The sequence below is a fragment of the Chiloscyllium punctatum genome, chromosome 31 (genome assembly GCF_047496795.1).
Source record: "Chiloscyllium punctatum isolate Juve2018m chromosome 31, sChiPun1.3, whole genome shotgun sequence".
Taxonomy (NCBI): domain Eukaryota; kingdom Metazoa; phylum Chordata; class Chondrichthyes; order Orectolobiformes; family Hemiscylliidae; genus Chiloscyllium; species Chiloscyllium punctatum.
Window position 1 is genome coordinate 16,876,158 of NC_092769.1, and position 72,089 is coordinate 16,948,246.

Sequence of the window (72,089 nt, forward strand, 5' to 3'; positions counted from 1 at the left end):
AGTGTGCAATCTCTCAATCATTGTTAATATTAATTCTTATTTTACCTGCGGAAACATAGTTGAATTCATTTAAATATATTTCACTTTGATGCGAACATTTACTGTATTTCTAATCATAAAAAGGTTTAAGTATTTTTCATGACACAAAATCATGTAAAATTCCTGCGTTTTGTTAAGTCAAATGAAAAAGAATTAACAGCTCTGGATTGTTTCATTAAACAATGACAATACATTTTGAATTTTTTGAAGTTGAGCATTTTTGCAAAGAAGGGATGTTGTCTTCAGTTGAATTATCACATTGAATGACTAATCCACAGAATCTGCAGTTTATTCTCTTCGAGTTCCCAAGCAACCAAATTAATTAATTCTGCTGATTCTAAATTCCTGGAAAGTATTTGATATTGTTGCAGTCTTAAAGATGAAGACGTCAATGTGATTTTACTGATTTTTTTTATTGGAAAGAGCTTAATTCAAACATTTCAGGCACATAAATTGCTATTCTGCAGTGTTACAAAGATGAAAAGCAAATCAATTTCTTCATCAGTAAAATAAACAAATGTCACTTCTCGTTATTCATTTGTTAGCTCATTACCAAATTTGTAATTAAACAATGCAATTCACCTGAATATTGTTGTGCCCTTTGATCATATTAATTTTCTAATTATTGTTCATTCATGATTAGCCAAATGTTAGCATTCTCTGTCCTCTGCACTCTTCCCCCGCCTGTTCCCCTCTCTGTCCCCCTCTCTGTCCCGACTCTCTCTATCCCTCTCTCTCTCCCCCCGTTCCCCCCTTTCTGTCCGCCTCTCTCTGTCTCCCTCTCTGTCCCAGTCTCTCTTCCCCCCTCCCTGTACCCCCTCTCTCTGTTCCCCTCGTCCCCTTCTCTCTCTGTAACCCTCTCTCTGTTCACTCTCTCTCTGTCCCCTCTCTCCGTCCCCCCTCTTTCTGTACACCCCTTTGTCCACCCCTTTCTCTGTCCCCCCCCTCTGTCCCCTGTCTCTCTCTGTTGCTCCTCTTTCTCTGTCCCCGCCCCCATCGCCCCCTCTATCTCCCCTCTCTGTCCGCATCTCTCTGTTCCCCTCTCTCTCTGTTACCCTATCAGTCGCCCGTCTCTATGTCGCCCGTCTCTCTACCCCCTCTCTCTGATTCCCCACTTCCTGACCTCTTCTGTCTCCCCCTCTTTCTGTTCCCCTCTCTCTGTCTCCCGTTCTCTTGCCCCACCTCTGTTCCCCTCTCTCTATCCCCCCTCTCTCTGTGCACCCCTCTCTGTCCACACTTCTCTGTCCGCCTCACTGTCCCACCTCTCTCTCCCACGCTGTCTGTCCCCAATCTCTGTCCCCATCTCTGTCCCCCCTCTCCCTCTCCCCCTCTCTGTTCCCATCCCCATCTCAATGTCCCCCTATCTCTCTCACCCTTTCTCTGTCACCCCTCTCTGTCCCCTGTCTGTCTGTTCTCCCCATCCCCCCTCTCTGTACCGCTCTCTCTGTTCACTCTCTCCTTACCCCTCTCTCTGTCCCCCATCTCTCTGTTCCCCCTCTCTCTGTCCATCCCTTTCTCTGCCCCCGTCTCTGTCCCCCGTCTCTCTGTCCCCGTCTCTCTGTCGTCCCTCTCTCTGCACCCCCGCCCCCCTCTCTATCACCCCTCTGTTCCCCCCTCTCTGTCCCCATCTCTCTGACCCCTCCGTCTCCCCTTTCTCTGTTCCCCTCTCCCTCTGTTCCCCTCTCTCTGTCGCCCTTCTCGCTGTGTCCCCCTCTCTCTGTCGCCCGTCTCTATGTCACCCCTCTCTCTGACCCCCCTCGCTGTCCTCCCACTCCCGGACCTCTTCTATCTCTCTGTCGCCCTTCTCTCTCTGCCCCCTGCCCTCGTCTGTCGCCCCTGCTGACCCCCCTTTCTGCCCCCATCTCTCTGTTCCCCCTCTCTCTGTTCTCCTCTGTCTCTGTTCCCCTGTCTCTGTCGCCCTTCTCACTGTGTCCCCCTCTCTCTGTCGCCCGTCTCTACGTCGCCCCCTCTCTGTGACCCCCCTCTCTCTGTCCCCCCACTCCCTGACCTCTTCTATATCCCCCCTCTCTGTTCCACTCTCTCTTTCCCCGACTCTCCCCTCCCTCTGTTCCTCTCTCTGTGTCCCCCTCACTGTGCCGCCCTCTCTGTCCACACCTCACTGTCCCCCCTCTGTCCCGCCTCTCTCTCTCTCCCCCTCTCACTGTCCTCAATCTTTGTCCCCGCTCTCTGTCCCCCTCTCTCTCTCCCCGTCTCTCTGTTCCCTTCTCCCTGTCCCCCCACTCTGCCTCCTCTCTCTGTCCTCCTCTCTCTGTCCCCCGCTCTCTGTCCCCAATCTCTGTCCTCCACTATCTGTCCTCCTCTGTCTCTGTCACCACCCTCTCTGTCCCTTCCTTCTCTGTCCCCCCGTCCCCCTCTCTCTGCCCCCCTCTCTGTCCTGTCTCTCTCTGACCACTCGCTTTCTGACCCCCTCTCTGTCACCCCCCTCTGTCGCCCTTTCTCTATCCCGCCCCTCTGTCCCCCTCTCTGCCCCCTCTCTGTCTGCCCCCTCTCTGTGTCCTCCCTCTCTCTCTGTGCCCCCTCTCTCTGTCCACACGCTCTATCTGTTCCCCCCCTCTCTGTATCTCCTCTGTCTCTCTGCCCTCTCTCTCTCGCCAATCCCCACCTCTGTCAGCCTTTGCCTCCTTCGCCCCACTATCTATCCTCCCACTGTCTGTCCCCCCCACTCTCTGTCCCCCCCTCTCTGACCCCCTCTGCCCCGCTCTCTCTGACCACCTCTCTCTGATTCCCTCTATCGCCACCACTCTCTGTCCCCTCTCTCTGTCCCTCTCTCTCTGTCCCCCCTCTCTGTCCCCTTCTCTCTCTCTGTCCCCTTTCTCTGTACCCCTCTCTCTTACCCCCTTTCTCTGTCCCCCTCTATCTGTCCCCCGCTTATTTTACCCCCTCTCTGACCCCTCTCTCTGTTCCCCCTCTTTCTTACCCCTTTCTCTGTTCCCATCTCTCTGTCCCCCGCTCACTGTTGCCTCGATCTGTGCCACCTCTTTGTTGCCCTTTCTCTGTCCCCCCCCTCACTGTCCCCCTTTATCTGTCCCCCACTCTCTGTCCAACCTCTCTCTGTCCTACTCTCTCTGCCCCCCCTGTCCTCCTCTCTCTGTCCCCCGCTCTCTGTTCCTCTCTCTGTCCCCACTCTGTCCCCGTTCTCTTACCCCTCTCTCATTATGTCCTCCCCTATTTCCCTCTCTCTCCCTCCCTCACCTTATCTCTGGCTTACCTCTCTCTTTCTCTCTCTCTCTCTCTCTCTCTCTCTCCCCGTCTCTCTCTGTCTCTCTCTGTCTCTCTCTCTCTCTCTCTCTGTCTCTCTCTCACTCTCGCCCTGCTCCTTCACTCTCTCTCCACCTTCTCTCACTCTCGATCCCCCTACCTCGGTCTGTCTTTCTCCCCACCTCGCTCTGTTTCTCTCTGACCAAATATCTCTCCCTCCTGCCCCTTCCTCTCTCTCTGACACACTCTGGCTCTCTGACGTGTCCCTCTTCCTCTAATCCAGACGGGGTTTGGGGAAGGTTGGTGCTTTGGCTGCATGTGGTTGGAGGGGTGGTTGTGAGATGATGGAGAGATATGGGAGGTGGGAGGAGGGGGAAAATGGAGTAGAGACGGAATTGCGGGAGGGAGGCAGATGGCAGGAGAGAGTGAGTGCAGGGGAGGGGAGAGGAAAGAGTGGAGGCAGGTGGAGAAATCAGGGTTAGGGGTGTGTGAGAGAGAGAGGGTGGACGAGGGAGAGTTAAAGGGAGAGGCGGTGAGAAAGACAGAGTGTGCAGTGAGAGAGAGGGAGAGAAATGAGGAGAAAGAGTAGGGGAGAGGAAATGGGGAGGTCAGGTTGAAGTGGGTGGTACAGAGGAAGTTAAACCCAGCTCCTGAGCTCAGGACACTGTGCCCTCCCCTTCCCTGAGGCCCAGGACTTGGGGCTGAGTCTGTCTCTCTCCAGCTCAGCTTCTCCAACACAAAGACACACAACAACATTGGTCACTCTGCTGCTCGGCATGCGTGAATCAACATTTTTATTGGTTACAAATGGAAGTGATGGATACAGTCAGTGGGATGGTGCCTTTTCTCACTGGCCCCTGAGTTGTGAGAAACATTGAAATGTTTCCCTGTAACCCCACTGTGGGATAAGGATGGATAAACCAGCGCTACCCTCAGTCTGTTACCATAGCGACAGGCTACTCCATCGCTGAAACACTGAACTGAAATGGGAAAATCCCGGATGGATTGATTAATAAGGGAATTTGATGGATGGATGGATTTGGGTGAAGGGATATTTCAGCACATTCTTCAGCTGCTGCCTGAACTTAGTCTGGGTCACGGCATAAATCGCGGTGTTTGTGCAGCAACTGAGGAGCTGCAGCATGAAGCCCAATTCCCCCACAAAGGGATCGAGATACATAGAATTATACCCAACATCATCCATCCGGTACCATATAGAATACAGCATTAACGTTGACCATAACAGGATGAAATTGGCCGAGATCACAAACAGTAAAATGATGGATTTTTTTCGGTTTCTCATTTCAGTGTCAGACTGAGCGTCCCCATTGGTGTGAGCGCGGAGTCTCCTGCGGGCTCTGCTGGTCACTAAAATGTGTCTGACGGTGAGAACATTGAGCAGCAGAATCAGGAGAAATGGGACACACGGGGTTAGAATGTGGTGGAGGAACTCGATTGTGACCCAGACAATGGAGACTCGAACAGCGTCTGTTACATCACAAAACCAGGGACGGTTCACCAGCCAATACCGAGCCGTGAGAATAAAATACCAGGAAATGTTCTTTAAACAGCTCAGCACAGTCACTGCTCCCAGAACCACAGCCGCCGTTTTCTCACTGCAATATTTACTTTTCAGCTTCTGGCAACAAATGGCTACAAACCGATCAAAGGTGAAAGTGACGGTGAACCAGACAGAGCAGTCAGTGGCTGCATAAAGCAGGACGGCGTGGATATTACACACGGGGACGGAGTACAGGAAATAAAACTGTTCCCGATAAACAATGGGAATGTGTCTCAGGATCAGGTCGAGGATAATGACCAGGAGATCCGCCGCTGACATGGCCCCCAGGTAACATCTGACACATGGAGACAATCCACAATCTTTATAAAGCAGGACGTAGATGGTCACAACGTCAACTGTGAGGAAGGAAAACAAACCCATTATCCATCAGCCTGGAGGGAAAGGGACCCGTTTGATCGGGGACCCAGTGAGATTTTCAAATGTGTCCCTGTATTCAGGGATTTACTAAAATAATTGGAGCTGGAATAACAAATGGGAAGGTCGGAATTACTGACAAAAATGTGACATAAACCACAAGAAACCCTCCCTCCCCAAACACACAGAGACACATCCATAAGGACAGATGGTTTCTAGAACATTCCCACACACTCGATCACTCGAGAGCAGACACAGGTCACTCCTTCCCAGTTCCTAATACGGAGGGTGGGAACGTTGCTGTCCTGAAGGATTCTCTCCTAGTTTCCTGAAGACAAACGGAGTTTGGGAATTCCTGTATTTTGGTCTAAATTGTGGTCGATCCTGTGTCGTGGAGAAATGTAAACGCAGGGAAAACGTATTCACCCCTTTAACTGCCTGAGGGTCCTTCGGAACAGTGTCTCCTTCTCCCTGGAACGGGATCTCTTCCCTCGGGAACTTATCGTTTGTTCAATTCACTGACGTCCGGCCGTTCACAAACAATGTCAGGGACAGAACGTTCCGGGGAATGTCAGTTATAGAATGTTGGGGACAGAACGTTCCGGGGAATGTCAGTTATAGAATGTTGGGGACAGAACGTCCCGGGGAATGTCAGTTATAGAATGTTGGGGACAGAACGTTCCAGAGAATGTCAGTTATAGAATGTTGGGGACAGAACGTTCCGGGGAATGTCAGTTATAGAATGTTGGGGACAGAACGTTCCGGGGAATGGCAGTTATAGAATGTCAGGGACAGAACGTTCCGGGGAATGGCAGTTATAGAATGTCAGGGACAGAACGTTCCGGGGAATGTCAGTTATAGAATGTCAGGGACAGAACGTTCTGGGGAATGGCTGTTATAGAATGTCAGGGACAGAACGTTCCAGGGAATGTCAGTTATAGAATGTCAGGGACAGAACGTTCCGGGGAATGTCAGTTATAGAATGTCAGGGACAGAACGTTCTGGGGAATGGCTGTTATAGAATGTTGGGGACAGAACGTTCCGGGGAATGTCAGTTATAGAATGTCAGGGACAGAACGTTCCGGAGAATGACAGTTATAGAATGTTGAGGACAGGACGTTCCGGGGAACCCCTTGACCTGTCCATGACCTTTCCCCCCTCCCCACCCCACCAACACGATGTACTGTGCCTGGACACACTGTAACATTAATGGGGTGTGAGACGGAGCGTCCAATCACAGGAATGGGAACTAAAGGCATTGCCAGATCAGCTGAAATGGTTAGATATACCACATTCTCAATCCACCTCCCAGAACCAGCCCAGACACCATATACCTAGAGGAGATATCTGTTCACTGTGGAACACTGTACAGAACAAGCCAGTGTCCTGCTCAGTACAACCCAGCAATCTGGACAGATTCATCCATTACACTGGTCAATACAATCCAGCAATCTGTCCAGAGTGGAACACTGCGCAGACCACAGCAGTGCATTGATCTATAAACCCGGACTAGATATCTGTCCAGCACAGGGAGCTGTGTAGACCATAGCAGTGCATTGATCTATAAACCCGGACTAGATATCTGTCCAGGACGGGGAGCTGTGTAGACCATAGCAGTGCATTGATATATAAACCCGGACTAGATATCTGTCCAGCACAGGGAGCTGTGTAGACCACAGCAGGGCACTAATGTGTGAACCTGAAACAAATATCCATCCAGCATAAGGAGCTGCACAAAACCAGGAGCAGTTACCATCCCAGTATGTAGGACTGTGTACACCACCCCAGTACATTGATCTGTATCCCAGGAGCAGTTACCCTCCCAGCATGTAGGACTGTGTACATCACCCCAGTGCATTGATCTGTAACCCAGGAGCAGTTACCCTCCCAGCATGTAGGACTGTGTACACCACCCCAGTACATTGATCTGTAACCCAGGAGCAGTTACCCTCCCAGCATGTAGGACTGTGTACATCACCCCAGTGCATTGATCTGTAACCCAGGAGCAGTTACCCTCCCAGCATGTAGGACTGTGTATCCCACCCCAGTGCATTGATCTCTAACCCAGGAGCAGTTACCCTCCAGCATGTAGGACTGTGTACACCACCCAGTGCATTGATCTGTAACCCAGGAGCAGTTACCCTCGCAGCATGTAGGACTGTGTACACCACCCCAGTACATTGATCTGTAACCCAGGAGCAGTTACCCTCCCAGTATGTAGGATTGTGTACCCCACCCCAGTGCATTGATCTGTAATCCAGGAGCAGTTACCCTCGCAGCATGTAGGACTGTGTACACCACCCCAGTACATTGATCTGTAACCCAGGAGCAGTTACCCTCCCAGTATGTAGGATTGTGTACCCCACCCCAGTGCATTGATCTGTAATCCAGGAGCAGTTACCCTCCCAGTATGTAGGACTGTGTACACCACCCCAGTACATTGATCTGTAACCCAGGAACAGTTACCCTCCCAGCATGTAGGACTGTGTACACCACCCCAGTACATTGATCTGTAACCCAGGAACAGTTACCCTCCCAGCATGTAGGACTGTGTATCCCACCCCAGTACATTGATCTGTACCCCAGGAATAGTTACCCTCCCAGCATATAGGACTGTGTACCCCACCCCAGTGCATTCCTCAGTAATACTGTATTCGATCCCTGCCCAGTGTGGGGAAAGTTGCAGCCCATGCTGGAACTGACAGGATGTGCAGCTCCCACCCATTTACAGCTCCATGTCTCCATTGTGCCCTGACAAGGGGGTGCTGTGTGTGTGAACATCACTGCCAGAGAGACCAAGCGGGGGAATCAGTTTAAATATCATCACATGGGAGGGGTTTGGGGTATAGACAGTGAGAGGGAGATTGAGAGACAGTGTCATGGAAGGATGTGTTCCCAGGTTGCAGAATACTGAAAGCTGGACACTTCGATAACATCCTGAAACATGAGCCAGTCTTCCCAGGAAAAATGGGAAAATGGGATATTGGTGTGAGGTCAGATGATGGAGAGTTTTGGATGAGCATTTGTTCTCCAGCTTTGTAAATGGAGTCCTTCATGGCTGGAGGTACTCACCATCACCCAGATGCCCCTGGATATTCCGTGATCCCTGACACTGGGGCCATCTTTAAAAGGCCAATGGGCACATGGTTGAGCTTTCTCAGTTTGGACCTGCCCTGGACAGTTTACCCCGAGCCTGGCAAATAAGGGGCAATTACACCATGGTTTGTCAACAGGGGTACGGAGGTCCTGGTGGCTGGGCTAGTACAGAGGGGGACCATTCTCTTCCCAGAGGGGGACACACCACCAGACCCACCGAGCATGGTCTGAGCTCCCCACCCAGCTCAGTGCAGTATCTGGGGTCTGAAGAAATGTCCAGCAATACAGGACAAGCATCAATTACCTCCCCCACTCTGTCAGGATAAGGGTCACTGTATTCTCTCTGCTCCCTCACACTCACGGTATATCTGTTATAGCACCAACCACCGAACAAGGCTCATGGTCCACCACTCTCACTGCCTCATGCTGCACCTTCTCTCTCTGTCTCTGTCTCTGTCTCTGTCTCTCTCTCTCCCCCCCTCCCTCCACTTCACCCCCACACTAATAACACTGCATGGAATCAACACTGTGGACTGACTCCCTCCAGACACCTCACTATGACCCCCTCCACACCGATACTCACACTAACAGTAGGACCACACCCACTCCCTCCCTCCCTCCCTCCCTCTCTTCCTCCCATTCCAGGAGAAACTGCCTGGAAAAGGACAGAAAGGGCCAAGCCGGGTGGTGGAGTGCCCGATGTCCGTTCCCTCACCCCCCCCCCCCCCCCCCCGCCATGTGGGGAGGATCCTGGTACAAGCCGGAGAGGACCGGGACGTCTCGTGTGGAGATTCTGAAACATCCACGTCCCACCGACCGAGTAAGGAGCAATGTTCAGTGAAGGGCAATTCTCACTTTAAACCCACTGGCAGTTCTGTTTCCTCCCGGCACAACTTAGAAGCTGTGGCCCTGATGCCATCTCCCTTTTGTGTCGAGCTGGTACAAATGGTGGGCTCACATCACATCGTCACCACCACTTCCCAGGAAAGGAACACCGAGACTGCCTCCTCCACCTCCCCCAATAAACATCTCAGATACTGAAACTATTCTTCAGTGAAAAAAGTCCCAGCCGATCCAGCCTCTCCTTATAGCTCACTCCCTCCTTTCCCAGCAACATCCAGGTTAATCTCTTCTCAATCCTCTCCAACTTAATAATATCAACGTCAGTAATATCAAAGAGAATAGTCAAGGTATTTTCTAAGGGTATGGGGAGTCCAAAACTAGAGGACATAGGCTTAAGGTGAGAGGGGAAATATTTAAAAGTGACCTAAGGGGCAGCTGTTTCACCCAGAGGGTGGTGTGCCTATGGAATGAGCGGGCAGGATGACCAGACTGGACACAGTATTCCAGAAGAGGTCTCACCAATGTCCTGTACAACCACAACATGACATCCCCACTCTGATACTCAAAGGTCTGACCAATGAAGACAAGTGTGTTAAACACTTTCTTAACCACACTATCTATATGAGATGCAAATTTTAAAGAATTAAACCTGACGGCCTAGGTTTCTGTACTACAGCACTGCCAAAGGCTCTACTTTTAATTGTACAGGTCCTGCTGTTGTTTGATTTACCAAATCCAGTACCTCGCATTAATCCAAATTAAACTCCATCAGCCACCCCTCAGCCCAGTGAGTGATATTAATGTCACCGCCCCCTCCCCCTTCAATTTTAAAGTGCCCATCCCTCTCCAGGAGGCCTGCACACTCCGGCCTTGATTATCACAAAGACCCTGAGCTTGGTTTGCCTTGTGTGGTTTGGGGGAGGAGGGACAGATTGCAGACACATTCAGTGGGGAGGAGAGGCTGGACAGTAATCAGCGGCCAGGAAGAGGGGAGTCGCACATTAGAGTTGGGTAAGAGTGATCGATGTTTTGTGACCAGAAATTAAGCTCTTCCTTCGTCTCTGGTGTTCAGTAATAAATATCTAATTGAGACCCTTCATTGGGCATTACCTTCATTACCATTCTTATTTTTATTGAATCCCTGCAGTGTTGACACAGGCCCTTCGGCCCAACAAGTCCATACCAACCTTCCCAAACCATTTCCCTATATTTACCCCTGACTAATTCACCTAACCTAGAAATCCCTGAACACTACAGACAATTTAGCATGACCAATCCACCGAACCTACACAGTTTGTGGTAGGAAACTGGATCACCCATTATAAGTTCACGCAGACAAGGGGAGAATGTGTAAACTCCACACAGACAGTCACCCAAGGCTGGAATCAACCGCAAGTCCCTGGTGCTGTGAGGCAGTAGTGCTAACCACCGTAGTACCCTTTGGATGATCCCTAACCAGCATTCACTGGAATCTACTCACTGCCTAAAGCAAAGGGAATTCAGTCAAATCCAAACTCTCCCAGGATGAAATCCCATTGCTAGTAGCTTGTGTGAGTACAATATCTTCAGAAGCAGAATAACGTTTTGGACAATCTCACAATTTTTCCTTTGTAACACGTTCCAATAATATTTGGACAAAGTTCTTTCAAGTTAAAATTGCAGAGATTGTGTGTGTGTGTGTGTGTGTGTGTGTGTGTGTGTGTGTGTGTGTTTGTGTGTGTGTGTGTGTGTGTGTGTGTGTGTGTGTGTGTGTGTGTGTGTGTGTGTGTGTGTGTGTGTGTGTGTGTGTGTGTGTGTGTGTGTGTGTGTGTCAGCATTTTTAGAAAGGGAAATATTGATTATATAATTGCAATACCCAAACAGTTTGCCATTCATCTTTCCACCATAGTTTGAGTAACATTGCTTTGGATCATGAACATGTTGTTTTAGCAGATTAAAGAAACTAGTCTGACTTGTTCCTAAAACTGACACTGACCCAGTCTGAGACCGATATCATCGGCCATATCACCAACCTGGTCACATTTAACATTTGTTTTGAGCAGTGGAGGAGTGGGACTAGAAAAGGAAACAGTGAGCTGGGGAACTATAGACCGGTGAGCCTGATGTCAGTGGTGGGTAAGTTGTTGGAGGGGATTCTGAGGGACACGACTTACATACATTTGGGAAGGCAAGGGCTGATCGGAGTAGACAACATAGCTTTCTGCATGGGAAAGCATTGATTTGGTTGAGATTTTGAAGAGGTGACAAAGAAGATTGATGAAGGCAGTTTGGTCGGCATTGTCTATATGGACTTCAGCAATGTGTTCATTTAAAGAACAAAGACCAAAGAAAATTTACAGCCCAGGAACAGGCCCTTCGCCCTCCAAACCTGAACCAATCCAAATGTACTGTCTAAATCTGTCGGTCAATTCCTAATCATCTGTCTCCCTCTGCTCCCCACCTCCTCATGCATCTGTCCAGACGAATCTTAAATGAATCTACCGTGCCTGCTTCCACCACATCTGCTGGAAACGCATTCCAAACGCCTACCAGCCTCGACGTGAAGTACTGACCAGGTGTATTCCCCTTAAACATTCCACCTCTCACTTTGAAAGTATGACATCTCGTTATTGAATCCTTCAACCTGGGAAAAAGCTTGTCTCTATCCATACTGTCTGTACACATTGTGATTTTGCAAACCTCAACCAGGACCCCCTCAACCTCCTTTTTTGTAGTGAAAATAAACCGAACCGACTCAGCCTCTCTTCATAGCTAGTATTTCATTCCGATTGGTAGACAGATTAGTAAGTTTCAGTCACATGGGATACAGAGGAAGCTCGTCACAATTGGCTTGAAGGAAGACGGATATTTTTCAGACTGGAGGCTTGTGAGCAGCAGTGTGCTGTAAGAATCAGTACTGAGTTCACTGTATTTCATCAATTATGTAAAGGATTTGGATGTGAATATTTGGGCCATTGTTAGTAAGTTTACAGATGACATCAGAAAGGTGGTGTAGTAGATTATCTCAGAGTACAACAAGACCGCAATTAGATGGGACAAAAGGGGCAAGGAGTGACAGATGAAGTTTAATTTAGAGAAATACGAGGTTTTTGTATTGTGTGAAAGCAAATCAAGGCAGAAATTATACACTTAATGATAAGGTCCTGGGGCGTGTTGTGAAACAAAGAGACCGAGCGATGCAGGTATTTTGTTCCTTGAAAGTGGAGTCGCAGGTAGACAGAGTGGTGCAGAACACATTTGGCACATTTGCCTTAATCAGTCAGAGCATTGAGTACAGGAGTTGTGGTGGTATGTTACATCTGTACAGGACGTTGGTGAGGCCACTTTCAGAATACTGCGTACAACTCGGTTTTCTGCAGAAATGATTTACACAAATGTCCCAGGAGTGGAGGTTTGAGCTTTAGGGAGAGGTTGATTAGGTTGAGGTGTTTCCCCCTGGAGTGTCAGAGGCTGAGGGGTGACATTATAGAGGTTTATAAAACCATCAGGGGCATGGATATTCTGAACAGCCACGTTCTGCACCCCAGGATAGGGGGTGTCCAGAACAAGAGGGCAGAGGTTGAAGGGGAGAGGGCGAATGATTTACAAGGGACCTGAAGGTAAATATTTCACACAGAGAGTGGTGCGTACATATAAAGTGCTGTCAGAGGAAGTGCTGAAGGCGGTTACAGTCGCACATTTAAAAGTATCTGAGAGGAGGAATATTGGCCAAATGCTGGCAAATGGGACTGGATCAGATTTGATATCTGATTGGAGGGAACGGATTGGACTAATGGATGACTCTCTGATTCTACAAGAGAGATGACAAAAAATTCTGAAAGGACTTGTCAAGTCAGAATTCTCTTCACTGGAAGTTTATTTTGTCTCTATGCTCATATTGATTGAATGCTGCGTTGGGTAAATATTTGACAGAGAAGTGAATCATGCATAATGGGACACAGACAGGAAAGTGGGGCTGAGACCCCAACCTGATCAGCCACAATCTTAGTCCCTGGTAGAGAACGCTCAAAGTATCTAATGACCCACTCCTGCTCCTCAGTGTCATGTTCCTGTGTTCCATTCAGCCCCTCATACCTGCTAGACAGGAGCAGTTGGAGGCTACCTACGCCTATAACCTGGTGCACAGAAACACAGGAGACTATTCGGCCCTTCAAGACTGTCCCACATTGTTTGAGGTGATTTGGGAAATGTAATTGGGAAGCCCAGGCTGGGTATGAAAGAGGCCCCTCATCTCTCTTTGCAGAGGTCCTCCTCTCTGCAACTTGTGATTCATTTGTTGGTCATGTTGTAGACCCAGATTCACTGTGATTACAGCCCACATACCTCACCAAGCAATGGCTCACAAAATCCTCTGGTCTCCCTGACTGCAACATTCAATAACAGAACTTTCATGAAAATAACACCCACTAACTTTCAAATAATAGAATGGGAGAACATCAGAAACAGGGGCAGGTCGTTCACTCCCCAAGGCTGCCTTACCCTTCACTAAGATCATGGCTGATCTGTTCTTGGTCTCAAATCCTTTTTCATACCCAATTATTCATAGCACTCACTTCCTTGACAGGTCAATATCTATCTACCTCCTCTTCAAATACTTTCAGTCATCTTGCTCCCCAACACTCTTGAGAAGAGAAATCCACTCATTCAATCCTACCTGTTTGAAGAAAACAGTTGCTGCTCCTATATCATGGCTTATTGATGTGAACAAAAGAGGTTGACTCAAGGGTTCAGGTAAAAATGACTGGCCCCGATATCAAGGCAGTGATTAACTTCTGTTGATACCAAGGAGCTGGACTTAATGGGAATCAGAGTAAACTCTCCAGTGTTTGGTGTCAAACATGGCACAAAGTAAGATGTTCATCATCTCAGTTCTGGGTCACCTCTGTCGGAGATCGTTAGGTCAGCTTCCTTTTCTCAAAGATATTCAGCTGCTTCATCAATGTCTCCCCGACCCACCCTCCCCACCATAAGATCAGAAGTGGGGATGGTCGATGAAGATTCCACAATGTTTGGAACATTTTTTCCCCCCTCAGCTCCTGAACTGGTCTGTGTCCATTGCAGCAAGACCCTGACTCCATTGAGACTTGTGCTGTTAAAGTGTCAGTAACATTCATGTAACAGAACATTGCCACAGTAAAACAAGAGTTCATTCACCATCTAACTCTGGTTTCACAGGAATATGAGGAAGCCATTCAGCCCATTTACACTATTGGAGAAGAACAGTGACAGCCCATTCAGCGCCTTCAGCCTATTACTCAGGAAGAGAAGGAGTCTAGTGTGATGGACCACACCAGAGCCCCCCGAAAATATTTGAAGGCAGTAGCCGCGATTCTAATGTTTTCTTATTTTAAAGGAATTGTAAAGTTTCTGTTCCAGATGCAATGTGATTGGTCAAACTACTCGGTGGTAAGCAAAACACCATTTACTTAAACACAAAAGATGACACAAAACCAAAGAAAGAGGAATTTAGAATAATGTAATTACATTGGACAGCTTAACAGAATAATAGATCTAGGAGCTATTACTAATGAACTATTCTAACATAGGAAACTCCCATAAACACAGCCCTTGGCAAAAAGAAATATTCAGATACAGAATGCCACAAACATTTCTCCAATCCAAGAATTAAAAACAGCAGCAAGAGAAAATTCAGAGAGTATCAGCTAGGAGACATTCCTTAAAGCTTCCAACTTTGTGGAGACCCCAATAGTTTCTGATGTTACTGAGAAACCAAAACCCAGTGATCCTAATCTGTGAGAGCTGGCCACACCCATTCAGACTTGATGGCCTCCCTCACTGTTACTCAAGTGGTCTTAACTAGCCAGCTTGGTAACAATCGTTCAATCTCTCTCTTAAAAAAAAACAGGACAAAATGACCCCTTAAAGCTGCAGCATTGTCACACTTGTCAGCACATCGAGCTGTCAAACAGGAACCCAGTCAGGCCCTTGGCCCTGTCCAATTGGACGAGGAAGTAGCCAGTCAGTCCCTTGAGCCACTTACACAGGAACAGAAGGATGCCATTTCCACCTCAATGCGCTTACACGGGGGCAGAATTAGGTAATTTATGCTGATTCCTGATGAATGTCTTATGCCCGAAACGTCGATTCTCCTGGTTCTCGGACGCTGCCTGTCCTGCTGTGCTTTTCCAGCAATCCACTATCTACTCTGATCTCCAGCATCGGCAGTCCTCACTGTCTCCTAATTGATGCTCTAACATGATGAACAATTGGAGCAGAGGCTGCACAGAGAGATTGCTCCACGGTGTTCCTCTTGGCTCCGTGGCTTATGATACACACGTGGGACTTTAACGTGGTTTTCTCGAGGTGAGCAGGGAAGCCATATGTCTTGTGTAAAGTCTCAAGAAGGCACCTTCCATCTCCAAGAAGACAGCCTGGTGTTCTCTATGTAGGGCAGAAGTGGGTGGGAATGGCTACCTGTTTCAAATAGAAGATATTGTGGCTGCTGTTGGGGATTGTGAGCAACCTGACGTTCAGTACAGGGTTCACACGCCGACTGCACAATAACATGGGGAGAGTTAATTTAGGCATATAAACTGTTAGGAAAGTCACGTTAGACTGATGAATGGATGCTCTAAGTTCAAATAATGGTGATCTTGTTCATGTTGATCTTGTCTAGTGCACGTCCTGTTCAGTGTAACCTGTATGCCTTACCCTGTCCAAGTCTATTTCCACCCTATGATCTGTCTGGCCATGCTTCCTATGATCTTCCTCCACTGCTCATAAATAAAGTTTTTCCCTGTATTGAGATACACGTGACAATAAATCAAACCATCAATCCTGGGTAAAGTATAGAATTTCTCTCCCTGTCAATGTCTTTTTTGGAAATAAGTGATCGCTACCACTCCTCGTGTTTCAGCATCACCATTTCCTCGTCTCTCACAGTACTACAGATTAAACACTCAGCTCCTTCACTTTATTCACATGATACCATCACTGGTTTATGTGGTAAGGAGATCATTCCTTACAAAAGTGATCAAATCTGTACAGAGTGCCCCGAGTTCTCTCTCAGCAAAGCTCTACAACAGCAGGAAGATGGCTTTACTTATGTATTCGAATCATCTTACAATGAAGGACAGCATACCATTGACTGCACCCATTACTTTCACAGGGTTTGATTCGGAGCAGTCAGCATGAACTTGTGAGTGGGAGATCATGCTTCCCAAATTTCTGAGAGTCCTTTGGTGAAGTGACCAAGAAGGTTGACGAGGGAAGAGCGGTAAACGTAGTCTGTAATGATTTCAGTAAGTCCTTTGATAAGGTTTCACATGGCAGGCTACTCTGGAAGGTTCCATCACGTGGAATGTTGGGGGATTTGGCCAATTAGATACACATTTGGCTTGATGGTAGGATGCAGCGGGTTTAGTGGAAGGATGCTTGTCAGACTGGAGGCTGGGCCCATAGCTGTTTGTTATCTATGATTGGGTTGAGAATGTACAAGGTATGATTAGTAAGTTCGCAGATGACACTAAAATAAGTGGGATTGTGATTCGTGAGTAAGATTATCACAAATTGCAGCAGACCCTTAATCAAGTGGGCAAGTGGGCCGAGAAATGGCAAATGGAATTTAAAATAGAAGTGTGAGGTCTTGCATTTTGGAATCTCAAATCAAGGTAGGAGTTCCATGGTGCATGGGAGAGCCTTATGGGGTGTAGTAGGCAGAGAGACCTTGGCGTTCAGGTGCACGGTTCTCTGAGAGTGGAGTCACAGGTCGACAGGGCAGTAAAAAGGGCATTTGCGACACTGGCCTTCATCAGGCAGGACATTGAGTATAGAAGTTGGGAATTTATGTTTCAGTTACACAGGACTTTGGTAAGGCTGCACTTGGAGTATTCAGTTTTGTCACCTTTGTTATGGGGAGGATGTTATGAAATTAGAAAGCGTGCAGAAGAAATTTACAAGGACATTGCCAGGACCCATTGGTCTGAGTTAGAGGGCGAGGTTGGGCAAGTAGGTCCTTTTCTTTAGAGTGGAAGAGACTGAGGAGGGTCCTTATAGAGCTGTATAAGATCATGAGGGATATGGATAGGGTGAATACTCTCAGTCTTTTCCAAGGTTTAGAAAATCGAGGACGAGAGGGGATCAGTTTAAGGTTAAAGGGGAAGGAATAAAAGGGAACCTGAGGGGCCACTTCTTTACACAGAGGGCTAGTACGTGGATGAGCTGCCAGCAGATGTGGTTGAGGGGGGTACATTAACAACATTTCAATAGCATTTGGATAAATATGTGGATCGGAAAGGACTGGAAGGATATGGGCCAACTGCAGGGAATTGGGGTTAGCGTGGATGGACATTTACAAAGTGGTGTCAAACCCCTCTGTTAATTAAAACCAAACATCCAGAAAAGCTCGCCTCACCTTGTTAAACTGTTAAGATATGAGTGACACAGATCTCCTACATTCCACTATTTAAACAAAAATTAACAAGTTAATTTCTTAACTTTAAAAGTGAACACTAAACAACAACTATTCACAAATACAAGCCCCTCTTGTCTGAGCTAATTACTATCTGACTCAGACTCTGTAAAAATATGCTGTTCCAACAACCCAATCACAACCCAAACCCATGCAACATCACAATCTCAAGACCACACATTCTCTATCTTCCCCGCTGTGTTCACTCTTTCAGCTGCTGATCTCCTGGGTCATTTTTTTACGCAAGTAGGTTTGACATGAACATGTATCTTTGCTAGAGAGTGTTAGAAATGGCCAGTTAGCACTCCTGCTCTACAGCAGTTACTCTGCTGTAGGATGGCAGTGGCTCTCCCTCTAGTGTTCAAAATGCTGGGTTTATATACTCCCCACGATACAATAATTCTCATAATTCGATTGCTTTCCAGGTGTCCAAACAATAATATTCACATTCTGTTGGCTTCTGGTATCCTGAGCGTTATTTAAACTCTTTGGTTGTCTTTGAATTGTTGTCAAAACAGCAACCAAAACTCAGGTTTCCATTTCCCAGCTCAGTGTTACATGTGGAACATTTTGAACTTTAGCTTGCATCTCTGGCTGTACTTCCTATTCAGCAAAACCCGTTCTGTCTTAAAATGACCGGACATGCTTTCGGCTTCATAACATCTCCCCACTTCAAAAACAAAACATGAAATGGCAGAATGAAAAGATGGCTTCATTTCTTTTCCTCTAATTCTTAATACCATTATTATGAATTACAAAAGTATTGATCTCAGCGATACCATATATATTAATTCTGCACACATATATATAACACTGCAATAAGTCAAATTTTATCTAAACGTATTCCATAAAATCGGGGTTAACGCATCTGCTATCACATTTTAGGACCCACAACATGTACATTTTGTAAGGTTAAAGTCGGTAAGATTAGACTCAAATGAAATAGTCTCATATTCTGGTCTTTAAATATTCCAAAAAATGCGAGAGGTATGTCGTTCTCCACAACCATCTCTGACAATTCCTTTGTCATACAAACATAAAAATATTGTCAGTCCAGTGCTAAACTTAATCATTCTTTTTCAATAATGGAGATGTTGCATTTTTTTTCTGGTGGATATTGAATTTTTTCGACAAGTAGCCAATTGGTCATTCAATTCCATCATCCTCTTTCTGTATCAATACATCTCCGACCACGATACCCCGAGCATCAAACTCAATTTTCAAAGGGTTTCAGAATATTTGGTGCAGCTAAAACTGGTGCGGTGATTAATCCTGCTTTAAAATCCTCAAATGCCTCCTGGCATTGTTCTGTCCACCACAATTCTGTGTTCATCTTTAGTAAATCCATCAGTGGTGCCAATACGCTGCTGAAGTTTGGAACAAACTTCCGATAGAATCCACGCAGTTCGAAAAATCGAAGCACCTCTTTCTTCGAGGATGGTCGTGGAAATTTCTCCAAGCCCTTCGTCTTTGTGTTCCATGGGGTCAAGCTTCCATGTCCAATGTAATGTCCCAAGAACTTCCCCTCTGCCTTCGCGAATTCTGTTTTCTTTAAGTTTATTACCAAGTTTGCTTCTTGTAATCGTTCAACATGCTTTGCCAACTGTAACATGTGAGCTTTCAAACACTTGCTAAAGGTCACTACATCATACAGATAAGCTGCATAATTTGTTCATCTGGCCACAACTCTGTTCCTGAGTCTTAAATGTATCTGGAGCATTATTCATTATTCACGTGACGAACTCTAACTTTTTTTGTCATCTCTGCTATCTTTACCAGATAGTTGAACTGACTCAACACTTTTTTCATTTGAAAGGGGGCACTAAACCTGGCTTTGAAGGGATTTCCTACCACTGGTGGCAATACTAATACCTCATCCCCACGGGAAATCGTCAAAGTTTCAGAGTTTCTATCTGCCACCTGCTTCATTCCATGCTGTGTCCTCTTCAGGTGCTGTTTAGCTAACTCACCTACTCCATCTAATTTCTCCCTCACGTGTGACACATAATCCAAGTGTGGATCTCCGACTTCGGTCCTGTAAATTTATATTTAATTAATTTCAAAGGACCTCTCACTTCATGTACGAATATTAACTCAAAGGAAGTAAACTGAGTAGATTTATTTGGGGCATCTCTCATGGCAAACAATATAATGAGACGCCTTTATTTCAATCATTCGGTTAATTCTGACAGTACGCTGTTAATATTGCCTTTAGCATCTGATGCCAACTTTCCAAGACTCCCTGGGATTCGGGATGGGATGCACTTGATTTAAACTGCTGTATGCCGAAGTTATCCAAGATGTACTTAAATAGCTGATTGGTAAAATGAGACCCTTGGTCTGACTGAATCACACTGCATAGCCCACAGCGAGTAAAGAAAGCTACCAACTCCTCCACCTCCCCTTTTGCCTTAACACCCCATAATGGAATTCTCCCTGGAAATCTGGTGGACACATCCATTATGATCAGCAGATATCGGTTTCCTCTTTAATTTGAAAAGGGGAGCTCCACCACTAATCATAACTTACGTGAAAAGCTCTTCGAATACAGGAATTGGCAACAAAGGTGCTGGTTTTAATATGGCCTGTGACTTTCCTACCATTTGGTATGTATGACATGTACAACAAAAAGTAACCATGTCCTTGTTCATTCCAGCCACTAGAAATGCTTTAGCCTGAATATTCCGTGCATCAACTCCTTTGGCGTTTTCTTTCGGTTTTCCTTTCTGTTGTAACTTACGACAGTAGGATCTTGTTACTACACAGTCTGGAAAAACCCCTGGGGTATTTTCCTTTTAATTCCCCTGTTCCCTGGTCTTACTTTGGCTTCTCCACCACAAGGGGCGCCTTTCCCACCTTTGACCCTGCTAACTCATTCCCAAGAACAAACTGCATTCCTGGAACTGACACCCTGCCACTCAATCTCACTGTTACTTCCCCAACCTTAATGTGGCACTGCAACCTGATTTTACACAAGGGAATGCTTAATTTCTGTCCCCATTCCACAAATTATCATGCTGTTGAGTAATATGTCAGAAAGAGTGAAAATACTTCCAGCTCTTACGATTAGAGGCTGAGGGAAAGTGAGGACGACAGGTGCTCGAGATCAAAGTTGAAAAGTGAGGGGCTGGAAAAGCACCGCAAATCGGCAGCATCCGAGGGGCAGGCAAGTTGACGTTATAGACAATAGACAATAGGTGCAGGAGTAGACCATTCTGCCCTTCGAGCCTGCACCACCATTCAATATGATCATGGCTGATCATCCTTAATCAGTATCCTGTTCCTGCCTTATCTCCATAACCCTTGATTCCACTATCTTTGAGAGCTCTATCCAAGTCTTCCTTAAATGAATCCAGAGACTGGGCCTCCACTGCCCTCTGGGGCAGAGCATTCCACACAGCCACCACTCTCTGGGTGAAGAAGTTTCTCTTCATCTCTGTCCTAAATAGTCTACCCTGTATTTTTAAGCTGTGTCCTCTGGTACGGCACTCACCCATCAGCGGAAACATGTTTCCTGCCTCCAGAGTGTCCAATCCTTTCATAAACTTATATTTCTCAATCAGATCCCCTCTCAGTCTTCTAAACTCAAGGATATACAAGCCCAATTGCTCCAGTCTTTCAGCGGAAGATAGTCCCGCCATTCCAGGAATTAACCTCGAGAACTTACGCTGCACTCCCTCAATAGCAGAATGCCTTTCCTCAAATTTGGAGACCAGAACTGCACACAGTACTCCAGGTGTGGTCTCACCAGGCCCCTGTACAGCTGCAGAAAAACCTCTTTGCTTCTATACTCAATCCCTCTTGTTATGAAGGCCAGCATGCTATTAGCCTTCTTTACTACCTGCTGTACCTGCATGCTTACCTTCATTGACTGGTGTACAAGAACACCCAGATCTCTCTGAACTGCCCCTTTACCTAAATTCCATTTAGGTAGCAATCTGCCTTCCTGTTCTTGCCACCGAAGTGGAAAACCATACATTTATCCACATTAAACTGCATTTGCCATGCATCTGACCACTCAACTAACCTGTCCAGGTCACCCTGCAATCTCCTAACATCCTCCTCACGTTTCATCCTGCCACCCAGCTTAGCATCATCAGCAAATTTGCTAATGTTATTACTAATACCATCTTCGATATCATTAACATATATTGTAAAAAGCTGCAGTCCCATCACTGATCCCTGAGGTACCCCACTGGTCACTGCCTGACATTCCGAAATGGAGCAGTTTATCACTACTCTTTGTGTCCTATCAGCCAACCAATTTTCATTCCCAGTCAGTACTTTGCCCCCAGTACCATACTCCCTAATTTTGCTCACTAACCTCCTAAGTGGGACTTTATCAAAAGTTTTCTGACAGTCCAGGTACACTACATCTACTGGATCTCCCTCGTCCATCTTCAGAGTTACATCTTCAACAAATACTGGAAGATTAGTCAAGCATGATTTCCCCTTCATAAATCCATGCTGACTCTGACCTATCCTGTTACTACGATTCCAGATGTGTCGTAATTTCATCCTTTATAATAGACTCCAGCATCTTTCCCACCACTGAGGTTAGACTACCTGGTCTGTGATTTCCTGTTTTCTCTCTCCCACCTTTCTTAAAAAGTGGTAACATTAGCCACCCACCAATCCGCAGGAACTGATCCCGAATCTATCGAACTCTGGTAAATAATCAACAGCGCATCCACGATTTTTTGAGCCACCTCCTTCAGTACCCTGGGATGCAGACCACCAGGCCCCGGGGACTTATCAAACTTCAGACGTAACAGTCTCTCCAACACCAATTTCTGGCAAATATTAATTCGCTTAAGTTCAGATCCTTCAGCCACTGTTACCTCAGGGAGATTGCTTGTGTCCTCCCCAGTGAACACAAATCTGAAGTACCAATTTAATTCTTCTGCCATTTCTTTGTTTCCTGTAATATATCCCCCTGTTTCTCTCTTCAAGGGCCCAACTTTAGTCTGAACCATTTTTTTGCCTTTCACATTCCTGAAAAAGCTTTTACTATCCTCCTTTATATTTTTGGCCAGTTTTCCTTCGACCTCATTTTTTCTCTGCGTATTTCCTTCTTAGTAATCCTCTGTTCTTCTTGAAAAGCTTTCCAGTCCTCTGTTTTCCCACTTATCTTTGCTATGTCATACTTTTTCTCTTTTAACTTTATATCTTTCTTAACTTCCCTCGTCAGCCACGGCCGCCCATGCCTCCTCCTAGGATCTTTCTTCCTTTATGGAATGAACTGATCCTGCATCTTCTGCATTATACACAGAAATATCTGCCATTGTTCCTCCACTTTCATCCCTGCTAAGGAATTAAACCATTGAACTTTGGTCAGCTCCTCCCTCATAGCTCCATATTTCCCTTTATTCAACAGAAATATTGTCACTTCCGATTGTACCCTCTCCCTCTCAAATTGCAGATTGAAGCTTATTGTATTATGGTCACTACTTCCCAACGGCTCCTTCACTTCGGGGTCACTGATTTATTCTGATTCGTTGCACAATACCAGATCCTGAATTGCCTTCTCCCTGTTAGACTCCAGCACCAGATGTTCTAAGAATCCATATCGGAGGCACAAAGTCTCTTTCTTGAGGTCCAATACCATCCTGATTCTCCCAATCTACTTGCATGTTGAAATCCCCCATAACAACTGTAGTAACATCTTTGCGACAGGCCAATTTCGCCTCCTGATTCAACTTACATCTGACATCCAGACTACTGTTTGGGGGCCTGTAGGTAACTCCCAAGAGGGTCTTTTTATCCTTAGAATTTCTCAGCTCTATCCACACTGACTCTACATCCCCTGATTCTAGGTCCCCCTACGCAAGGGACTGAATGTCATCCCTTACCAACATGGCCACCCGACTCCCTCTGCCGATCAGTTTGTCCTTATGATAGCACGTGTAGCCTTGTATATTCATTTCCCAGGCCCTGTCCACTTGAAGCCACGTCTCAGTTATCCCCACAATATCGTATTTGCCAATTTCCCAAAGAGCCTCAAGCTCATCCATCTTATTTCTAATGCTTCGTGCATTCATGTATAGTATTTTTAATTTGTTACTGCCCTCACCCTTCCCATCAACTCCTATTTCACTCAACCTTACAACATGATCCCTTTTTGAGTTTTCTGCCTCATTGATACTATTGTCTTTCTTGATTTCCCTTGTTCTAATTTTCCCTTCAATTTCCTTCTAAAACATCCAGTTTGTCCTCTCCCTCCCGCTACTTAGTTTTAACGTAGCTGTGTTGCAGTAACAAACCTGCCTGCCAGAATGCTGGTCCATAATCTATTAAGGTGCAAACCGTCTCTCTTGTACAATATATGCTTACAACAAAATATACCCCAGTTATCCAAGAATTTAAATCCTTGCTTCCTGCACCAGTTTCCCAGCCACGTGTTCAAATCCATTATCTCCCTGTTTCTGGCCTCACCACCCTGAGGAACTGGAAGCAAACCCGAGATAACCACCTTGGATGTTCTGCTTTTCAGTCTTCTTCCTAGTTCTCCGAAGTCCCGCTGTAGTATGTTCTTCCTCTTCTTTCCGACATCATTTGTGCCGACATGTACGACCGCCTCTTGCTCTTCACCTTCGTCCTTGAGAATTTCCTGCACTCTGTCTGTGATGTCTTTAACCCTGGCACCAGGAAGGCAACAAACCATCCTTAAGTCCCGTCTGCTGCCACAAAAACCCCGGTCAGTTCCTCTCACGATGGAGTCCCCTATTACCACAGCTCTGTGTGATGTCCGACTCTTCCGCTGTGCCTCCACGCCAACTTTTGATTGACGGACCTGGCCGCCTCGTGGACTGGCAGTGTCATCTGTCTCTACTGTTTCCAAAAGATTCAACTTGTTCCCGACAGGTACTTCCCCCGGAGTCTCTTACACTCCGGGGTCTCCTCTCAGCCTTCCTCATCGTCTGCTCTCTTCTGCTCTTTTCTGGTATGGTCGGTGTAATAATCTCGCTGAAGGTCTTGTCCAGAAAGATCTCGTTCTCTCGGATGAGCCAATAGTCCTCGAGTTATTTCATCAGTGCTGCAATATGCTCGGTCAGTAGCTGAACGTGAACACACTTTCCACACTTATATGAGCCAGACACACCAGAGTCGTTGACCTCCGACATCAAGCACGTAGCACACTGAACTTGGCAGTCATGTCTTCACCGTCTTCAACTGTGGCGTAATCACTTCACTCAATCTCCTTGTCAAAGACTCGTTTCAGGCGTAAGTTCTTCATCAGGAAAGTAAGGGAGGGGGAAGGGGCTGAGAATTAAATAGGATGGTGGGGGTGGAACTGGGTGGAAGGTCGCTTGGAAGGCTATAGGTAGATTTAGGCGGGGTCTGATGGTTATAGTTCGGAGGGGAGGGTAAAGTGGCTAGGTGGTAGGACAGCTGAAAACGTCAAACTATTCAGCATCAACGTTGACTTCACCAATTTCCAAAGTGCCCCTCCCCCAACCATTTAAATTAGCACTGCCCTCTTGAACTGCCCTAACTGTCCATCTTCCTTCCCACCTATCCACTCCACCCTCCCCTCTGACATATCAGTTATACTCCAACCTACATTTTCCTATCACCCTCCCAGTGACCCTCCTGCCAGCCCAGCTCCTACCCTCGTATTTACCTTTCAGCCCCCTTGTTCCCCGCCACATTCCTGATGATGGGTTTATGACTGATACATTGATTGTCCTGCTCTTTGGATGCTGCCTGATCTGTTTTGCCTTTCCGGCTCCTCACTTCTCAACTATTAGAAACTGAACAGATCCTGCATCTTGCAAAATTATTACTTTTGTCCTCTCCCCACACCCCTTTTTTGCTTAGTAAGTTTTATCTACAGAGGTGTATTCTTTGTAGGGATCAGGCACTGACTCCATACCCAGCCCCTGTCTAGGCTGTGCACTCTCCTGCAGCTCCTCGGCTCTACTTGGGGTCTCCTTTACCAGGTTCACTAATACCACTGGCTTAATCACATCTTTTCCCAAAGTGCCTTGCTTCAATGCCCAGCACGGTGTGTCCCAGTTTACTGCAGTGAAAACACCTTTTCCCAGTGTCCTTCTTAAACCATCAGCACTGTAATTTTATGTGTTCCGCTCCGTTATAATGAGAACACCTGAGGCCTTTCACCACCTTTCAACCCCCTTGGGCTTCTTTTTCACCGGTGGTAAACTATTGCCAGTGTGCTTTACTCTATGTTTTGTTGTTTAGGATCTCCCCTTCTCCCAATTTCTATCCCTCACAGGATGAAAATCCTCCCAGAAGCTAAATATAATCTCATGCACCAGTGCATATTTACCTGCCATTTCTGCTGCGCTTCTCACTTCTTGAACTTCCTATTCATTCACTTGAATTCTTACCATCTCTGGAAGTGAGTCTTTAAACTCCTCCGGCAGAATAATCTCCCTTCGAGCCTCACAGGTCTTATCCATTTTTAAGGCCTGCACCCATCTCTCAAAATGACTGTGTTTAATTCTTTCAAACTCAATATAAGTCTGACCTGGTTCCATCTCTATATTTCTGAACCGCTGTCTATATTCTTCTAGTACCAATTCATAAGCACTCAACGTAGCCTGCTTGACATCTGCATAATCTCTTGCTCCCTCACGTGACAGCACTGCATATACCTCTCAAGCTGTACCCACCATCTTAGTCTGAACTAGCATTACCCACAGGTTCACTGGATATGCCATCTGCTGAGCCAATTTCACAAATGAAATAAAAACGGTTTTGGCATTTTTCGCACTGAAATATGGCAATGTATTAACACAGTTGCATACATCCCTACATTCTCCCTTCATCTTCATCCTGCTAATTTAACTTTCTTAACTAATTCCAAACTTTTGAATTTCAAATTCTCCCTCTCTTCCTTTTTCCTCTCTTTCTCTTTCTCTATCTTCTCTCTCTTTCAGTCTCTCTCTTTATCTTCTAACTGCAGTTGTCCTATTTGCAATTTAAGTTTTTTCTAACTCGACTGCAGTTGCCAGCTTCTCTGATAGACCAAAGTGCTTGAGCAACTCCATTATGATGACAGCTTTCCTCTTGTCTCTGGTGAAACACAATTCTACTCTACATGTTAATTCTAAAAGTATGCCCTTCCTTTATCTTTCTACACGTTCTTGGCAAATTTGGGTACCATCTTCAAACCTCAGAACCTTTTTAGTAATATTAAAAGCCATTTCTTTTAAATTAACCGACCACAAGGAAACAAAATTAAATGAATTTTCTCACCTGTATTACTTGAAGATCTAGGTCACTAACTGCCAAGTGATGGAATCTGCTGGGACCTTTTGTACCCCAAATCTGTTCAAATCTGTCTAAATTCCATACGACAAGCCCTCAAACTGTTATGATGTCGATGTTGAACCCCTCTGTTAATTAAAACCACACACCCAGAAAAGCTCACCTCACCTCGTTATCTGTTAAAACATGAGTGACAAAGTAGTCGCAAATTCCACGATTAAGAGAAAAATAACAATTTATAATTATGTATGTTAACTCGCTGAACTTGAAGGTTTGTTTTCAGATGTTTCGTCACCAAGACTGGGTAACATCATCAGTGAGAGTCTCTGGTGACGCACTGGTGGGATGTCGTGTCTTTCTATTTCTAGGTCTTGGTTTCTTAAGTGTCGTGATGTCATTTCCATTTTTTTGTTCAAGGGAAGGTAGATAGGATCGAAATTAATATGTTTATTGATGTACTTCTGGCTAAAATGTCATGCTTCTAAGAACTTTCGTGTGTGGCTTTGTCCTAGGAAGTGTGTGTTGTCACAGTCAACGTGGTGTCCTTTTCCTGTATGTATGGGAACTAGTGAGAGTGGGTCATGTCTTTTGGTAGCCAGTTGGTGTTCATGTATCCTGCGAGCACGACAACAGGACAGTGTGAAATGGAGGAAAAATGATTTTTTATACACTGTTTAATCAGTGTGTGTTCAGATAAGGAAGATTGTTCATATGTGTACAACACATTCTGAATGACAACGGAGACATAGTTAACGAAAAATGATGCACACGATGTATAAAATTTATAAATCATTAAAACAATATTTGATCCTCATCTGAAGTGATATCTTCCCTTTCTCTCAACGTTCCCCCTTTTCTGGGATTCCCAACTCTAGTCTCTCATTCTTCTTAGGATGTGTGTTATAAATTCTTGTTTCTGGTTTCCCAACTTATTTCAGTTAATCCACTTTCTACCAGGAATTAAATATGTTGGCCTGTTGGGTTCTTTCCAAAGCTAGTGTCTGTCATATTGTTGGAGAGAAAAGTTATGGCATCAGACCCAGCATTTAAACATATTGCTCTGTTGTACGTGCACTGTACAAAGGACCACCGCCCACAGGAATTGCCAAAACATTGAGGGAAGTATATCTATTTCGATCATATAGTTTCTCATTTTCCACATCTCCATATCTATATCCTCTCTCTCTCTCTCGTTCACCCTTTGTGTCTATTTAAGAAATCCACCAGTCATTCTTCGTGGCCCATCTCTCAAAACTCCTTCTTTCAGTTATACGCAATGCTTTCTTCAAGATGTAATGTGGTTATAATTAAGCAATGTAACTACCAAGACATGCGGGAGGAGCTGGCCAGAGTTAATTGGAAGGGGAGCTGAGCAGGAAAGACCATGGAGCAGCAATGGGAGAAGGTTCTGGGGATAATTCGGAAGATAATACCAGAAATGCAACCCCAAGAAGATGAAACATGCTCATGGGAGAACAAGGCAGCCATGTGTTACAAGGCATCAAACCAAAAGAGAAAACATGCAATGTGGTGAAGATGATTGGGAATCCAGAGAATTCATTGGCTCTGCAACTACATAAGGCTGGTATCACTGACACTACAGAGCTCTTAATCATGGTCAGGGAGAGAAACAGAGGAAACACATTCACTTTAAACACAGAAGATGGTATTTCTCAAGGAAAAGGATTCAGGTGAATTAAACATTTGAATTAAGATCAGTTAAATGCTTTTGCGGAATGTGTCAGATTGGAAGCAAGACCCGGGGAGACAGACCCTCAGCAGAATGAGAGTTTGAAAATGGAAGTATTTCCACATCAGAAACCAGGTTAGGTCACTGAGTGCAGGGCTCATGGGTGAATGGGTCTCAGTGAGATTTGGGGAACAGACAGCAGAATTGCATTGCAGATATTGCAGCTCGAAACTGAGTATTCACGTAATGCTGTAGACCACAGCAGCAGGAGAAGTAGACCAGCATTCAACCACAACCTGTAACTTCTTGCCAGGGTAACACCTCAGTCTGTCATTACCATCAACACCATCTATGACTCAGTGACGAGTGTGGGTGAAGATGTCAGTCAGAATCACATGAACTTTAACCTGATGCTAACTCATTAAAGCTACCGTGCTTGACAAAAAGATCTGATGGAAGCACAGCAGTCCTGTCACATTCAGTCCTAAATGGTGATGGACGATTAAACAAATGACTGGAGGAGAATGCTCCACAATCTTTCCCATCCTAAATAATGGAACATACCTGCACATCAGTGTAAAAGAGAAGGATGTTTTATCTGCACCATCCTGTGCAAGAAGTGCCAGCCCGATCCCACCCATCATGGCTGGAGTTACTCACGATCGCCAGGATGCCCCGATAGTCCGTGATCCCTTGCACTGGTGCCATCTTTAAAACATAATGGACACACGATTGAGCTCTCTCAGTTTGCAGCTGCCCTGCACAGTTTATCCTGAGCATGGCAGGTAAGGATAAATTGCACCACGGTTTGTTGACAGGGGCATGGAGGTCCTGGTGGAAGGGCTAGTACAGAGGGGGACCATTTTCTTCACAGAGGGAGCCACACCACAAGACCCACCAAGCATGGCCTGAGCTCACCAACCAGCTCAGTGCAGTATCTGCGGTCTGAAGAAATATTCAGCAATACAGGACAAGCTTCAATAACCTTTTCCCACTCTGTCAGGATAAGGGTCACCATTCTCCCTGCTCCCTCACACTCACTATATAGCACTGTATATCTGTTATAGCACCGACATCCGAACACGATTCATGGTCCATGACTCTCACTATTGCATGCAAAGCCTACACACACACACACAGACACACACACACACACACACTCTCTCTCTCTCTCGCATTTGCAATATTCCCACATGTTGATAGAATATTCTGAAGAACGCTGATTGTGGAATGTTCAAGTTAGTGTTCCAAATAATTCCCATTTTCAGGAAAATGTCAATGACCCCGCATGTAACACAGAAGGGGAAGGAACAAAGTTGTACAATTTTCAAATCACATGCAATTCAAATCCACCATGAGGCCATTCAGCCCTTCAAACGCATTCTAGCATTTAAGACGATTGTGGCTGATCTGATGCATTTCTCAGTTCCATGTTACATGAATTTTCAGTCATTAAACCCCTGGGCTCCTGTCACTGAGCAGACAACACTCAGGCACTTTTACTCCGGTTTTCTTCAAGCGCCTGCTCGAGGGCTTTTCCCATGGGGGCGCACTCTCCCAACAATATATTCCACCAGCTTTCTTTGTCTATGTAATGGTAAGAACATTTTACACAGAGCAATCAAAAATCTACACGTTATCGATATCCAGTCACACTTAGTAATTCTGGTTATTTCATATGTCTTACCCTATCGTATTCAGCCAAAGACGGATTTGAAATACTTGTCTCATTATAAAATACAATTTCTAGCAGAGAACGTTTTTACCCTCAGTCGTTATTTTGACCGTTACCTGAATTGTAACTTTTTCATTGTTATGACTGTTTCTCTTGCCCTTTGCCTGTGCCTGTTTCTGTCTGTAACAGTTACACTGTCTCCCACTCAGTTGGCTGGACGGCTGGTTTGCGATGCAGATGGAGGCCAGCAGCGCTGGTTCACTTCACCACAGTCACAGAGGTTACCATGATGGGGACGCTGTCTCATCCTCAAGCCATCACTCGAGGCGTGGTGACCCTCAGCTTAAACGACCACAAGTGGTCTCTCTCTAATGACAGAGCAGCTCTCTGATCCTTGGAACACTGTTCTATCACTGTTAGCATTTTAAAATGTTTTCTAGATTACCATTTCATTTTGCCGGATGTTCTGAAGCAGTGTCATTTTTTACCACAGTCAACATTTCCCCATGGTGCACATCGCTGCCCATTCCTTGATAATCCTTGACTCTGTTGCTACTTAGGAACATTCTGTCTGTGCCTCAAAAATATTCAATAACTCTGCCTCCAATGGTCTGCGGGGAAGAGAGTTCCAAAAACTCATAGCACTGAGAAAGCAAAAAAAAACCTCACCTGGGGTGTGAGGTGAGTTTTTGTCTACTTCCCTGAGATTGGATACAATTACATTGGAAGCAGTTCAGCGATGTTACACTTCATGTATTCCAGGGATGAAGGTCTTATGTTATGGTTACTCATCGAAAGAGAGGTGATCTTACTGAAACATACAAAGCCTTCAGCAGAGTGTATCAGGTAGATATCCGTTGGGTATTTGTATAGTCCAAACTTTTTGATATTGTTCTAGAACCTCAACCGTGGGCATTCTACCCATCAAATCCACACTGACCCAGCGAACAGCATCCCAGCCAGACCTGCCCCCATCCTATCCATGTAACCATGCATTTCGCATGACTGACACATCTAACATACACATCCCTGGTCACTATGGGCAAATTAGCATGGCCAATCCACTCTAGGCTGCACATTCTTTGACTGTGGAAGGAAACTGGAACACTGGGATGAAACCCACACAGACACGGGGAGAATGTTCAAACTCCACATACAGGACCCCTGAGGTTGGAATTGAGTCCAGCTCCTTGGTGATGTGAGGCAGCAGTGTGAAACACAGATCAACCATGCTCCTCCATTAGTTAGAATAGTTACTTGTGTCTGACTAAAGAAATCTGCTTGACTTGTTCTTATCATTGAACCTGACCCAGTCTAAGACTTTTATCATCGGCCATTTCACCAATCTGGTCACATTTAAAAAGTGATGTGAGTAGTGAAGGAGTGGGACTAGAAAAGGAAACAGTGACACCCTCCAACCTCAGTCAGAACCAGAGTGAGGAGAAATTCACAAAGTGGGGATTTATTCACGTAGGAATTCTCCTTCCCAGAAGTATGGGATGAATGAAGCTTTTTATTATGTCGAGGCTGGCTTCATCTGATTTTCCATAGAAAGTGGATAATGCTGCTTGGAGTGAAAAGTGCAGCTGGGACCACAATGCGATAAGCCACGACCTTATCAACTGGTGGAGTAGTGTCAAAGGGCCGAATGTCCCACTCGTGTCCCTCAGCCCTATGTTCTGATGTTCCATTCAGCCCTTCGAGCCTGCTACACAGGGGCAGATCGAGGTCACCCCGATGGTTAGATATAGTTTGGGAAATTTAATTGGAAAATCCAGGCTGAGTCAGGAATTGACCCTCACCTCAATCCCTCTTTTCAGGTTTCCTGTCTCTGTAACTTCTGCTCCAGGTGTGGGTCTTGTTACAGACCCACATTCGCTGTGAATACAGCCTTCTCCCCGCAACCAGCGTGAGCTCAAACAAATCCTCTGCTCTCCCTGAATGCACCATTGTACAACACCATTTTCAGGGAAAAAACCAGTTACTTTCCAGAAGAATAACATAAGAACGTAAGAAATAGAAACAGAAGCAGGCTATTCGGCCCCTCAAGCCTGCACTGTCATTTAATAAGAACATGGCTGAACTACTTCAGGGCTCAACTCCACTTTCCCGCTAACCCCTTGTATCCCTCAACTCGCTGATATGTCAAAACCCAATCCAGCCAGTCTGTAAATACATTCAGTGACCCAGTCTCCACAACCTCTGGGTTAGAGAATTCCAGGCATTCACTCTCTTCTGAAAGAAGACGTTTCTTTGTATCGATTTCCCTTATTTTGTATCTCCAACCCTAAGTTCGGCTCTCTGCCCTGGAATTGATCCACATTCTCGAAAGCTACCTTGTCAAGCCCCCTCTTTCTCTTGTCCATTTCAGTAATATCATCCACATTCATTTCAACCACAATGAATAAACGCCTCACCATTTTAGATGTACTCAATAATTAATCCCTTTCATTCCAGGAACCCGCCTAATGAACCAACCTAGTTATTTGCTGCATCAGCATGCTGACGTTATGCTTCAGACACAAAAACAATCCCATCCCTTCGCACTGATCATTTTGCGGGTGTCTTCTCCATTAAGTAACAGTCTGCCTTTTGGTTCTCAGTGTCATCCTCAAACTCGGATATATATTGCACTCAGCTCCGGCTTTCAGTATAGATTGTAACTAAATCTTGCATTGGACTGATATTTGTGATACTCCAGCAGATAGATTCATCAGGAAGATCCATTAACCCTGACAGTCTGATTTCTATGTGTTAACCAACCGTCATCCCATGCTAATATATTAGCTGTCAAATTATGAGCTTCTGTCTTGTGTAACAAGTTTTTTTTCGTGAAACCTTATGAAAAATCTTGAGAAAGCCTCGTATCTACCAGATCCCCTTTATCATGTCCTTTTTTTACATTCTCAGGGATCTCCAGAAAAAAAACTTTGCATGATTTTACAGGCAAAATGTATTTCGCCTTTCACAAAACCATGTTGACTTTGCATGAAGCTTTTTCTAATTGTCCTGCAATTCCTTCCTTAATAATAGACTCTAGCAGATTCCCAACAATAATATTGAGGCTAAATGGTTACTGCTTTCAGTCTCGCTGTTTTCTTGAAAACAGGCGCCCCATTGAAGGGTCTCCAGTTTCACTGGAAAATTCCTGCAATCCAAAGAGTTATGAAATATTTCTCACAGGAACACCAGTCACTCTGTAACCGCCGCTTTTAAAACCAACTGTGGATTACTGCTGACCTGCGTACCCTTACTCTTATCTGTTTATTAAAAAGCCTTTTTCCTTTTGTTAGAGGCAGTTCACTAACTTCCCTCTTATTGCTATTTTGATTATATCATTGAAATACTTACAGTGCCTTCTAATGTGAGGAATGATATAAAATTCTGGTGTAAATTATCTGTCTGTTCCCTCTAGGCATACCCTCCAAACATCCTCAATATATTTTCCTGACTTCATTTCTACCAAAGGGCACACATTCATCTTGAACTTTCTTTATATACATATTAAAGCTTGCACTGCTTGCTTTTATATTTCTTGCCAGTTTTCTTACATCATATCTTTCTTCCCTTTTTCCTTGCTTCCTTTGATTCATACAGTCATATCGTGCACAAACAAACCCTTTGGTCCAACTTGTCCATGCTGACGAGGTTTTCCAAACGAAACTAGTCTCATCTGCTTGCATTTGGCCCATATGCTTCTGAACGTTTCCCATTTATATATTTGTCCAAATGTCTTTGAACTGTTGTAGCTGCACTTGCATCTTCCTCTGGCAGCTCATTCCATAAGCAAATTACCCTCTGTGCGAAAATGTTGTCCATTTGTCCCTTTTAAATTTCCTCCTTTTAACCTTAAGCTACGTCATCTATGTTTGGACTCTCCTGTCCTCTCAAAAAGACCTTGGCTATTCTCCCTATCCATGCCTCCCATGATATTAAAACTTCTAGAATGTCACCCCTCAACACTCCATCTGATTCTAGCTTCAAGAGCAAACATTTAAAGATAACCACTGCAAATTTGTAACAGTATTAAAAGTGACAGGTAAACAACACACTGCCCAAACTTCATAATGTAATTTGTTTTTCTCCATGTTACAATACTAAGGCAGCTTGCAATTCTTACTCGTGCTCATGAGACGTCAAGCAAACAAATTCCTTTGTCTAAAGGGGGTGATGATCTCAACAGTGAAAACGTATATTTGGCCAGTTCTATGTTAAAAAAAAAAAGAATTCTTATACCATACGGTCAGCATGCACCTTTAGCAGAGTGAGATGAAGGCTGGGTGTACTTTTTGGATTTGGGATCACAATGTGAATTCAGTGCAAAGGGAGAATGGTGTTTTCAATACGGTTTACTCCAACAATGAAACTTTCCAGAGTGAGATGTGAATGGGAGGTGTAAAACAGCATGAATAGTGAGGCTGAGCCACACTGAGACCAGTGGCAAGGTGGCAGCACAAAACGCAGATTGATGCTAGTGCAGGGAAGGTAGACTGGAACGAGTTTCAGGTGAAGTGGGGAGGGACCATAATGTGAGAGAATGTGCTCTGTAATTTGAGATGGAGAACCTGGAATCAGGAAAGGAGAGGAGCAGGGAAGAGGATGGAGCAGCAGTGACAGGGGTTTCTGGGGAGAATTCAGGAATCACAGCTGAAAGTCATGCCCCACATCTGCTTATGGGCCCTGAAATAAACATCCTAAATCTGGCCCTACACTAATGCTCATCATGGTATCCTTGTCAACCATGGTGGTACATCTTCTAATCGAGTCCTTCTTTTTGAACAGAAACAACAATTTCTTAGCGTTATTGGATATCTGCTTGAATGTCTGCCCAGGTATACCCACTGACCTTCCTCTGGGTCTACTTCCACATCCCGCTTCAGATCAGATGTGAGACAGAAAGCCTTAATTTAGATGTCTAAGTCTTTTCAATCATTCAGGGGGGACTTCTGCATGTAGCTGAACACATGATCAGCGGAAGCTGACTCCATTCTCCCAGTTTCTCCATCTCTGTTGTTTCTGTTTGATGACGCCACATTCCAGTGAACTGCCACTGATGTGACCACCTTTTCCTTCAAATCAGAAGTCCGCTAATTCCATTGAACAGGGCCTTCAGCTGTGACTATCACAACTCCCGCGCTTCTGTCCTCACTCCGTCCCCTCCTTACCAGAACAATGATAGATCTCCCCTAGTCCTCACTGCTACTGTTCTAGAATCCACATTCACAGAATCATCTTCCATCATTCCACCATCTCCAATGGGACAGCACTATCAAACACATCTTCTCTCGCGACCACTGACAGCATTTCATAGGGACCATTTCTTCTGTAACACCCTCCATCATCCTGAACACTTCCCAACTCCCCATGACACATTCCCATGCAATTACAGAAGCTGCAACACATGCCCGTTCACCTCTTCTATCTCCACTGGGAAGTGTAAATTAACAAAAGATGCACAAATATCTTGGTTCTGAAACTACATACGACTGGAATCATTGACACTACAGAGTTCTTAATGAAAGTCATGGAGAGAAGCAGAGTGAAGCACATTCAATTTAAGCACCGAAAGTGGCATAACTGCAAGGGAAAACGTTCAGATGAATGTTAGAATTAGAATCGCTACACTGTGGAAACAGGTCCTTCAGCCCAACAAGTCCACACCGATCCTCTGAAGAGTAAACCAAGCACACCCATTTTCTTATCCTATATTTACCCCTGAATAATGCACCTAACCTGCAAATTTTTGGTTTGTGGGAGGGAACCAAAGCACTCAGAAGAATCCCACATGGAGAATGCGCCAGCTCCATAAAGACAGTCGCTAGAGGATGGAATCGAACCTGGGTCCCTAGCGCTATGAGGCAGCAGCACTAAACACTGAGCCTTGGTGCTACCTCACGGAATGCGTTTTGGAGTTTTGAAAAACAAGAAAATAAGAGGTGTGACACAATAAACAAACGCTCAGAGGAATGAGAATATGAAAATGGAAGTGCTACCACATCAGAAACCAGAGTAGCTCACGGGGTGCAGGTCAATGGGTCTCTGTATGAATTGGGCGATAGACAGCAGAATTGCATTGCAGAAGTTGCAGCGCAAACCCGGGAATTCATGTAATAGTGTAGATCACAATTGGACAGAAGGAGAATTGTACTGAGTTACAATCTGTAACTTTTTGCCCAGGATAATTCCTCAGTCCATTATTCTCATTAAGCTGAATGATGTTTCAGTCACGAGTGGAGGTGAACATACCAGGGTCAGAGCCGTGTGGACCTAAAACTGATGGCAACCCATTTAAAGCTACCACACTTGACTACTCACATACATTGCAAACAACAGGACTAACATCTGATAGAGAGGACGAAATGATTACAAAGCAAACAGATCAGATCGAAGCTCTGCAGTCCTGCCACAGCTAGTCAGAAATGGAGTTGAACTATGAAACTACTGACGAAAGAAGAGGACTCCACAAATATTATTTTTTTAAATTATTCAATGGGATTAGTGTGTCGCTGGATAGGTCATCTTGTATTGCCCGGAGGGTAGTTAAGAGTCAAACACATTACTGTGGGTCTGGAGGTACATGTAGGCCAGAGCAGGAATGAATGGCAGTTTCCTTCCCGAAAGGGCATCTGTGAACAAGATGGGTTTCTCACACAATCAGCAACTGTTTCTTGATCATCATTAGACTCTTAATTCCAAATATTTATTGGATTTGAATTCCACCATTTGCTGTGGCAGTATTCGAACTGAGGTCACATGAGCATTGCCTGGGTCGCTAGACTAACAGCTCAATACCACTAGGTTATTGCTTTGCCATTCCCCGAAAGAATGGAACTTTGCTGCACATCAGTGTAAAAGACAGTATGCAATGTCTGCACCATCCTCAGCCACAAGTATCCCTTAGATGATACCCAACCAATTCGATTTGCTGCATGTGACACGAAGAAACAGCTGAACACAGTAGGTAAGAAAAAGGCAATGGGCCCTGACACCATTCCTGCAATAGGACTGAAGACTTGTGCTGCATAACAAGCCGTGTCTCTGGGAAACTGTTTCATTCCAGCTCCAACTCTGATATCTCCCTGGCAACGTGGAAAATTCCTCAACTATGTCCAATCCCTTAAGAGAAGAATAATTACAATCTGACCATTTACCACCCCCTCAGTCCCATCACGAAAGACAAAAATGTGTGAGTTATTTTTGACAGAGCTGTCAAGCAGCACAGAAATTATCTGCTCAGTGTGGTTTCCGATTGGTCCCCATGTGGAGATGGTGCTGTTGTGGAAATGTCACTGGATTACCAATCCCGACCAGGCTAATGCTCTGGCAGCTGGTGGAAGTTAAAAACAACTAATAAAATATCGAAATCTAAAATCTGCTGTCAGTAACAGTGACCTTGAAGCAAAGTCGATTGTAAACACCAATTGCCTTCCCAATGTAATTTCAGGCAGTGAATCTCCCCTGCTTTCCTATTCTGGCCGAAAAGTGCCTCCAGACGATAGACATGTGGCAAACTCTTCAACGGTCTCTAAAATGCCAAGCAAGACATTCTATTGTATCAAACTGTTCCGAGCCCTTAATGGATAAAATTGAACAGAACACCCAGCACCAATCTCGGTATGAGAAAAGGTAATGGGAAACACAGTCCTGTTGATCCAGAAGATGCCTCCTTCCTAACAGCTGAGAGCTTGTGACACAGTTATAGAGTTTTCACACAGACTGCACAGAAACATTGGGGAAGGAATAGGTCATTCAACACATTGAGCCTCCCCCATTCTAGTTTTTGGTCTAACATCTCTTCAATTTTTTTCCCAAACACTGCATACTGTATATCCTTTGAAGTGATTAATTATTGGAACAATGTGAATTACGAACTTCGGTCCATCAATTTTGCTTCCCCATTCAATATAACGATGGTTGATCCTTTCTCCCCACACCAAACTTCTGCTGCAACCTTGTCCCTTTAGTGTCAAGAAATACTTAACGAAATTCAGTGCCTTGCCTTCCACAGGCTTGTGTAGCATAGAATTCCCAGATTCACCAGTCTGTGAGTTCAGACATTTATTCTCATCTCAATGCAGAGTGCCCTGGCCGTACCTAATATTGTGGCTGCTTGTTTTAGACGTCCCAGGAGGTGAATTATCATCCCTGCTTCCAATAAATCTCGCCCTGTCAGAGTATTATATATCTCACTGAGATCTTCACTCATTTTCCTAAACCACATGGAATACAGACTCAGTCGTCCCAAACTCTGCTCCCACAACAAGTTTGTCATCCTAGAGATCAGTCTGGTCATTCTTTGCTGCTCTCCCTCAATGTCAGGTTTGTCCTTCATTAGGTAAGGAGACCAAAACTGCACACAATACTGCACAAAGTTCGAGATGGGGTCTCACCAAGGTCAAGTAGAGCTGTAATAAAATACCCTTATTTCTGGACTCAAATTCCCCGGAAATGAAGGTCAACACATCATTTACCTTCCTAACGGCTTTCAGTTGCTCCAATCATGCTTTGAGTGACTGGTGTACAGGGAGATCCAGATCCTTTTCAATGTTACATATACTCAATTGGTGGGTCTATGTACATGGGGCAGCGTGCCAGTGCCAATCCCAGTATTGACGTCTGGCTTCAGAATGCACTGCCGTGAATGGACCTCAGAGTTCAGTGAAGAAGTCAACAAAGTATGCACGTTACTATCTTCATCGACCAACATTTCACATCAATTCCTTTTGAAATGCTAGCCTGATATTATATTTTTCCAACCAAAATGTTCAGTGTTACGTCAATCCACATTGCTGTTCATCTGCCACGTATTTGCCCATTTCCTCCACGTGTCTCAATTACCTTTAACTTCTTTACATCCGCCTCATCCAATCAATTCTCAGTTTGCTACCATCAGCAGATTTTGAAACATTCCATTTAGTACCCCAGAGCAGATGTTTAATCTACTTCCTGAATAGATGGGTGCCAAACATCAATTCCAGGATCATCCTGCTCGTAATTGCTTTCCACTCCAAAAAAAAGGAACTGTTTATTCTGACTCACTTTTTCTTTCAGCTCTCTACCATTCTCAACCCATGCCAGTATATTAGATCTCACTGTTGCACACTGTTATGGGCCAGGACAGAACACCTCAAGTCTTTTTAAGGAAGTAGTGCAGACTCAAACTTTGCTTCTTGCCTTAAGCAGGTGTAAGGAAGATATTCCAGGAGTGACGCAGCTTGTCAAGCCACTTAGTTTTAAATAAAACAGAATTTATTTTCAAGGTTACGGAATGAAACACAAACAGAAGAGAATAGCATGCAGAATAACAACCTATCCGAAAACCCAACAGATTATCCTAACTTAATGATGTAAGCAAATTAAATTCATAAGGAGTGGGGACATGGGAAGACCAAGAACTGACTTTCAATTCAGCCTACATAGATGTAGGGCATTACTGTGTGACATGATTAGGGATGACAATACCAGGAGACAGCCAATTAAAAGCCATTTCCATGCTACTAGTTCCCCAGTAGGTAGAATAAAACTGACTTTTCCAGGCTTTTCTCATTTTAAAGTTTTAGAAATAAATATTAAAAAATATTAAAAGTTGGCTACTCAGCTAATCGTCCAAGAGAAGCTTTCTGGTCTTCAGTAGCACTCCATTTCTTAACCGAGAATCTGAAATTGGTTGAAAGCCATTGGGTAGTACCGTGGCAAAGTGGTTAGCACTGCTGCCTCATAGCGCCAGAGACCCGAATTCAATTACTGCCTCAGGCAACTGTTTGTGTGGAGTTTGCAAATTCTCCGCGGGTTTCCTGCGGGTGCTCCGGTTTCCTCGCACAGTCCAAAAATGCGCAGGTTAGCTGAATTGGCCATGCCCAATTGCGCAGAGCGAAAGGGTAAATGTAGACAAATGGATCTGGATGGGTTGCTCTTTGGGGGGTTGCTGTGGACTTGTTGGGCCAAAGGGCCTGTTTCCACACTGTAAGTAATCTGTATCTAAATAATCTAAGGTGTTGTTCGAAGTACTTGAAACAATCGCCATAAACACCCCATGGAAAATTCGAAAGGAAAAATCAAACCCAGTTTCTTCCAGGAGAGATATCAGAGAGAGGGGGCGGGGGGATCAGCATGGACCTTCTTCTTTGGCCTGATAGCTTCACAACTGGCTGCCTGCTTTCAGTAAACAGCTAGTCTGTGAAAAATCAGTCCAAACAAATCAAAGCAGAGGGTCTGCGCTGGGAGAACTGGCCACGCCCCTTTCATAAGAACAGAAGGACGAGGAGCAGGAGTAGGCCATCTGCTACTCAGCCATTCTGTAACATCAAGGCTGATCGACTCGTGGACTCATATCCACTTACCCACACTCTCACCATATCCGTTATTTACTTGATTGTTCAAAACATATCTATCTCAGCTCGAAAAACATTTACTGAAGTAGCGTCAACTACTTCACTGGGCAGGGAATTCCATAGAATTACAAGCCTCTGGGTGAAAAGGTTCTTTCTCAATTCAATCCTAAATCTGCTCCCTCTAATATTGAGGTTATTCCATCTTGTCCTCGCTTCACCTGACAGTGGAACCATCCTCTCTACTTTTTTCTGACCTCTTCCCTTCATAATATTGTTTATGTTTCTATAAGATCCTCCCCTTATTCTTCTAAATTCCAATGAATATAATGCTGATCTACTCTGTCTCTGCTCATAAGACAACCCCCTCAACTCCAGATTCACCAGAGTGAATCTCCTCTGCATAACCTCCACTGCCAGTGCATTGCTTTGCAAGTAAGGAGGCCAAAACTGCTCACAATACTCCAGGTATGACCTCACCAGCACCCTGTACAGCTGTAACAAAACCTTCCTGCTTTTAAATTCAACCCCTTTTGCAATGAAGAACAAAATACCATTTACCTTCCTAATTATTTTATGTACCTGCAGATCAACCTTCTGTGATTCATGCACAAGGACAGCCAGGTCCCTCTGCACAGCAGCATGCTGTAACTTTTTTACAATTCAAGTAATAATCCTTTTTACTGGTACTCCTAACAAAATAGATTACTTCATATTTAACATTGTATTCCATCTGCCAGACCTATACCCATTCATGCAATGTAACTATTTTCCTCTGCAAAGTTTCACAGTGCTCTCAAACTTTGCTCTGCCGCTCATCTTCGTGCCATCTGCAAACTTTGTCCAACTATGCATGCTCCCAACTCCACATCATCAATATAAATTGTGAATAATTCCAACCCCAACACTGATCCCTGAGGCACACCACTCAGCACTGATTGCCAGCCAGGATAGCACTCATTTATACCCACTCTTTGCTTCCCGTTAGTCAACCAATCTTTTATCCATGTTAATACTTCAGCCGTAACGCCATCCATCTTTATCTTATGCAGCAGCCTACTATGTGACACCCTGTCAAAGCCTTTTTGAAACCTAGATACACCAGATCCACTGCTGCCTCGTTGTCTATCTTGCTCGTAATGTCTTCGTAGATTTCCAAAAGATTGTTAAGCATGATCTGCCCTTCATGCATCCTTGCTACATCTGTGCAATGGGCCGTTTTCTATCAAAATGCCTTGCTATTTCTTCCTTGATAATATTGTCAAGGCATCTTCCCCACTACTCAGATTAAGCTAACTGGTTTATAATTCCCCAACTTTTATCTACCTGCCTTTTTAAACAATGGCGTCTCATTTGCTGTTTTCCAATCTGCTGGGACGACCCCAGAGTTCAGCAAATTGTAGAAAATTACCACAAGTGCACTTGTTATTTCTCCTGCTATCTTTTTAGTACCCTGGGATACATTACATCAGGGCCAGGGGATTCGTCTAACCTTATCTCCATTACTCGATTAGCTTGCCCAATGCTACCTCCTCTGTAATAATGATTGTTCACAAGTCCTCACCTACCTTCATCTCTTTGGTAAAATCATGGACTGCAGATGCTGGAAACCAGATTCTAGAGTGGTGCTGGTAAAGCACAACAGTCCAGAGCATTCCTGATGAAAGGCTTTTGCTCGAAACGTCGATTTTTCTGCTCCTCAGATACTGCCTGAACTACTGTGCTTTACCAACACCACTCTAATCTAGAATCTTCATCTCTTCGTCGATCACTGGCATGTTATTAGTGTCGTTCACTATGAAGACTGATACAAAATACCTGTTCAATGCCTCAGCCATTTCATCATATCCTGTAAGTAAATGCTCCTTCTTATCCTCTCAAGGACCAACATTGAAGTTAGCCACTCATTTTAATTTTATATATTTAGGGAATCATCTGTTATCTGTCTTCATATTCTGTCCTAGTTTTTTTTTTCTCGTGTTCTATCTTACTTTTCTTTATAGCTTTTTTCGTGGCTTTCTGTAGATCTTTAATCTTTTCCCAATCTTCTAGGTTCCTGCTGTTCTTGACCACTTTGCATTCCATCTCTATCAATTTGATAGCCTTGCGTATTTGCTTAGACACCCACGGCAGACTGCCCCTTTCTGAGAGTCTTTCCTTTTCACTGAATATACTTTTACTAAGGACTTTGAAAAAATCCTTTGAAAATCCTCCACTGCTCATCAACTCTCACCATAAAGTATTTGTTTCCAGTCGACTTTTGCCAAGTCCTCCCTCCATTCTATTGTAGTCGCCTTCGTTTTAGCACAGGACCCTGGTATTAAATTTTATCTTCACTCTCCATCTGTGTTTTAAATTCAACCATACTGTCATCATTCCTTCCAAGTTGATTCCTAACTATGAGGTCATTAATTATTCCTGTCTCATTACACAGGACCGGATCTAGCATAGCTCGCTCCTCATTGTCCGTGTTTTAATTTTCAACTTGAAAGCATTCCCAAGTTGTCAAACCCAGACTCTTTGGATTCGCTGCTTTTCAGACTGCTATGAAAGAAAAACAAAGACAGCATAACCTTGTTAAAGGAGTAGCATTGTCACAACACTACACTTGGGACATCATCAAAAATGTTTCTGAAAATTCAAATTCACTGCATCTATTGCTTCGCCATAATTTATTTCGCAGTCGGAATCTTCAATATTATTCTCCATTAATAATTTGGTATTGACTTGATCCATGTTCATTACTTTCAAATTAACATAATTCTCAAAGTTCCCTGGCAAAGCGTTCTTTCTAATAGACTCTTGTATTGTCCTGATTGCTTCTCTAGTACTAAGCAGACGGTAATTTCCTTCTGTCTCCCTGCCTCCTTTAGAAATATTGGGATTCCATTTGCTGCTCTCAAATCTGTCAATTCAATCACCTGGAATTTGGAACACGGAAAGCAGAGTATCCATTATTCCCATGGCCACCTTCTTTAGGAATCAGAGATATAGATTATCATTCCATGGGGATTTATCAGATTTCAGTACAAATACTTTCTCCAAAACTGCTTAGTTAGTGATTGATTGTATTTCCTTTCTTTCTCAGTAGACCTCAAATTGTTTGGAAGCATTTTTTAAATATCCTATCATGAAGGCAGAACTGAAGTAGATGCTTCATAGTCTGCCATTTTCCTCTTCTCCATTCGTTGGTTTTGGACTGTAAGGAAGTTACAATTATCTTCTCCAACATTTCACCTTGGTATATTGTACGTTGAGAAGATTTTACATTTCACGCTTGTTAATGTACTCTTCCAAAGCCCATTAGTTGCTGTCTTAAGCTGTTCAATGATTGACCTTCCACAGACATACAATCACAGAAGCATAGACTCTGTACCATCAAAAATACAGCACGATTTATATTATTCCAAATTTCCTACATCAGTCCCGTAGCCATGAATGGTATGACACTTCAAGTTCTCGTCCAAATAATTTTTAATGGTTGTGAGATTACCCGTGATAACTGCCCCCCCCTTCGGAAGTCCATTCCAGATTCCATGAACCTCTGGGTGAAAAACAATCCCCGAATCATCTCTAAATCTCAAATCCTTCCCTTTAAACGTGTGCTCCCCTGTTCTTGGCCATTTGACTAAAAGGAACAGCTACTGTCTATCTACCCTCTCCATGTCCCTCTAATCGTATCCTTCTGAATCACGCCCCCTCAGCCTTCTCTCATTCAAACTAAACAATCCGAGCTTATTCAGCCTCTCTCCATAGCTGACATGCTCCATCATTGGAAACATCCAGGTGAATCTCTGCACCCCCTCCAGAATAATCACATCCTTCCTGTAATGTGGCTCCCAGAACTCCACATAGTATTCCATATTGGCCTCAACAAAGTGCTACATCGATCTTGTAATCTATGCCTCGATGAGTAAAGGTTATGCCTACTGCTTCCATTGACTTCTTACGTAACCTTTTATTCTCCCACGTCACATTCAAGAATGTGTGTAAAAGCTCCCTATGATCTTTCTTGTGTGCTACAATTCATTGCGTATTCCCCATTTAGTTCCTTCTGCCAAAGTGCATCACCTCAGTTATCAGAGTTACATTCCATCTGCCATTGATCCACCCATCTGACCATTCCATCTGTATCTTACTGTCACATAAGACCTTCCTCCTCACTGCCAATCACCCAGTCAATCTTTGTATCAAACACAGACTTACTTATCACACTCCCACTCCCCCTCTACATCCACACCTGCACCATTTATGAATACCACAAGTAATAATGGACACAGCACTGATCACTGTGGTATACCGGGGACACCGGTCTCCAGTAACACAAACAGCCTTCTAACACTACCTATCTTGTGCAAAATTTTCTTTAACACTGATCTGAAACACACTGGTGTATAGTTCCCTGTTCTATCTCTACAACCCTTCCTATAAAGGGTGTTCTCCAGTCCTCGGACACCTCACCTGTGACCAGATTCTATTTAAAAATTTGCATCAGCGCCTTTCATCCCTTGTCTCCAACAGCAGCCTGAGATGTAACTGATCTGGACTTGGGGATTGGTCCAATTTTATACCAATCAATACATCAATCCCTGCTCACATCTTACATCAATCTGTTCAAGAGCTTCCCAGTCCATCTTCTTGAGTTCTGTATCTGCCTCCTCCTTTTCCCAAGTAAAACAGACGTGAAATTCTCATATCACAATCAGTCAGCGTCTACAGTTTAAAAACAAATTTCCACCTTGATCTCAGACCAAGTCTCCTCAGCAGTCCATTGTGCCATCTGAGGAATTAATCTGGAGAAAGCCCATTCAATATATGTGATCAGTTTATTTTACTTAGATCACGACATCAAAATTGTACAGGTACAGTCTCCCCAAATCTCTGTGTTACTCGTGCAGAATGTCTTTACTTCTACTAGGAGCAAATCACTGCAGAAGCAGAATCTGCACTGAGACCAACACATGCTATAGATCACAGTGAGTCAGACAGCGTCCGCAAAGAGAGATGAAGTTAACACTTTGAGTCTAGTTGATTCTTCATCTGTATTCGGATTCCCTTTAAATGAAGGCGTTTAAAGGGAGACAGCACTGAAACCTGTGGCACACCAGCGTACACCGGGCTGCAGTCACACAAACAACCTTCTACCACCACCTATGTTCTCCAATAGTTTCTCCAGTGCTTACCTTCCCCTGTTTGCATATGTTCCTTCCAATACACTTTGCTTTAATGTTTTCTGCTAACTTACTGCGTGTGCTAATTAAATCTCCTCCTGAATATCTGACTGCACCATATTCACTGATTTGCCATTATTTACAAATACAAGAGATATCTTCAAGAAAAACTTTGTAAATTGTAACTTCCCTTTCATAAGTGCAGAACAATTCACTTGAAATTTGCTATTACTTTCTCAGTGTCCAAAAAGATCTTCGTTACTATAGGTTGAAACAGATTCCCTACTGCGGATAACAACTATCTGGCCTGTAGTCCTCCACTCTCCCACTCCTTCCCTTCGTTAATCATTTGAAGGCATTTATAACCTTCTGAAGTGAATACAGAAAAGTACAGTTGTCCCTATTGTAATCAACATGTGTATTGCTGTTTTCTCTGAAATTTCAGTTTGAATTATATCCCGTCTGTCAGACTGATCAATCCTCATCCCAGTTCTGTTTCCAAATACAATACAACTTCATAACTGTATATGAATTATTTTAGTCTTTAGTTACAAAGATCCCGTGGTGACCTGGTATTTCTGGGAGATTTTCTGGAAGTCATCTTTGAAGACAGATGCAATTAACTGTTTCGTCTCCTTGTCATTTTTCTGTTCTCTACAATAAATTATTGTATCCAGACATACGCTGTGTCACATTTGATCTTGATTTCATTTTCCTTTCAAGTACCAACAGACGCTTTTCGCCAGTATTTACAATTAACAAAGAAAATCACAAAACAGGAACAGGCCCTTCAGTCCTCCAAGCCTGTGTCGATCCAGATCCTCTATCTAAATCTGTCGCCTATTTTCTAAGGATCTGTATGCCTCTGCTTCCTCATATTAAATGACGCTATCGTCCCCACCTCTACTACCTCAGCTGGCAACGCATTCCAGCCACTCACCACCCTCTGCGCAAAGAACTTTTCGAGCATATCTCCAATAAAGGTTTCCCCTTTCATCTTGAATTCTTGACCCCTAGTAACTGAGTCCCCCACTCTGGAAACAAGCTTCTTGCTATCTACCCTGTTTACATCTCTCAAGATTCTGTAGACCTCAATCAAGTCCTCCCTCAACCTTCATCTTTCTAATGAAATTAATCCTAATTTACCAAATTTCTCTTTATATGTCGTTCTCACCATAATAGGCAACATTCTGGTGAAAATCCTCTGCCCTCTTTCCAAAGCATCCAGAACCTTTCAGTAATGTGGCAACGAGAACTGTCTGCAGTATTCCGAATGTGACCGAACCAAAGTCATATACAACTGTAATACGGCCTACCTACACTTGTACGCAATAGATTCCAACAGATTCCCTCCTGTTGGTGACGGGTTAACTGGTCTGTGGTTCTCCACTTCTTAAATTGTTAGAATGCAGGAAGGAAGTGTGCTGTATGCCTTCTTGATCATTCTATCGACCTGCCACTTTCAGCGAACAATGGACCTGAACATCCAGATCTCTCTGCACATCAATTTTCCCCAGAGCTTTTTCCAGTTACTGCACAATTAGTTCTCGAATTGGATCTTCCAAAATGCATCACCTCACATCTTCCTTTTCGCCACCCAACTCTCCAATCTATTTACATTCAGCTATGTTCTCTGACAGTCCACTCAACTTTCTGCTACTCTACCAATCTTAGTGTCATCTGCAAACTTGCTAATCAGACCACCTATACCTTCCTTCAGATCATGTAGTATATCACAACAAACAGTGATCCCAGCACGGATCCTGTGAAACACCACACAGAACAATTGTCCATTTTGAGAAACTCCCTTCCATTACTACACTCTGTTTCCTGTTGCCCAGCCAGTTCTCTAATCCATCTAGCTAGTACACCATGGACTTCTGCGACTTCACCTTCTCCATCAGTCTATCTCATCAAACGCCTTAGTGAAGTCCATGTACATGACATCTACATCCCTTTCTCCACTATCAACTTTTTCATTCCTCAAAGAATTCTATTACGTTTGCTAAGATGTGACCTTCCCTGCATAAACCATGGAAGGTCTTGTGTGGAGTCTGACTTTTTTCACCCTGGAGTCATACTGGTTTTATTTCCACTGCAAGACTTTATAAAATGCCACATGATTGGCTGCGTACAAATTGAATGTTGTTTTGAACAAAATACAATCTATCCACCAAATATAAAACTGCAAACGCAAATTAGCCCCCCAGATTTATAGGTGTGTCTGTGCGAGAGATGCGGAGTGTGTATGTGGCGGGGGGTGGGGGGAGGATGGGGGTGGCGTGCGATTGAGAGAGAGAGGGTGTGTATGTTTCTTTCCCTGTGTGTGAGCGAAAGAGGGTGTGTGTGCGTGTATGTTTAAGGATGAGAGTGAGAGTATGTGCTACTTTAAGACCAGACAGATTTAGCAGATCCCTTTCCCCACACACGCCCAGTCCGTGGTTTCAGAGCGTCCATGCTCTGCAGCCTCTGCTCCATTTGTTGTTCATGTTACAGACACTGATGCTATAACTACAGTCCCAATTCTCCATCCAGAGTTGGGTCACCAAATCCTCAGGTCTCCATGAACGTCTGAGGTAGCTCACAGCACAACCTCCAGCAAACCACCCCCATCCCCATCCCCTCCACTAACCTTTCAATAACAGGAGACAATCAGACTTCCCTCCACTAAAAGTGAGATATCTACTCCTTTATCTACCTCAGGGTCAGGGTCCTCCTCGTGTTTCTGACCACGTGATCAGCTGAAAGGGGCAAATACAGGCGTTCAGTAGACAGGCACAGACCAAATTTTAAAGACATGAGTCAAAGATGCTGAAACTCCCTGACCAACATGGAGCACAACTTGGTACGCACTGGGAAGTGAGCAATAACCCGAAACACAACCCCCTGTCTATGGAGCACCACATGGGACACACCAGCAAGTGAACAACAGCCCAGCACACACACCGCTGTCCAACATGGAGTACAACGTGGGGCACACCGGGAAGTGAACAGCTGCCCTGAATACACACGCACCTCTTCATGAAGCACCTTAAGGCACACACCAGGAAGTGAACAACAGCACAGCACACCCTCCCCTGTCCATGGAGTAACACATGGGACACAACGGGAAGTGAACAATAGCCTGACACACACCATTACATTATTTCTGAAATTCATGATGCCAGCATTCGATACAATACACAACGAAAAACCAAGGCCAGGGAAAGAATCAGATGGACAGAGACATTCACATTAAAGATAGAAACGGAAGGTGTAATATTTTGTTGAGCCAAATTGTGTTAGCACTTATAGGTAGCATCCTGGGAAGTGTTTTCAAACACGGACAGGTACATACAAATTAAAGAAGCCCTGCAGTGTGGAACCAGGCCATTTGGCCCACCGAGCCCAGAATGACCCTCCTGATAACATCCCGAGCAACAAACTGAAACGTTACCCCGGTAACTCTAAATTTTCCACAGACAATCCAACGAACCTGCACATCCCTGGATACAGCGGAACAATTTATTGAGGTCACTGAATCTAACCTGGACATTTTTGGCTGTGAGAGGAAAACCAAACACCCAGAGGAAACTCACGCACACACAAGGAGAGCGTGCAAACACCACACAGAATGTCACCAAAGGGTGGAATCGAGCCCAGGTAATTGATGCTGTAAGGCAGTATTGCTAGCCACTGTGACACTCAATGACCAGCTGCGCGAGAAACTGCATCCTCCCACTTTCTCTGAATCTGTCACATCTGTTCAAATGATGCCGAATTCCAATGTGGTGCTTCCAACAAGCCTTCCTTTATCTCCACAGGGCCTTAAGCTGTGACTGACACATTGCCTGATCTTTGCCCTCACCCCTTCCCCTCTTCCCAGATCAAGTTGTTCATTAATACTGCAACATGCAAGATAATTGCTGATCTAAAATAAAACAAAGAGCTGCATATACTAGAGATCAAAAACAAAAGCTGTTCTGATGAAGAAATCCCAAATTAAAAATGTTGGCTCACTCTCTTCCTACAGAGGATTAGGAAAAAGTGAATTCTGAAGTAAATTCCTGATGAAAGGCTGATGACCGAAACATAGACTTTCCTGCTCCTTGGATGTGCCCTAACCTGCTATGCTATTCGAGGGTCAAACTTCCGACTTTCTTCCTTCAAATAGTACCAGACCCGTCGGGTTTTGCCTGCAAACGCTTGTATATCTAATCTCCTGTTTAGAACGTACATTTTTTCCCTGCAGTATTGACTTCCATACACATCCCCCACCAGTGTTTGCTTGTACTTCTTGTTTATAATCTCTAGTCAAATTGTTTCTGTGTAATCTGATTGCTGGGGTGAGATGAATGGTAGATTCAGCGAGATCTTTCCTGAAGCCTTCCTTGATGTCACAAAACCTCGCTGCACTTTGTTCGAACAATATATGAATTGGAAAGGCAGAGAAGAATATGGGCCAAGTGCAGGGAATTGCGGTTAATGTGAACGGACATTTTGGTTGGTATGGACCAGTTTTGGCTGAAGGTCCTGTCTCCGTGCATGACTGTAAATGAAAGTGGTTTTGGTTATAGACAGAGAGGGTGAGATTGAGCAACAATATCATGGAAGGATGTGCTCACATGTTTCAGAATGCTGAGATATAGACATTTCGATAGCATCCAGTAAAATACGCCAGTATTACCAGGAATGATGGTGAACAGAATATAGGTGTGAGTTCAGATGATGGAGACTTTTGGATGAGGATTTGTTCTGCAGTTCTGTAAATGGAATGGGGTCAGCAGAGTGTTCAACTTATCCGTCTGACTCTAACAATAATTTATCTTTGAGTGATTTCCATTGAGTGTGACAGGGGGATTCTTTGCACAAGGCCAAACTAGTTTTCTGGTGCTATCTTACCGAACTCACCTCATTAACTACCCACCCTAACCCATGGTGTCACTCTCATTCAATGTTAACCCGATTCTTCCACCCACTTTGGCTGGAGGTACCCACTATCTCCCAGATGCCACTGGATATTCCATTATCGCTGGCACTCGTGCCATCTTTAAAAGGACAATGGACACTCGATTGAGCTTTCCTCAGTTTGGAGCTGCCATGTACGTTTTACCCAGAGCATAGCAGATAAGGGTCAATTACCCCACGGTTTGTCAACAGAGTCACAGATATCCTGGCGGATGGTTTAGTACATCTCTTCCCTAGTACCACCAGACCCACCAAGCATAATCTGAGCTCACCACCCAGCTCAGTGCAGTATCTGAGATCAGTAGCAATGACCAGCACTACAGGACAAACATAGATAGCATTCCCAACTCTGTGAGGATAAGGGGCATCGTATGCTGTTGGTCCCTCACACTCAATGTCTGTCTGTTCCAGCACCGACATCGGAACAAGGTTCATGCTCCACCACTCTCACTCTTGCATACAGCACGCCCCCACCCCCCTCTGTGTCTCTTTCCTTTGTAATATCTCCACAGATTATAGAATTCTCCAGAGAATGTTGATTATGGAATGTTCCAGATAATATTCCAAATAATTCCCAGTTTCAGGAAAATGACAGTGTCCCAGTGTGTAAAACATTAGGTGAAGGAACAGTGTTTTTTTTAAAATCATATGCAATTAAAATTCACATTGAGTCCATTTAGCCCTTCAAATGTGCTGTACCATTTAATAAGATCGGGTATGATCTGACTGTTTCCTGAGCTTCACGTTGCAGGAACTTTCAATCATTCAGCCCCCTGGTTTCCTGTCACAACCAGACGACACTCACGCACTTTCTACCCTGGGTTTTTTCAAGCATGTGTTTGGGAGGCATTTCCCATTGGGACCAACCCTCCAACAAATATGTTCCATCAGCTTTTTACTTTCATACAATGGTTAGCATGCTTCACAGAGACCAATCAAAAATGTACTCATAGTGTATAGTTATCGACATCCAATCACAATTTGTAATTCCGGTTATTTCACTTGGTCCAACTTATTCAACCAAAGATAGCATCCAATCAAATCTCTCGTTATAACGTACAATTTCCAGCGGAGATTTTTCCCCCTCAGCAACTATCTTGACCGTTATCTGAATTGTATCTTTTTTATCCTTCTTATCAAAGTTTATATTTTACATTGACTTTGGCTATTTCTATTTATAGCAGTTACACAGTCTCGCAATCTGTTGGCTGGATGGATGGCTTGTGATGCAGAGGAAAGCCAACAGCGCATGTTCAATTCCCCACACAGACAGAGGTTGCTACGAAGGGCACACCCTGTCAACATCATCCTGTCATCCGAGGGGTGATGACCCTTAAGATAAACCATAATTTGTGGTCCCACTGATGAGAAAGTGGTCCTTTGGGACTCTATTCTATCCATGTTAACAGTTTAATTTTTTTCAAAAATATTTTTATTCAGAGAAAATTAGTTTAATGCTTCAATGAACAAATAAGTACCCAACTCAAAAAGCAATGCAAATTGAACACAATTACACCCAAGTGCATGTATATAAGAAAAGGTAAATCAACGGGCCGAAGAAAAATAAAAAATAAAAAACGAATACTGGAACTCATTGTAACAAAATTATAGCTCTCAACCTTCAAGAGCGTTAATTCATACAAGAGCGTTCATTTGTTCGTAATTCTTCCTCTCTGGACATTAGATTCATTAGTCAATTTCGTCATAGCTATATTAGCCTGTACCTTGGTAATTCAAAAAGGGCTGTCATGTCGAATAAAAATCCTCTATTGTATGGTGCAAAATACCTTTTAAAAAGTCCAAAGGGCTATGCTCCATGACAAGGTTACGACAAACCAATAGACCCACGGGGTGTTCAGACACCCAACTCAACAGAACTTTTTTTTCTGAACTCAGAGAGTGAGGGTATTGAAGTATTTTTTCCTATGCACATCTGAGTAAGGTAGACTGGGCCGGCCCAGGAAAAGGGAAACCTGAACCATCTCCAATTCTGTCCGCAATATCCTGTCCATCGCAGCGAACACACCGCTCCTATAGCGCTGGTGGATGGTCAACAAGCAATGAGTAAGAGTGTCCATAGTCATTTTGTATTTAAGACATACTCCCACTTGAATTTTGAGAGAGTGTCTGGGGCCAGATAGACTCTATGATGAATCTTCAACTTCAGGTCAAAAGTCTTCTTACAGATTGAAATACTTCTTGTATTTTCACAAATATCCTCCCCTGTGTCCGAAGAGATCTGAACCCCCAAAATTGTTTGCAGACCTCATAAAGGCACAAAGTCTCGTCTAAGGGGTCACTCTGCAACAAATGATAAAGGGTACTGACAGAGAGTGTGTTCTTAGCAATAAGCACCCTCCTTTCTGTATCGGATCTGTACGGGTCTGTTAAAAGTGTGGTTCTTTTCTGAATAACATCTCTGATTTGATAAAAAGAAAACAGAACAGATCTCTACTCGGTAGTCCATAGTTACGACTTATTTTGATCAAAGGACATCATTGTTTCTCCCTCAGATAAATCATCCAAGCAAGATACACCAACTGGTTGTCCGTAGTTTAAACATGGAATCCAGTATTCCCCGTCGGAAACATGGTACACCACGTTTTGGGGTAAGAAATGGGGTTTGGCTATATTGCCCTCGATCGGACACATTACACTCCCTACTTTAAAATTATTGATATTTATTGGGAAATGGTAATACTTCGTAACTGTCCTCATTTTGTCTATGAGTAGCAGACTACTAAGGGAGTACTTTGCCTGAGAAGATTCAATATCTAACTATATTGATGCCGAAGCCTCACTAACATCGTGTAAAGAAGAGCTTAATTGATAGCTTTTAATATCCGGGCGATCTACTCCCCACAAACTGTGGGGTCGTTGTAATTTGGTTAACTTGATAAGGGGTCGTTTATGGTGACAAGTCAGAGCTACATCATCCATTTAGTCTCCTAAATGTGTGTCTGGGAAACATCAAAGAAAGCAGTCACACGGGGTATAGCAAACAAGGGAGGGAATTCATGTTAATAAGCGCTATCTAACCCAGCCAGGATATTGGAAGTGTCTCCCATCTTCGAAGGTCTTGTTTAAATTTGTCAAACAAATCGACAAATCCCACGTTAAATTTAAGTTCAAAGATAGGATTAATGAATATACCTAAATAGGGAGCATCCCCATTACCTCGGGACCATTGAAAAGGAAATCAGGATTCTCCCATGGCATCAGGTATTTCCCTGAGTTCGCCCAGAGGCATGGCCTCTAACTTTGTAAAATCAATGGTATTGCCGGAAAACGCACCAAACGAACTGATGCATTGCATGAGGTGAGGGACCAAAACTATGGGATTTAACAAAAAATTAAGACAATCATCTGCAGACAATGTAATCTTACGTGACTTCTATCCCACTTCTGGGGCAGATATGTTGGGGTCCCTGCAGATGCCCTTCGCCAGTTGCTCAATCACTATCGTAAACAACACTGGCGTAAACAACCTTGTTGACTGCCTCTAGAAATATTAATTTTACAGGATCGCACACAGAGGGTCACTTTCAAGGACCCTCACCCACTTGATAAAAACTTTGCTGAGACCAAACCATTCTAACGTATAGAAGAGATACAGCTACTCAACCCAAGCAAATGTCTTCCCTGCATCAAAAGAGATCATTAATACCTGCTTAATTTGCTGTTGACACGCTTGGATCATATTGAGTAATCTCCTAACATTGTTGGGATATCTGCAGCCTTTTATAAGCTGGTTTGGTATACCTTGACAATGGAAGGATAAATAGTTTCCATCCTCAATGTGAGGGACTCAGACAGAATTTTGAAATCAACATTTAGAAGTGAGGTGGGCACAATCTTTCGGTGTCTTCCTTTTCTTAAGAATAAGAGAGATGTGAGCCTCTCTTAAGGATGGTGGGATGCAGTTGTGACTGTGTGAGTGACGAACATAGTAAGCATCGGCTGTGACAACAGGTTTATAAATTCCTCATAAAACACACGTGGACATCTGTCAGGACCGGGCGCCTTTCCGCCTGGAAGCTGCTTTACACCCTCCAGCACTGACAATGGTGAATGAAGGCAAGACTCGAATTCGGGGGTTACCCCTGGAAGGTCCATGTTCTTGAAGAAAGATTCCAGCTTAATCCATCTATCCTCATAATGCTCAATCTGATATAATTCAGAGTAAAATCTCCGAAATGCTGTTTTAATTTTTATGGGATTGCAGGAAAGGGTCCCAGTACCTTCCCTAATTGAGGTAATGGCATTGGGGCTCTCTTTTCCATCGCAAGATAGGCTAACTTCTTGCCCGGTTTTGTTTTGCAAAAGTAGGTTCGTGCTTGGCTGTCTGTGTGAGCATGGAATTCACTGCAAACCGAAGCGTTGTGATCCTCTACAGCCGAGCCACCGAGGGTCTATCACAGTGTGCCCTCTCGGCTGCCTTCAACCGTGCCTGGAGCAAGCGTTCCTGCTCCAGCTTCTGCCGCATCCTAAGGAATTGTTCCTTTGGCATAAGCCTTAGCAATTCCCATAGAATGGGTGTGTTACTGGTTGAATCTGAATTAATGGCTAAGAAAGATCTGAATTCATTACAGCAATACTCAATGTACTTAATATCCTTAAGAATAAAGGGATTCGCCAATGTCTTGAACCTGCTATATTTCCCTTGATCTTGACCAATAAGTATGCCGCTGCATGGTCAGAAATGGTAATATTCCCAATTGTCCAGAACACCACTGAATTGAAGATTGCTGCAAGGTGAGGAAGACATCAACACTAGTGTGGCATTTCTGCGGGTTAAAGAAGAAAATAAAATCCCTGTTTATGAGGTGGATCTGCCTCCATACATCCACCAGCCCCAGTTCCACACAAGAATCCACTAATTGCTTAGATTGGAAAGATGGTGCTTGGAGCCTTTGGGCATACTGTCCACTGTGGGTGCAAAAGACAATTGAAATCTCCTCCTACGATATTGTGCGACGAAGAAAGGTTACTTAATTTGGAAAAAGCATCTATCAGGAATTTCCGGCAGTGAACCGGGGGCAATAAACATTCAAACTACTGCTTTGTTCCCCATATATCTTTGAGGGTTATAATCCTCCCGTGGGTGTCTAATACAATCTACTAATTTAAATGAAAGATTCTTCCTCACCAGTATGGTTTCTCTCTTATTCCTAGTGTTAAAAGATGAGAAATAAACCCGATCAAACCCACCTTGCTGTAATGTCAAATGTTCCTTGTCATCAAAGTGCATCTCTGCAATACGACAATATCCACCCTCTCCTTTTTCTTAACTGGCGAATGGTTCCCCTTAATGTTCTAGATACACCATTTAAGCACGACATTTGCCATTATACACTGAAACAATATTTGAAATCCAGAGAGGAAGAACTCGAATTACAAATCGCTGAGCACCAATGAAAACAGAATCATAGAGCCTAAAAAAACATGCAACCTAAAGCTACTACAACTAATAAGCTCTCAAAACGTTTCAAAACTAAATACATACAAATACAAAAAAAGATACAAAGTGCCAATGGCACTCAGGAGGGGCATTTACCCCCCGTCGACTGGGAGCATTTTCACGTCACAAATCTCTATCTTCTGCCCCATTATCAATACTGCATCCAGGGCAATTAATCACAAACATCGGGACTGAACTGCCCTTAGGTAGGCATTCAGTCATCACGATCAACTTCATAACTCCGTCCAGCTTGAGCCCAACCCAACACACAAACTAAGCAAGAGAAAAACGAGCATTAATACTAATGAAGGAGTTAAAAGTATGTACTCTATCCAGCCCCGTGTATAATTTAACACTGCTTAATACCAGAAACTGCCATCAAACTTTCTTTTAAAAAAGAGAAACAAGGTTATCATTTTCCATTAACGCATCCAGCCTACTTTAAAGTGCCCACAAAGTTTTCACAACCTCTGGAGAGTTAGTGGATCTATTGAAAGATCCACTAGTGCATACGGAGCACCGCTGAGTTCATTAAGGATTACTGAATCTCAAGTTCCCTTAATCTTCTCTTGTTATCATCAAAAGATTTTATTTTCTGAATCACTGCCACTGAAAAGACCTGGAAGAACATAATCCTGGAGCCCTCTTCGGGTCTCTTCCCTGTGTTCTGGAGGCTTCCCTAAGTCTTTGTTTGTCCTTGCAACAATGTAATAGCACAAGGACAGGGTGAGGGCGTTGGTTGGAGTATGACCCGCGCACCGTAACCCGATGAACTGTCTCACTCTTCACCCGTCCCTCTTCAGCTTTGTTGTGAAGGAATCTTTGCAGCCAGTTCTCGCAAAAAAAAACTCACTGACTGATCACCCTATGTCCGGTCCACCAGACCGATTATGTGAACATTCTTCATCCTGTCCCTGTTCTCGAGGACATCACCTTGTTCAGCTAAGTTACGGACCTGTTTTACAGGAATCAATCACAGTCTCTGCCCCTACAGTTTGGCTCTCGACTTCATCCGTTCTGTTTCCAAGGCTTTCAAGTTGCTGTTCATGTTTTTGGAGCACTGCTGAGAGTGGTTCTATCCTCCCGCTGAATTTTTCTTCAATCATGGTTTCAGTCATTTCCCGTAACTTGGTGAACTCGGTGACCAAGTCCTGGTGAGTAACTCGGTCTATTAAACGAACAGAGGGTGTTACAGGTGCGGCCACAGACATACTGAAAGCTTCTGACGGGTGCGCTGCGTGTTGGGACTTACTCGATCCTTTCCCATATTTGTCATTTCCACTTGACAAAATGGCATTAGTAAGGATTCTATAGTTCTTTTAGTGTTCAATTGTAAGTAAATGACTGTGGTGGGGTGGGGTAGAGCATTATTGTGATGCAGAGATCAGCAACGCTGACCTTTCAGATCGCTGCCATCTTGTTTCCCCGTTAAAACCTGATCGATGTTATCATTTCATTTAATTCCTGGATATTCTGGAGCCGTGTCATTCAGTACCACTGTCTACATTTTCCCCAACACTGCACATTGCTGCCCACTCCTCGATAATCCTTGACTCATCTGTGATTCGTGAACCTTGCCTCAAAAATATTCAATATTTCTGCCTCGGATGGTCTGCAGGGAAGGGTGTTTCAAAGACTCACTACACGCGGAGAAAACAAAAATAAACAGACTCATTGGCATATGTGATTAGTTTTATTTTTGCATTCTTATCTGAGAAAGGATATAGTAACAAGGGAAGCAATTCATAGGTGTTTCACTCAATTTATTCCATGCATGAAGGGCTGATATTATGGCGACGTTAAAAGTTTACCCTTGGAGTGAGAGATGATCTTATTGAAATATACAAAGCATTGAGGCGAATGGATCAGGTATATACTGACTGGGAGTTCGTAGAGCCCAAACATGATACTGTTGTCATTGAACCCCTACAGTGTGGAAGCAGGACATTCGATCCACCGAACAGTATCCCATCCAGGCCTGTCCCCTACCCTATCCATTTAACCCTGCATTTCCCATGACTAACCCACTTCACCTTCACATCCCTGCTACTTTAGGTAATTTAGCATGGTCAATAAAACTAAGCTGCACATCTTTTAACTGTGGGAGGAAACTGGAGAACTGGGATGAAACCCACACAGACACGGGAAGAATGTTCAAACGCCACATAGAGTTTCAGACGAGGTTGGAATTGAGCTCAGCTCCTTGCAGATATGAGCCAGTAGTGCGAACCAAAAATCTAACATGCTGCTTCATTAGCCCTATTAGTTACCTGCGTCTGACGAAAGATTAGATTAGATTACTTACAGTGTGGAAACAGGCCCTTCGGCCCAACAAGTCCACACCGCCCCGCCAAAGCACAACCCACCCATACTCCTACATTTAACCCTTACCTAACACTACAGGCAATTTAGCATGGTCAATTCACCTGACCTGTACATCTTTGGACTGTGGGAGGAAACCGGAGCACCCGGAGGAAACCCATGCAGACACGGGGAGAACGTGCAAACTCCACACAGTCAGTCGCCTGAGGCGGGAATTGAACCCGGGTCTCTGGTGCTGTGATGCAGCAGTGCTAACCACTGTACCACTGCAAAAGAAATCTGCCTGACTTGTTCCGATCACTAAACCTGACCCGTCTGAGACCTTTATCATTGGTCATATCACCAACCCGGTTACATTTAAAATTTGTTGTGAGCAGTGGAGGAGTGGGAATGGAAAAGGAAAGAGTGACACCCTCCAACCTCAGTCAAAACCGGACTGAGGAAAAATTCACAAAGTCGGATTTCACTCAAGTGGGTATTCCCTTTCCCAGAAGTTTGGGATGGCTGAATCATTATATTATATCGAGGCTGGTTTTCGATAGACAGGTGAATCAGGGATAATGGTACATGGAGACAAAAGTGCAGCTGGGACCACAATGGGATGAGCCATGACCTTATTTACTGGTGGAGTAGTGTCAAAGGGCCGAATGGCCCACTCATGTCCCTCAGCCCTTTGTTCTGATGTTCCATTCATCCCTTCAGACTTGCTACAAACAGGCAGATCGAAGCCACGCCAATGGTGAGGTGTAGTTTCGGAAATGCACTTGGAAATTCCAGGCTTGGTCAGGAAGTGACCCCCAGCTGCAATCCCTTTTTCCAGGCTTCCCCACTCTGTAACTTCTGCTCTGGAATTGCTTTGAAAGCAGTTCCCATATCTCATCCAGGGTTAACTCAGGCAAATTTTCTCCTCTCCCGAATGCAACATTGTACAACACGACTTCCAGGAAAATAACCAATTACTTTCCAAAAGTATGATATAAAAAAAATAAGAAGTAGGGACATGAGACGGCTATTCGGCCCCTCAAGACTGAACTCTCATTCAATAAGAACATGGCTGATCTACTTCCGGGCTCAACCCACTTTCCTACCCAATTTCCTGCTTCCCTGCACAACTCTCTAGGTTAGGGAATTCAAGACATTCACTACCTTCTGAGAGAATGCATCATTTTTCACCTCAGATTGAAATCGATGTTCCTTATTCGGTATCTACCACCTTGAGTTCAAGACTCAGGGAAACACCTTCTCAACATCTACCTTGTCAAGCCCCCTCTGTATCTTGCACATTTCAATAATATCACCCTCATTCATTTCAACCACAATGAATAATCTCCTCACCATTTTAAATGTATTCAATAATTCAACCCTTCCATCTCAGGAAGCCGCCTCATGAACCAACCTAGTTACTTGCTGCATCAGCATGCTGACTTTAGGTTTCATAATCAGGAACACTCCAAACCCTTTGTACTACTCCTTTATGGGAGTCCTCTTCATTAAATAGCAGCCTGCATTTTGGTTCTCAAAGTGATCCACTAACTCCAATGTATATTGCACTCAGCTCCCGCCGTCAGGTTATCAGTATAGATTGTACATAACTGATGCCATCGGCCTGATATTTGTGGTAATCCAGTAGATACGTCTTTATCATAAAGATCCATTACTCCTGACTCTCCAATTTCTATGTGTTAAGCAACCTTTATCCCATGCAAATATATTATTCATCATACTACAAGCCTCTGTAGTGATGCCTTGTGAAAACTTTCTGGAAAGCCTCATGTCGACTAGTTCCCTTTATCAAATCTGCTTGTCACTTTCTCAGGGATTCCTGATGAACGGCCCCTGCCCGAGACGTTGATTTTCCTGCTCCTTGAATGCAATGCTTTTCCAGCATGACTCTAATCTTGACATTCTCAGGGATCTCCAAAAATGAATTTGTATGATTTTACAGAGCAAAAAGAGTTTCCCCTTAACAAAACTATGTCAACTCTGCATTAAGCTTTTCTAAGTGCGCTGCAATTCCTTCCTTAATAACAGGCTGTAGCACATTCCCAGCAATAATGGTTAGGCTGAATTGTTCCTGCCTTCTGTCTCATTCCTTTCTTGAACACAGGCGCCACATTGGAGGTTCTCCAGTTTCACTGGAACACTCCTGTAATCCAAAGAGTTATGGAATATTTCACACAATGCCACTAGTCACTCTGTGACCACTTCTTTTAAAATTAACTATGAATTATTGCTGACCTGCCTACCCTTATTCTTATCAGTTAGGTAAATACCTTGTTCCTTTTGTTAGAGACAGTTCAATAACTTCCCTCCTGTTACCATTTTGTTTATGCCATTGACATGCTTCCACTACTTTTCTCATGAGGAGTGATTCAAATTAATAGTGTAAATTATCTGCTTGTTCCCTGTGACCGGTTCTCCAGTCACACCCTCCTAATGGCCTCAATGTACTTTCCTCACTTCACTACTGCTTCAGCTCACACACACACATCTTCAAGCTTTTTGTATGTTGACAGAAAAGCTCATGATGCTTGTTTTTATATTTCTTACCAATTTATGACATCATATCTTTTCGTACATTTTCCTCAATTTCTACATCCATACAGTTATATCGTGCACAAACAGACCCTTTCGTCCAACTTGTCCATGCTGAACAGGTTTTCTAAATTAAACTAAACCTATCTGCTTGCTCTTGGCCCATATGCCTCGAATCGTTTCCCATTGATATGTTGGTCCAAATGTCTTTGAAATATTGTAGCTATGCTTGCATCTCCCACTGTCCCTCTGGCAGTTTATTCCATACATACATCACACTCTGTGTAAAAAATGTTGTCCCTTCGTCCATTTCAAGTTTCCCTCCTTCCACCTTAAAGCTATGCATCTGTATTTGAATTCCCCGATCCTACAGAAAAGACCTTCGCTAGTCACTCTATCCATTCCTCCCATATAATTATAAACTTCTAGAATGCCACGCTTCAACCTCGTACACTCCATCTGATACTAACTTCAAAATCAAACGTTTAACGATAAGCACTGCAAATTTGAAATAATATTTAAAATGACAGGTGTACAAAACAGCCCAAACTTCATGCTGTTAGTTTTGCTCTATGTTACAAAACTAAGGCAGCATGAAACTCTTACTAATGCCAATAAGAGGTCAAGCACCTGAATTCCATAGTGTGAAGGCAGTGATGATGTATACTGTGAAAACGTATAGATCTAGATCTATATAATATCACGTTGTCAACATTCTCTCTCCTTTTCTCCCTATGGCCTTGTGTGGTTGTGTCTTCTTTATCTTACTCTCACCTAGAGAGAACCCCTTTCCCCCATTCACAACTTAATTTAAACCCATTTTGCATCATCTTCTCGTTCACTACTGCTAATAGCCCGTTTATTTTTTGCCACGCCCTCTTTTCCAAGTCACCCATCCCCCATCGCCGGCAAGGGATTAAAAAGCGCAGTGTCCAACCTTTTTCAGTTCAGAACAAGTCACATTGGACTTGTTACGCTAACTCTGTTTCTCTGTCTCTGCAGATTCTTCCAGACCTGCTGAGGCTCTTCAGAAACGAATAGGCACAGCACAAATTTTCAATGAAACAAATAACTATAGATACCGGAAATAAATACAAAATAAATACAAAAATTGCTGAAGAAACCGCGGGCTTTGTAGAGGGCCACTGGACTCGAAAGATTAACTCTACATTCACTACAGAAGATGCCGCCAGTTCTGCTTTATTTCTTCAGCAATTTCTCCTTTTGAACACGTTCCAATGACATGTCTGAAAGCTGCTCAAACACCCTTTCCAACACGGAGCGCCCTACACTTGGAACTGAAGTGCACACATTCATTCGCTCAGAAACTGCATAAGGCTGGCATCACTGACACCACAGAGCTCTTAATCATGGTCAGGGAGAAAACCAGAGGGAAACACATTTAATTCAAACGCAGATGGCACGACGAGCAAGGAAAAGACTCAGATGAATATGTTAAGGGTTTGAGTAATGTAACTTATTGGAAGCCTGGCACCAAGGAGAACCATCAGCAGAATGAGAATACGAAAATGGAAATATTACCGCATCAGAAACCAGGTGATGTCACTGAGTTCACGGCTAATCGGTGACTGGGTCTCGATGTGAACTGGGGGACAGTCAGTCGAATTGAATTGCAGATATTGCAGCTCAAACCGGGCTTACATGTGATGCTGTAGACAACAGCAGCAACCGAAGCAGGATTGTATTCAAACATAATCTGTATCATTTTCCCCAGCATATTCCATCAGTCTACCATTACCATCAAGCCGAGTGATGGTTCAGTGACGAGTGTGAGTGAACATGCCAAGGTCAGAACCATGTGTGCATAAAGCTGATGACAAACCATTACAGGTACCGCACCTGAGTGGTTTCATTCCAAACAGCAGAATTAACATCTGATAGAGAGGACGAAATGATCCCAAGACCAACAGATCATATCGAAGCTCTGCAGTCCTGCCACATCCAGACATAAATATCAGTGTAGTATTAAACAACTTATTGGAGGACAGGACTCCAGAAATACCCCCATCCTAAATAATGGAACAGCCCTGCACATCAGTGAAAATGACAAGGATGTTGTATCTGCACCATCCTCAGCCAGAGGTGTTGAATGTATGATCCACCTCATCCTCGCCATGATATCCACAGAATCACAGATGGCAGTGTTCACCCAATTCGATTCGCTGTACGTGACATGAAGAAACCGCTGAGCACAGTAGATACGACTAAGACAATGGGCCCTGACACCATTCCTGCAATAGGACTGAAGACTTGTGCTGCACAACAAACCGTGTCCCTGGGGAAGCTGTTTCATTCCAGCTCCAACTCTGACAACTCCATGGCAATGTGGAAAATTATCGAGGAGAAAGTGAGGACTGCAGATGCTGGAGATCAGAGCTGAAAATGTGTTGTTGGAAAAGCGCAGCAGGTCAGGCAGTATCCAAGGAGCAGGAGAAGAAGGGCTCATGCCTGAAACGTCGATTCTCCTGCTCCTTGGATGCTGCCTGATGACTGCGCTTTTCCAGCAACACATTTTCAGCAATGTGGAAAATTACTCAACTATGTCTGGTCCCGTAATAGGTGAATAATTACATTCTGACCATTTACCACCCCCTCAGTCCCTTCACGATAATCAAATTGGTGGGAGTTATTTTTGACAGAGCTGTCAAGCAGTCCAGAAATAACCCGCTCATTGTGGTTTCTGATAAGTTCCTATGTGGTGATGGTGCTGATGTGGAAATGTCACTGGATTACTAATCCAATATAGGATAATGCTCTGGCAGCTGGTGGTAGTTAAAAACAATTAATAAAATATCAAGATCTAGAATCTGGTGATTGTAACATTGACCTTGCATCCAATGTTGATTGTAAACTTCGATCTCATTCCCCAACGTACTTTCAGGAAGTAAATCTCCCTTGCTTTTCTTGTATGGCTCCAGTCACACAGACATGTGATAAACTCTTCAATGGTCCCTGAAATGGCCAAGCAAGACACTCAATTGTATCACACTGATCCAAAGTCTTAAAGGATAAAAGCAGACAGGATACCAGGCACCAGCCTCAATATCAGAGAAGGGAACTGGAATCACAGTCCTGTTGACCCTGCAGAGCCCTCCTTCCTAACATCTGAGAGCTTGTGACAACATTTACAGAGCTTTCCCACAGGCAGCACAGAAACATCGGGAAAAGAGTAGGTCATTCAACACATTGAGCCTTCCCCATTCTAGTTCATTGAGAAAATCTCCTCAATGCAGTTTTCCCGACACAGTGTTCATATCCATTAATATGTTTAAACATCGTGAAATATAAAATAAGAACTGTTGTAGACCTTCAGTCCATTAATCTTGCTCCTCGATTCAATATACAGGCAGTTCTCTGATAATGAATGTTTATTAAACTGATTTGACTGCAATGCGATTCGTGAATTGCGCACCTTTTTTCTATAAAGTGAGCTCCCGCTCACTGTGACGCGATTCCTTGCCAGGCACCAGGTGAACAACAAAACCCAGCTTCAGGATCCTCTGTCTGCCAAATGCACCCTGTGAGTGTTCAGCTAAAACAGGAATGCAATCCGCTCTGCAAGCTTTGAAGCTGAGCTTGAAACGGGGAATTGCTCTCTCCAATTAGAAGGAACTTTATTTGAAACCGGGGGAGAATCTTCAGGAGAACTGCAATTCCATGTTGGCATCACGTGGTCAGTCAGTCCTGCGCACTTTCTGGTGAAGAGCTTGGTGAAAGGTACAGGGATATAGCCAGTGACTGAATTGTCATTATTAACACTATTTCATTACAAAATATGATTTAAAGGTTTAATTAGACTGTGCTAGTGTGTATTAGACTAACTTTAATTTTGGATTTTTACTGATATTTTGCAGTTCGCCCATTATCCTCTTTTCCCCATAAACCACATCATTAATATTACATGATTTTCTGCAACACAGTGATGCACAGGAACACAGCTACCACGTTATTGGAGAACAACCTGTAATGGTAGCTAATCCTCTATCTTCATACCATACCCTGCTGTCTCCCTATCCCTTTAGTTTCCAGAAATCCATATTTACATTCAGTGCCTTGGTTTCCACAGCCTGCTCTGGGAGATAGTACCCCAGGTTCACCAGTCTCTGAGTGTAAACATTTATTCTCATCTCAATTCAGAGTGGCCTGCCTGTACATAATACTGTGGCCCCTTGTTCTGATGTCCCAGCCAGGTGAATTGTCACCCCTATTTCCAACCTGTCTCGCACTGACAGAGTTTTATATATTTTGCTGTGATCTCCACTCATTTTCCTAAACCCCATGGAATACAGGCCCAGTCACCCCAAACTCTGCTCCCACAACAAACCTGTCATCCCAGAGATCAGTCTGGTTATCCTTTACTGCTCTTCCTCAATGTCAGGTTTCTCCTTTATTAGGTAAGGAGACCAAAACTGCACACAATAATGCACAATGTGCGAGATGATACCTCACCAAAGCCCTGCTCAACTGCAGTAAAACACCCTTACTCCTGGATTCAAATCCCCCTGAAATAAAGGTGAATACACTATTTATCTGCCTATCTGTTTTCTGCTCCTGCAAAATTGCTTTCTGTAACCAGTGCACAGGGATATCCAGATCCTTTTCAATGTTGCACCTCCCCACGTGTTGGGTCTGTGTATACTGGTCAGCGTGCCAATGCCATTCTCAGTATTGACTTCTCGATTCAGATCTCATTGCCCTACACTGATCTCGGAGGGTTGCACAGAAGGAAACAAAAGTGCAGCTTAAGTTCCTTTATAGATCAACATTTTTCAAACAATCCCTTTTCAAATGATAGGCTCCCGTTCTGCTTTTACCATCAAAGGTCACAATATCACATATCCCCCATAGACCATACCCCCCCCCCCCCCCCCCCCCACCCACTCATTGCTCTCCATCTGCCATGTATTTACCCAGACACTCCACTTGTCGGAATCACCTTGCAGTTTTTTGGACATCCTGCTCACCCACTCACAATCCGATATTGTTTAGTGCCATCAACAAACTTGGAAATATTAAATTTGATCCACTCAACAAAATATATATTGTGTATTGGGAATAGCTGGAGCCCAAACCCCGATCCTTGCTATATCCTCCAAGCCTTCCTTTCAAATAAACCCATTGTTTTATTCCTACTCACTGCTTCCTGCCCGTTCTCCCATTCTAAAACCATATTAGTCCCAGTCCCAGAGGATTTGAATTTGCATAATAGGCTTGGGGCTTTATCAAAAATCTTTCTGAAAATGCAATCAGATTTCATTGATTGCTTCTCAATAATTATGCTCAACGTCACTTTCTCAAATATGATTCCCATTTGATCAATCTCGGTTGACTTTACCTGTGCTCATTACTTTCAGTTCCAATACTTCCTCTAAGACTGTTTGGTTGCTAATTTCATTCTATTCCTTTTTTCTCAACAGACTAATGCTCACTAGGATTGTTGGGAAGTTTTCCTTTTTGTTTTGTTTTCTTCTGTGAAGACATAACTGTAGTATTTGCTCCATAGTTATGCCTTTTCCCTGTCCTCAATTCTCTGGTATCAGACTGTCAGAAAGCTGCACATTTTTCCACTTAATTTTGCCATTGACATATTTTCAGAAGATATTACAAGTTCAATCTTAAAACCCTTGTTAATATACTCTTCAGAGACCCATCAATTCGTATCTTAAACTACTCAATGATTGACCTTCCACAGCCATACAAACACAGAAGCACAGACTTTGTACCATCAAAAATACAGCACGGTCGAATTAGTCCCATTTTCGGACACAAGTCCCGTAGCCGTGAATCTTCTGGCATTTCAAGTGCACAGCCGTGTATTTTCTAATGGTTGTGAAGTTACCATGACAACTTCTCTCAAAGGAAGGGCTTTCCTGACCCCAACACACTCTGGATGAAAAACAAACCTCAATTCCCTTCACTTTAAAATGTGCTGCATTGTTCTTGGCCCTTTGACTAAAAGGAACAGCTGCAGTCTATCCATCCTGTTAATGTCCCTTAGAATCCTTTCCTTCTGAATCACGGCCCCCTCAGCCTTCTCTGCTCCAAACTAAACAACCTGAGTTTATCCAGCCTCTCGCCATAGCTGATATGCTCCATCCCTGGGAACATCCTGGTGAATCTCCTCTGAGCCCCCTCCACTACAATCAGATCCTTCCCGTAGTGTGGTTCCCAGAACTACACACAGTTCTCCATCTTGGCCAAACCAAAGTTCCGCATAGCTCTTATAATCTATGCCTTGATGAATAAAGACTATGTTTCCGGTCCCTTATGCTTTCTCAAAATTGTTCATTAACGTATTTAGTCACATTCAGGGAAGTGTGGAGAAACACTTTCTGAGCTTCCTCGTCTGCTGCCATTCATTGAGTACTCCCTGTCCAGTTCCTTCACCCAAAGTGTATCACATCATATTTAGCAAGTTACATTACATCTGCCATTGCTCTGCACATCTGACCATTCCATCTGTATCTTACTGTAACATAAAACCTTCCTCCTCACTGCCAACCACCCGGCCAATCTTTGTATCAAACACAAACTTAGTTGTCACAATCCCAGCACCCCGCCTATATTCACAGCTGCATCATTTATGAATACCACAAATAATAAGGTTAACGATCACACAACACCAGGTTACAGTCCAACCAGTTTATTTGGAGGCACTAACTTAGAAGCGCTGCTTCTTCATTAGGTGGTTGTGAGCGTTGAAAGCTCGTGCCTCTGAATAAACCTGCTGGAATATAATTTGTTGTTATGTGATTTTTAGATTTGTTCACCCCAGTCCAACACCAGCACCTCTGAATCACAGCACTGATCCCTGTGATACACCATTGGACATCGGTCTCGAGTCACACTAACAACCTTCAACCACTACCCTCTGTCTCCTAACATTAAGTTGATTTGGATGCAACCTGGCAAAACATTGATGACTCTGACCTGTTCCCTTGTTATTCATTTCTGCTTGACACACTTGCAGAATATCTGGAGATTTTCCTTAATCTTACCCTCCCAGCAGGTGGTTTCTATGACCCTGTTTTAGGCAGTTCTCACCAAGTGATGAATTTCCTGAAAATTACGGTCTTAAGTGGCCAATCCCTTATCTTGCCATTATTTGCCTTGAATTTGGATTGGGCAGCCAGGGAAGTGTCCTGTTCATTTACAATTTGTCATATGTTTTGTGAATTTTGTAAATTTCACTGTGATCCACCTGTCATTCTTTGAAAGACTAGAGAACATAGGCCGAGTTTCCTCATCAGACAATCTCGCCATCTGTGAGATTAATCTGGAGAACGTCCATTGCACTTTTATTGTGGTCAGTATATTCTTTCTCAGATTGGGTCACCAACCCTGTTCACAATGGATGCACGTTTGCTCGCTGAGCTGGCAGGTTCATTTCCCGACGTTTCCTTACCTAACTAGGTAACATCTTCAGTGGACCTCTGGCGAAGCGATGCGACACATTCCTGCTTTCTTTTTAATGGTTTATTTGAGTTGTTGATGTCATTTCCTGTGGCGAAGTCACTTTCTGTTCCTTTTCATAAGGGGTGGTAGATGGGGTCTAACAACTAACAGCACATCGAGTTAGACATCTGCCAGAAATGCATGTGGATTCTCTCCATTGATCCTATTAATTTCTAAATATCCAATATCACGTGCTGCATAATAGATTCCAACAGTTTCCCTGCAGATGTCAAGTTAATTAGTCGGCAGTTCTCCAAACTATGTCATCTTCCCTTTATAGATGTATGGATCCCTTCCATTAATCTATAGTGCTTGGACCACGTTTGCTAACTTCCATTTATCCGGAATGGCTTCCGGCCTCTGCAGAATACACAGGAAAATAAAACACAGTCATCGACAGTGCAAATAACACTTCTGTTGCTGATTTATGTCTGACATTTTAATAAGAAGTACGTCAGGTTTGTCAGGCTGAGCAATGCTCAATCCAGTTACACTTTCAAATACTACCTTGTTACTGATATAAATTGACTTTTTGTCTTCAGTTGCACAAGCGCTACATGATCACTTGGTATTACTGGCTGATTTTATGGATCTTCCTCCTTGAAGACAGATACAAAGCAATTGATTATTTTCTTGGCCATTTCCCTGTTCTTCACAATAAACTCTCCTCTCACAATTACCAATTTCCATATTTGACCTTGCTTTTATTTTGTTTCCTTTGAAATACACATTGTAGATTTATGCAGTGTTTTTGTTCCTGTTTGTTAGCATTCATGTTCTATTTTTGATTTCCTTATCAGTTTCATGGCCCTTGTTTCTGGATCGTAAATTTCTGAGAATTCTCAGGTTTCAACAATGACTGAAATTCTTCTGAAGCAATTTCCTATGGTTATGACATTTTCGAATTTGTTATGTTAAACATCATTATTTCACTTTCCCTTTCTTTGATGCTTGCACCTGAAATAAAAAGACTTTGCAATATTTCTATAAATTTCCTGGTCTTGATCAGATATATTCAGGAACACTGCAGGAGGACACAGAAGGAATTTCCAGAGCCCTGGCTGATATTTTTGCACCATCGCTGGCCAACGGGCGAAGTCACGAAGGACTGGAGGACAGCGAATGCTGTGTCCTTACTCAAGAAGGGCTACAATGAAAAACGTGGGAATTATAGACCAGTAAACGTAAAATCTGTTGGAGGTAATTTACTTGAACAGGTTCTGAGCGATAAGATATACATGCATTTGGAAAGACAGGGTGTGATTAGGAGCAAGATTAGAGTGGTGCTAGAAAAGCACAGCAGGTCAAGCAGCATCCGAGGAACAGGAAAATCAATGTTTCAGGCAAAAGCCCATCATCAAACTCAGCACGGCTTTGTGCATGGGAGATCATGGCTCAGAAATTTGTTCGAATTCTTTGATTAAGTGACTAGCAACGTTGAGGAGAGCAGGATGGTATATGTAGTCTTTATGGATTCCAGTAAAGCCTTCAATAAGGTTCCAAATGGTACACTGCTTTTGAAGGTTAGATCGCATGAAATTGGGGAGGAGCTGCCAAATTAGATACAAAATTGCCTTGTTGGTGGGAAGCAGAGGGTAATAGTGGAAGGATGCTTGTCAGCCTGGAGGCCTGTGATTAATGGACGGGTTAGTGCTGGGTCCACTACATATTACATATATCTATGGTTTAGATGAGAATGAACAGACATGATTTGTAAGTTTGAAGACAGCACTAAAATAGGCAGCATCATGGAGAGTGAGGAAAGTTATCAGAAATTTCAGAAATTACAGCAGTACCTTGATCAACTGAAGAAGTGGCTAAGAAATGGCAAATGGATTTTAATATAGATCAGTGTAAATTCTTCCATTTTAGAAACGCAATTCAAGGTTAGAGTTTCATGGTTAATGGTTGGTTCCTAAGGAGTGTAGTTGAACAGAGGGACCTTGGAATTCAGGTGCATGGTTCACTTAAATTTGATTCAGAGGTAAATATGGCAGTGAAGAAAGCTTTTGGAACACTGGCTTTCATCAGTGTAGATCACTGAGTATCGAAATTAGTGAGTTACGTTGCAATTATACAGGATGCTGGTGAGGCCATATTGGGAGCGTTATATTCAGCTGTGTTCACTTTGCTATGGGAAGGATGGTATTAAACTGGAAAGAGTACCGAAGAAATCACAAGAATGTTGCAAAGGACTCAATGGTCTGAGTTATTGGGAGAGGTTGGACAAGCTAGGACTTTTTATTTTAGATGTATGAGGCTAAGGGGGAATCTGAGAGAAGTGTATAAGATCATGGGAATGACGGACAGAGCGAATGCACTCATTTTGTTTCCAGGGTTAGGCAATCACGGACAAGGGGGCATCAGGTTAAGGTCAGAGGGGAAACAATAAAAGGGAACCTGAGGACCAACTGCTTTTCACACAGGGGTGATACGCATATGGAATGATGTGCCAGTGGAAGAGGTTGACGAGGGAACATTCGCAACATTTAAAAAGCATTTGTACAAATACATGGACAGGAAAGGATTAGAAAGATACAGGGCAATGACAGGGAAATGGTGTTCGCGTGGATGGACATTTTGGTCGGAATGGACGTGTTTGGGCCGAAGGGCCTGTCTCCGTGTTGTCTGACTCTATGACTCCAACAAACATTGTTTGCTTCCCACTGTATGTTATATTGCACTTTCCCAATTCACTGGAGCGAACTTGACCCTTTAGCCTCCAGGCTACCATGATGTTTAACCAGAACTTTCAGGCATTCTATATTCATGCAGACACCGTGTAAAATGCACCTTATTAACGTCTCTATTCCTTCAAAGCTGATTCAAAGCAAGGTTATTAATTCTTCCTTCTGATCACACAACACCAAACCCAAAATAGACTGCTCTATAGTTTGCTTCACAACATACTCTTCAACCCACCTCACATACATGTGCAGAGTTTATTTTGCACAGCATAAGCAGTCACTTAGTTCATACAGTTTAGATGGAACTTGAGAACATCTAATAAAACTGCAGTATCCATGATACTTGCATATCTAATTCCCAGAGCATATGATGCTCAGGTTTTCTGCAACCGAGATATAACACACCAATATTTGTTGCGCCTTGCTATTTGTAAGTTCCACATAAACTGATTCTGTGGAATCTGAGGGACAGGTCTGTGTCATTATTAGTAATAGACTTGGACAGGACATTCGGGAAGGCTCACCTCGACGCTGAGATGATCTGAAGATATCTCCATCATACAGGACAAGCATCAATATCCTCCTCGCTCTGTCAGGATAATGGTCACCGAATTCTCTCTGCTCCCTCACCCTGTCTGTATATCTGTTATAGCACCTACCCCCAGAAAATCCTCATGTCTATCTCCAAATAAGGCTCAGGCACTACCACTCTCACTATTGAATTCAGCAACGTCCTTCCCAGAATTTCTCTATCACCTACGCAATACGCCCACACATTAATAATACTATATGGATTCAAAACTGTCGACTGCCTCATTCCGGACACCTCACAATTCCTCCCAGATCAACCTCCACCAGTACTAACAGCAAGGCCATCCACTCCTGTCCTCACTCCTTCCATCCCTTTCTTCTATTCCAAGAGAAACAGCCTGAAATAGGACAGAAACGGCCAAGCTGGGTGTTGGAGGGCCCAAATTCCATTCCCTCACCACCCCC